The sequence below is a fragment of the Sinohyriopsis cumingii genome, chromosome 16 (assembly GCF_028554795.1).
Source record: "Sinohyriopsis cumingii isolate HCF-2022 chromosome 16, ASM2855479v2, whole genome shotgun sequence".
Lineage (NCBI taxonomy): Eukaryota > Metazoa > Mollusca > Bivalvia > Unionida > Unionidae > Sinohyriopsis > Sinohyriopsis cumingii.
This window is the reverse complement of record NC_142976.1, coordinates 1,216,712-1,288,800: the sequence shown is the minus strand read 5'-3', so window position 1 is coordinate 1,288,800 and position 72,089 is coordinate 1,216,712. Positions and strand designations below refer to the sequence as shown.

Here is a 72,089-nt window from a genome sequence, read left to right as displayed (position 1 = left end):
GTGATGTCTAGTACTGGGGCATCATGCCGCAGACACATAGCATCGTTTTCCAATCAGTTACATTATCTTGACACCAGGCCGACTAGTCCTAACACTACTCTCTTAATGCTGAGCACTTGGCGAGGCAGCTGTTAGTACTTTTTTAATAAGTCTTTAGTATGATTTGACACGGGTTCGATCCTGAGACCTCCCGCATCCGAATTGGACGCTCTAACCACTTAGGCCACCGGAGCGGTCTGCTCAACGATAATCTGTACATACTCATGTATGAATATAATAGAAAAACAAACCGTCCCCATCACCACCAATTTCTTTCCTTTTCTAAACCCACCACAAATAATTTCACCGCCTTCTTCCGTTGAGTAATAAATTTTCATCCGTGGGAGATGTTTTAAATTCCTTTTGTACACCACCTGATGCACTAGCTATGTACAAGGTTTTATTTTAGGACAGCATTTCCTCGCCAACCCTGGATATTACCCATAATGGACCATCGCACATGTTACAGCGGAAACTATTGTTACTCGCCACCGTCACTTACATTCGCCATGGGAACTTCCTTCTTCCCTAGCTCGGGCATTATACTTAGGAAACAACGTTATGGGAGAAACGTTCCCTGGAGGGAATGTTGCAAGAGCTATTAGACATGTTTCCGACACAAAGGCCCTGACACTGCAAATCCTTCAGTAAGGTCTTGAGCAGAATGGGTTGTTTCCACATACGTCACGATTGTGTACGTAAATATCAACAATGCCACGCGCGCGTACCTTGCGCCGCCATTCTGAGTCCCTTACAAACCTCTATCATCATTAGTCATCACGTATATTCAAGAAAAAAATCTGATTTATTTGTCGGTAAGGATATTTACTTCGTCGAAATGATGCATAGATTATACCTGAAATTAAGTTCCCTATAGCAAAAAAGTAAAAATAAAGCTGGAAGTTCCCTGGCTTGTATCGAAATATAAAATTGTCATGTTGAAAAAGTATTTCTGAACAATGATCTTCGTGGTACAATATCAGTTACGGAATTAAAATTTCATAACGTGTATTCTGCCAGAATTTTTATCAACAAATATTTCTTGCGAAAACAAGTGCTTGTGCCAAATACCACTGAAAAACTAAGAATAATTAGCACGGTCGAATATTTTATTTGTGGCGGAGATGATAGACGTCTGACGATATTGAATGAAAGTGAGAACCGTTCAAAGAAGTTTCATCTTCAGTGTATTAAAATCAACCATGTTGTTAACGGAACATGATTTTGTGTAGAAAGTCAAATCCGAGAATTCTTGAAATGTTCTTAACAATTGACTTTGTAACTTGAATGATAACCAAATGATTAATTTCAGCCCATGAAAACCGAAAATCATGACATGTTTCTACATGTTTGTGTATCCTTTTGTTTTTGCATCTTTTTTTGATGGATTTGTTTGTTTATGAAAGAAAAATAAAGATGGTTGAAATTTCAATGTTTTATTTGAAGACAAAAAGGGGAAATGTCACTCATTCGGTCTTCTGCGGTTGAAATGCACAACATTATTTGATGTATTGGGAATCAATATGGTGGATATGAAAGTGCACACGTTTTGTGACGTCACATGAAAACAATGGATATAATGTTGAGAACGTAAAAGATGGGCATTTATTGGCCATAACTCTGAAAGATGACATGGAATTATGGAAATGAAGGTCACTCTATGTCTTATAAATGTCAAGGTGCATTATGAAATTGGTTAAAATCCAATACTGCCTGGCACATTAATGCGACAGGTACGATGTTCATCAGGTCTGCCATTAAGGAGCCATTTCAACTGTGTATGTTCAATTCCTTGTCAAAATAGGTTGAAGTCCACCAATCTTTGGTAAATTAACGCCGCAGAACCCAACGTCAGGAGGACAAATCAAGGGCTATTACTCAAGCAAATAATACTGCTGGGCGCTAGAAATTAAACTGATTCATGGCATTGTCCTTATATTTGTTTAGTCTAAATTTATTGACATCCAATAATCACTAATAAAGTAATGCCATAAAAACTTATGAGGAGAGATTGACCTTTGGGGATCATGCATTTTGCAGCATATGTTTTGGAACATTAGAAATTAAGTTGTTGAAGGTCTCGTCAATATAAATCTGCACACAGATTCAGGATGGGACCCAGCAATTATTTGTAAAGCAACGTTGCGGAAAACAATGTCAAGAAGACGGATAATCAGGGGCGTAACTCTTGTAAATACAGCTAAAGAACGCTGAAAATAGAACCCATATAAGGTTTCATCAGCAAAAATATGCTTTCTATGTTTGATTAAAAACAAGCAAACCTTTGTGAAGATATCTTGCGGAAACCAGTGTTAGGAGGACGAGCAATCAAGGGGCATAACTCATCTAATCGATGCTGTGGAAGTGTGTAAATCAGACTCTTCGAAGGTTTTAGCAGTAAAAAGCGTAATGCCAAATTTTGATTAAAATCCAACACTCCATTGTCTTCATGTTCTCTAATAATGGAATAACAGGCATCCTCTCTGTATCCAGACTTTCAGATGAAAACATATTTAAGGAACAAAGTTTAAAAAATATTGCTTTTCATGCAACCTTAAGTTTAAGATAGTATCCACCTTAATTTGATTGGCGACTATTTTACGGAAATTGGCGATTAGCAGGTCTAAAAGAGATGAAGAAAGAGCTACTTACATAAGTCTCGTTAAAATTAATTCATTAAACAGAGCTTAGAACTGATATCCGTCATTTTTGTCTAGCTTTATTTTTAGCTATAATCTTCACGTCACTTGGACAAAGACGTTTATTTGCTGAAAATTGTCGCCATTGAAACCACAAACAAGCACTAAATATTTGTGCAAGCTAGATAATTATGTTATTGATCTTCAGTTTAAGGAGTTATGAGAAATATTTAATCTCCACGGGTTTATCAGTGTAAGATTGGAAATTGATATCTTACGAACGGAGCAATGGGCTTGTTTCATGTTCAAAATTGACGGGGAAGTAATAGATTGAGACAAGAGGAGGAAGAAGATTCAAGCCGGGAAAGGACGTTCGTGTATTAACAGGTTTGTACCAAAATTGTGCTGGAACCATCAGTGTCATAACTAGCTAAGAGGAACTGAGTGAAAGACCATTTCTCCCTTTGTCTCTCACGGAATATCACAAAGCACTGGTGAATAGGAGCACGTTTCAAGGTTGTTCCTTTGTCTCTCACAGAAATGTCTTAAAGTACTAGTGACATGTGTCATTCTTCAAACTTGTAAATGCGAATAAGAGTGATTTTTTTTCTTCAGAACTAAAATGCAACCATCACGATTGCCTTATTTTACCATATGTCGAGAAGAAAAAGAACATCATGACTATCTTTGCTTTTCCAGCTGCCGATTACGCTTCACTATTATATGATTCAGGATGTGTCATTTATCGATATTATGAGAACATTACTATTGCTATCATCATAAACAATAACAACAGCAACAGCAATAATAATAATAATAATAATAATAATAATAATAATAATAATAATAATTATTATTATTATTATTATTATTATTATTATTATTATTATTATTATTATTATTATTATTATCATCATCATCATCATCATCATCATCATCATCATCATCATTATAACCGTTCCGGTGGCCTAGTGGTTAGAGCGTCGGCCTCGGATGCGGGAGGTCGTGGGTTCGATCCCGGCCGAGTCATACCAAAGACTTACTCAATTGGTACTAACAGCTACCTCGCTTGCCGCTCAGCATTAAGAGGTTAGTGTTAGGACTGGTCGGCCTGGTGTCAAGATAATGTGACTGGGTGGGACATGATGCTTCATGCCTGCAGCATGATACCCCAGTACTAGACATCACTATAAACTGCCACACTGCAGACATCGTAGCGATATGACTGAAAAATTATGAAAGATACGTTAAAAAGTCCAAATCACACACATTATCATCATCATCATCATCATTATTATTATTATTATTATTATTATTATTATTATTATTATTATTATTATTATTAAATCACTTGTAAACAAAATCAGTACAGTTGCTTGTCTTTAAACAGTTATTTGTCCTCATGTCAGTTTATAACATTAACACATGTCTCGATTTTTATTACTATGATCGATAGGGTAGAAATCGATTTACCTTGACAGATTCTCATTTAATTTATCAACACTATTTGTTACAGAATTTAATATATTACAGTGTTTATTGTTCTCATAAATACGTCATGCACATATAGTTCAGAAACGTATGTGCTGTCTCCGACTTGCACATATCGAATACTATTTCTGTCTTTCTAATTATATCTCTGTCTATATAACGTCTGTCTTATTTTGTGGCATGCTTCACTTGTTGAGGCGGTGTATAGGATTGTCGTTTGTCCGTCTTGCTTCTCCATCCCGTCCGGACTGAAGCTGCTTTATTGTTTGAATTTTTGACATTAAATTTGGAATGTGGGTGCATCATGAAACGAAGTATTTGACGTAAAACTGAGTCGATGTGACATACTTTTCGGTGTTGGTTTAAAATTTTCTTACAGAATGTGTCAGGTCATTATTTTAGATATCATTTAACCTTTCGTAATTAAACGTACACTGAGATTATAACGTGCGATAAAACTGTTTAGCACGTGAAAATTCAGGCACCGTCACCTACTTTTAAAGATTCCTTAAAAATCGAATTAAGAAGTGTCCTGGCTCTAAATCGATTCCATTTTTCTCTTGTTGCCAGCAACCAGGCATTGCAGGTACATATTACGAATGAAATGGTGTCACAAATTAAAACTTGGTCGCTCTGACCTACTTTACAGGTTTTCTTTTATATTCGCTGAATTTGTGTAAGTCTTTGCCATCAGTGCATCGACGTTTTATATTTTGTGCACCAAAACTAGGTCTCTATTACCAACTTGGTAGAATTAATTAATGTTTGTTTTAAAAATAAATGTTTTGTTACGGAAGTAGGCCTGATATGTCATCTGCTCAGCTGTGCTTAAAAGATCGGTTTTTATGCAATGTTTGGAAATAATCGATTTTTATGCAATGTTTGGAAATGATCGGTTTTTATGTTATGTTTGGAAATAATTCATGTATTTAGGTCAAACGACGTTTATTTAAGATATTCATTTATTTATTTGAGATATACTGTGGTCAAGTGCATGTCAGTAGGGGTGAAATATCATCTGTTGAGTCGAGTGATGGATTGCTTACCACTAAATCAACATGATTGACGATATGCTTGGAGTATTGTATTTGAATTCGCCACTGACAGCGAGTCCCAAACAATTGAAACTTTGCAATGAAATGATTAGGGTTTAATCTCGAAGGAAAAATAATACAAGTGTTAATACTAACTGGTAGAAAACATATCGAATCTGAGCTGCCAGGTATCGAAGCATAGACTTCCATAGTGGTACAAAAGGAGATGCCAAGTATCAACGCATAGACTTCCATAGCGGTACAAACGGAGATGCCAAGTATCAAAGCATATACTTCCATAGTGGTACAAACGGAGATGCCAAGTATCAAAGCATAGATTCCATAGTGGTACAAACGGAGATGCCAAGTATCAACGCATAGACTTCCATCGAGGTACAAGCGGAGATGCCAAGCATCAACGCATAGATTTCCATAGTGGTACAAACGGAGATGCCAAGCATCAACGCATATACTTCCATAGTGGTACAAACGGAGATGCCAAGTATCAACGCATACACTTCCATAGTGGTACAAATGGAGACGCCAAGTATCAACGTATAGGTTGTCGCAGTGGTACAAACTAAGATAGAGTGTCAACGCCGTGATTGTCATATTGGTACAAATTTCGTTTCAGTATGTTATCTCGAGGGATTTAATTAAATTTAAATCCCCGATAATGTCAAAGAAAGGTGACACTTAGAAACTGATATTGGTCGTTCACCAAGGTATATAATCGTTGAATACTAATTTACAACAAATGAACAAATTGTAAGAAATTATTCAGCTTTTGTTATATGTGATCTCATTTTGGTCGATAAGCAATGGGGCTAAGTGACATCACCTCGGTGATAAGCCCAGAATTTCTTTTAAACGACAATTTCAATCTTTAAAGCAAGGATGCGTTTGATCTTTTTTGGTAGATAATATATACAAGGAAAGGTAAACAGAAAGTCAATAACTTTATCGTCGGCGATGTTTCATGTAGGTTATATCTTCGGTTCATGTTCACAAAAGTCTTTAACGTCTGAGGATTTTAGTAGTAATTATTATTATTATTATTACTATTATTATTATTACTATTATTATTATTATTATTATTATTATTATTATTATTATTATTAATGAATTACTACTACTTGTTGTAGTAGTACTCGTAGTAGTATAAGTAATTGTTGATGTTGTTGTAGTAGTAATAGTAGTAGTAGCAGTAGATGGGGTAGTAGTAGCAGCATTATTTGTAGATGTAGTAGTTGTCTCATTAGTAGTAGCAGTAATCGTTGTAGTAGCAGTCTCATTATTAGTATCAGTAATCGTTGTAGTAGCAGTCTCATTATAAGTATCAGTAATCGTTGTAGTAGCAGTCTCATTATTAGTATCAGTAATCGTTGTAGTAGCAGTCTCATTATAAGTATCAGTAATCGTTGTAGTAGCAGTCTCATTATTAGTATCAGTAATCGTTGTAGTAGCAGTCTCATTATTAGTAGCAGTAATCGTTGTAGTAGCAGTCTCATTATTAGTATCAGTAATCGTTGTAGTAGCATTCTCATTATTAGTAGCAGTAATCGTTCTAGTAGCCGTCTCATTATTAGCAGCAGTAATCGATGTAGTAGCAGTCTCCATATTAGTATCAGCAATCGTTGTAGTAATAATCTCGTTGCAGTAGTAGTCTTATTATTAGTAGCAGTAATTGAGTAATTATTGTAGTATTTTCATTATTATTATTATTATTATTATTATTATTATTAGTAGTAGTAGTAGTAGTAGTAGTAGTACTAGCAGTAGGAGTAGTAGTAGTAGTAGAAGTCTCATTAATATTAGTAGTAATATTTATAATAGCAGTAGTCTCGTTATTAGTAACAGTAATCGTTATTGTTGTTCGTAGTATCTTTATTAGTAGCAGTAATCGTTGCTGTTATTAGCAATATCTTTATTAGTAACAGTGTTATTTGTATCTTTATTAGTAACAGTGTTTTTTGTATCTTTATTAATAAGAATGTTATTTGTATTTTTATTGTGTGCTTAACTTTTGTCCACATTTGTAGATTGTAAGAGTCACTTGTATAGAAAGTATCATTTTCCAAATTTGTGTCTATGGTTGCAGATTGTATTTTGAGATAATTATTACTTGTTGGTAAAAAATGTTTCTTGGATCTAAATTCAGAACATTGGTCTTCCCCATAAAAATTCCTGGTCAATCTGCGTAACGTCGCTCTCTTATAAAGAGGGGTGGTTAATTGGGTTTGGCTGCGTTATCCAGAGGATGACCTCCCTCGATATTGTAGCCCGGCGGGAGTGAAAGAAGAACGGAATTTCAACAGAGAACTGAGCGAGAATACTGGGAAGAAATAAAACAATACGAGCCCCCTTTGACAAGAAAATAACAAATTTAATCAGAACAAATTAACGGTAATTCAAATTCAAGGTAGATTATATAAGTAAAATTTAACAGTTGTGTCCAATTTGGATTTATTACATCATCATAACGAGAGGTGAAAGAACGCAATATCCAGATTGATTTCATCACCTTCATTCACTTTGACATTATATCAACGCCTCCTACTTCATCCTTCCAAACTCTAGGTTCTGCCCATTTATGGACTTCTGGTCCTTTTACTCTGACCTCGTCCTTCTTTCTTTTCCGTACTCCTGTCTTCGGACTCTCTCGTCCTTCTCTCTCCAAAAGCTGTTACTTAAAGGACAAATTCACCCCCTAATACTGTATACATATTATTTAAATGTACATGCAATTCCCTTAAAGTTATTCAGAGCCTGTGGCTATCCACACACCGAGTAAATTCTAACTTAGTACGGTAGGACATTGACCTCGCTTTCCAGCGGCAAGTCTTGAATTACCACGTGACTACTAAGTATTACCGTATTAATTTACATATGCTACTACATGTTCGATCACTATTGCATGAAATTCAAAAGAAATGTAATTCACGGCATTCCTTAACTACAAGGTTATCCAAGCATTACAAAATCAGATATAATTAGGTAATTATCGTTAACTCACGATGATCTGTATCGTCCTAACAAGAAAGAAAGTTATTTCATAGAAACCTATGAAATCCTACACATATGAACATTTGGATCGCATTCAATCAATTCTACCAATGAACTAATAACTGTATAATTAAAAAGGTAAATTGCATAACAATTCTATCATCAACACTTTCAATGAAATTGAATAAAATATACTGCATAATAACTCTTGCATCAACATATTTCCATGAAATTTTTTAAGATAAATTGCATAACAACTCTAACATCAACACATTTCCATGAATTGAATAAACGATACATAGTATAGAAACTTAGTCATAGCAGACACATTTGCATAAAACAAGCAATCAAATAATATAATATTACGTGAAACTAAAATTGCGTGCCTCGTCGCTGCTTTTCTTTCAGGACTTCCGCGTCCTAGCACTAAACATGCCTTTCCTTCTATACGACGACCACTGGTCCCTTTCTTGTTTCACGAGGAAAGCACTAATCTTTAGGCTTCCACGGAGTCGAGACAAAATTTCCTGTCGTAGGAAATTTCCAGACTAAAGAATGTACACTAGGGTCGTCACTTTAAAGTCAGATCGCTCTAAAGTGTACGCCCATATTTATTCTACCCAATCGTAGGCAAGGGTCCCTAATCTTTCCCCAAAAAAATAATTTCTTCCATCAGATTTAGACAGCTCAGAATCTGTGTACGACAAGGCGTGACATTTTTCCCTTTGAAAATATAAGTGGACATAGGTTCCTACCAAGCGGTTAGGGTTGGTAGCTCAAATGTTTACTTCTAAGACTGTTTAAGATACCCCGGTCAATTTCACTGGTTCGGAAATATTGTTCCTTTGAAGTTTACACTGCCGTGGGGTGGGGGGAGAGATGAACACCGAAAGTTCAGAGTGACCCTTCACAAAGACTTTCCTGGCTTAACTGTGATAACTTTAATTGCTAATTGCATTCAACTTTAAATTTTCTGTAATTCAAAATTCGACACTTTACAATCTGATTTTTGCCATCTTCTCTATCAAAACGTAAGTAAAAGATCTGCCATTTATTACAACTTAGAATGTTCTAGAAATGATCTTTTGATCATAAGCTTTGTCCTCGTATTGTGTCATTTTTTTAATTAAGGTTCTTTACATCAGAATTATTTATCTCAATCTTAACATCTTTAGTGGAATCAGTTTTTAGTTGAACTCAGTTAAAATTTGGAGGATTTTTTCTTTAAATTATTTATTGCAATTACATAGTGCTCATTAATACTTTGTGACTAAGACACTATTTAGGGATAATTGTGAATTCTGCTGAATTAATCAAGACTGCTAGCACATCAATCTATTCCATGCCATTAGTACATCATCACATTCAAGATTGGAATTCATTCGGAACACCACTGGAATTTATTCGGAAATACTCTATACTTTTCGATTTGCGATCAAACTTTTAGGACTATTTGGGATTTCATTCACAATGCTGTAAGTTCTTTTTAAGTTTTCACATTGAATTATAGGGAAATAAATTATTTGTTGAATTTTACCAATCATTTTGGTTTTCTCTCTTTTCTGTTACTTAATTTAAGACCATTCAGTCGTAACAGAGAGTTGGGAGCCGTTCCAGGATGCGAGTGTCTTTAAAATATTTCCGAAAATTTTAACCTGACTTTGAATTTTAAATTTATTTTGTTTCGGAAGTTTACGTCCTGGTATTTTAATTTCACAATGTCATCTGATAACACTTTAGTGACAGCTAGAAGCTTTCACAATGTCATCTGATAACACTTTAGTGACAGCTAGAAGCTTTCACAATGTCATCTGATAACACTTTAGTGACAGCTAGAAGCTTTCACAATGTCATCTGATAACACTTTAGTGACAGCTAGAAGCTTTCACAATGTCATCTGATAACACTTTAGTGACAACTAGAAGCTTTCACAATGTCATCTGATAACACTTTAGTGACAACTAGAAGCTTTCACAATGTCATCTGATAACACTTTAGTGACAACTAGAAGCTTTCACAATGTCATCTGATAACACTTTAGTGACAACTAGAAGCTTTCACAATGTCATCTGATAACACTTTAGTGACAACTAGAAGCTTTCACAATGTGATCTGATAACACTTTAGTGACAACTAGAAGCTTTCACAATGTCATCCGATAACACTTTAGTGACAACTAGAAGCTTTCACAATGTCATCCGATAACACTTTAGTGACAACTAGAAGCTTTCACAATGTCATCCGATAACACTTTAGTGACAACTAGAAGCTTTCACAATGTCATCTGATAACACTTTAGTGACAACTAGAAGCTTTCACAATGTCATCCGATAACACTTTAGTGACAACTAGAAGCTTTCACAATGTCATCCGATAACACTTTAGTGACAACTAGAAGCTTTCACAATGTCATCCGATAACACTTTAGTGACAGCTAGAAGCTTTCACAATGTCATCCAAAGTGGAGAACTTTGTTTCTAATCCTACCCAGGATGGGTTAGAGTCTTTGAGAAAGGACAATTAACTTAAGCTTGCCAGATATGTTTCTATTTCGGAAGAAAAACAGGTTTAGTAGAACAAAATTTGTTTTTTTGATCTGATGTTTTCTGGAAAATAAAGTTTTTGATGAAAATGCTTAGGGTTTGATTAGTAAGTCACTGTCTGGCTCTGAAATGATATTAAAATACTTGAAATTAAAAGCCAGATAGAAATCAGAACTCAAGTTAATAAAGCTACACAAATAACGGAAATCCAAATCAGGAAGAGGAAAAAGAAATACAAATGCAAATGAAAAACGAAGAACAAGAATTAATATTGCAGAGAGAGTGAGACACACACACACACACACACATACACACACACATATATATATATATATAGAGAGAGAGAGAGAGACAGAGAGACAGAGAGACAGAGACACAGAGAGAGAGAGAGAGAGAGAGAGAGAGAGAGAGAGAGAGAGAGAGACGCAGTAGCAACAAGAAAAAGGAGAGAAGAACGAGAAATGCAGTTGAAATTAAAAGAAAGCATCCATCCCGCACCCGTTTTCAGAAATGTTTTGGTTACGGAGTAGATCAATAGGTTCCTCATTTCGGAAAGTTCCTGAAAATTTGAAAATGGCCAAATAACAATGGACTTTCTTAATATAAAGTGTACTTACTGGCAAATACTCTTGAAGTCTACACTTCACAGTCGTATGAACAAAATGCTAATTAGGACTAATGTTAAAGTGTTGGTACCTGAGTCATATCGACAAAAGGTTTAGAAATTGTCGATAAGAAACTGGACACCCTCATTTCGAATTAGCAAGGGTAAAGAACAACTATTTGATAAGTGGTCCTCAGCCAAGAAGGCTGATCAAACTTACGATAACATGATGCAGATCATGTTAGATTAAGAATTCAAGAATTGCGTCGATAGTGACGTCAATACCTACCTCGATGAGCAAAAGGAGGAAGGTAGTACTTTGGTAAAAAAAAAAACACCTCAGCCTTGTACTTTCAAATCTCTTTCTGGCACAAACGTTTTCGAATCAAAAGTTTGATAAGACTGATCAGAAATCCTTATATTTTTTTACGTGGACCTATTGTTAGAAGAATTGACACGTTATTTCTGATTGCTACGAATTGAAAATAAAAAACAGAAAAGGACAGAGTTATTCCCAAATGTTCTTATTTTAAAGAGGTCAAGGTCACGATCATGTATTGAAAGCAATACATTTGTTGAGTCAAACAAACCCTAGTCTGTTTTTATTATGAAGAATTATGAACCATTGATGTCGAAAGGTTCACTTATTGGTGATTCTGCCAAACCTATTCCTATTATGATATTAAAGGACACAGAATTTCTTAGAGACTTTTATTGACAGGTAGGTTGCCTTTGTCGGAGAGGTTTTATTTAAGTGAAAGTGTTCATATTCAGGGAGTAGAGTACATCTTTGTTAATATTCCTCTCCATTTGTAAATTTGTCATTAGACTTAGTCTCATGACTCGTGACAGTTGGAACAGTGAGTCATTACCCATTGAGGGCATTCGTTTATTACTAGGAAGTGACTTAACTGGAGATAATGTTGTGGTTAATCTACTTGTACCTGAGAAGCATTGTTTAGATCAAAGGGTTGATCATGTTGAGATCGAAATCCTTGAATTATGCCCTGAATGTAGATTTATTATAACTTGTGCAAAAAGAGTATTTTTATTAGGTCTCGTTTGCTCATCGTATTTAATCAATGAAAAGCTACTGATCACAATGATCCTCTTTTTATTGCTTATTCTCTCCAATCTAATCAGGTATCCAGCGATCTCCTATTTGTTTCAAAAGGTATTAGCGAAACTGAAGCCACACAAGTAGAAGTTTGTTATTTTGTGAAAAATTGGGTCATTATGAGGAAATGGAGACCACACGAGGTACGTGCTTGTGATGAATGGTGAGTGAGCTATTAAAGCGTTGTTCTTAAGTCATATTTACAGAATACTATTAGGCTAGAGCCCATGAAACTCCGTATTCTGGTCATTTAGGAGTCCCTATGACTTATCACAAGATCTTGAATCACTTTAATTGGCTGAAACCTAAATCTGATGCTTTTAAATGTTGTAGATCTTGGCAGACTTGTCAAACGTTAGGAGAACACAATCCTAAGATACCTAAGGCTCATCTGCAACATATTTTGGCATTTAAAAAACGGTCAGCAAAATGATGCATCGGTCCCTTACCTAAGACCAAGTCAGACAACCGATACTTCTTGTCCATATTGTGTGCGCCCACAAGATTTCCAGAAGCAATTCCTTCGAGGAGTATTAAAACTAAAACCATAGTAAAAGCCTTAAGATTTGCTTTATACACGTTTTGGCCTTTTGTATAGTCAGATCTAGAGTAAAATTTATGTCTGGATTGTTCCATCATGTTATGCCTGAGCTAGGCAGCCATCAACATCAATTTAAATCTTCTGCCTATGACCCTGGAAGTCCAGTGGTCTTGGAAAGATTTCATCAGGCGTTGAAGAATATGATTAAATCGTTGCTTTGATACAGGAAAACATTGGAATGACGGTTGCTCATTTCCTGAACAGCTCAAGAATCATTAGGTATTAGTCCTTTTGACTTGGACATACTATCAGAGCACCTTTGAAGTTATTAAAATATAAACTTCTTTCATCGGAAGATTCAGAAATCTAATTTCGTTCCACATTTCACCGAATCATTTTGACTTCACACAGAAACAACATAAACGTCGCAAATACTGCAAAATTCTATTTTGACAAAATACCATTTTAGTTATCAAAACCCCACAAAATAATATTGGACCATTGCCAATTGAAAAAATCTCTGCAAATCCGAGGAAACTCAACGAATCAGCATCCTATCGTGACCATACGACCCTGTATATAGACGGTTTGAAAGGTTGGGTCAGAGTCTGAGTAATGCTCATACCAGGATCCAACGATTACCGATTAGTATACAGAAATATAGTTCATATAAAAAGTTTTAAGTTTTGTTTGGTTATGCTTTCCATTATTGTAAAATGTTCAGGAATGGAAGTGATCCATTATTGTAAAATGTTCAGGAATGGAAGTGATCTTTAGTATGGAATAATTGGGAAAGACTAATTCTATAGTTTTGCGATGCATTTCATTGTGGTGTGATGGTAGTGCATGTACAATATCAGTGCATAATATGGTACGAACTATGTTTTCATTGGTCTGAAAACAGATTCATGCATACCTCCTCAAGGGTGGTCATCGACCAAAGGGCATACCCTGCCAGTGTCCACTGACCATAGAACACATTCTTCTGGATTGTATTGACTGCCCACCATGCGAGACAGTCTTTTGTTAACATGTCGATTAGTTCAATCACGAACTTTATAACTATGTATCACAAGAGAATCTCTTTAAGTTTCTGAAAATAAGCGATTTATATAACAAATCTGAACCATATTTATTAAGAACTGTATCATTTCAAATTTTATCTATTATTTTGTATACTAGACAGAATACTATAGTTTATTTTGTATTCCAGACAGAATATTGTAGTTTACTTTGTATACCAGACAGAATATTATATTTTATATTGTATACCAGACATAATTTTATATTTTGTTTTGTCACATACATACATACATACATACATACATACATACATACATACATACATACATACATACATATATACATACATGCATGCATGCATGCATGCATACATACATACATACATACATACATACATACAGACTCAAATACGTTACGTTCTTTATTATTGTTAGTATGTTTTTATTTGTAATTGCATGGTATTTGTTTTATAATCTTGTTTGTGTATATGTTTTTATATTTTACCTGAAATTGTAAAGCTCTTCGAGCTTCAAAAGATTAGCGCGGTACTAAGACCACATTATTATTATTATTATTATTATTATTATTATTATTATTATTATTTATTCGGAGACAGTCCATTGTACATGGAGGGTGGAGTTTTCCTCAACGTTAGAATTATTTTCTTTTCTTTGTATGACGTCATATGGATGGGAATGAACACTACTAGCATGATGAAAAATAGAGAAAGGTGATATTTGTAAAATGACTGTTTCTTGATTTTTATAACCGACTTAAAATTCGCACGCCAGAAAAATTATGTGTAGCGAGAATTAGAATATGTGTGGTACTGTGAAGAATCAAACTGGATTGCAAAAGTGTAACATTAGTGTCATAATGTAATGTAATAAAAATGCAAGATAAATGTGTAACTATAAAGGATCAAAATAAATAAAACAAAATGTAAGATAAATGTGTTACTATAAAGGATCAAAATAAATGTAACAAAATGTAAGATAAATGTCTTACTAGAAAGGATCAAAATAAATGTACCAAAAATGTGAGATAAATGTGTTACTGTAAAGGATCAAAATGAATGCAACAAAAATGTAAGATAAATGTGTTACTGTAAAGGATCATAATGAATGCAACAAAATGTAAGATAAATCTGTTACTATAAAGGATCAAAATAAATGTAACAAAATGTAAGATAAATGTGTTACTATAAAGGATCAAAATAAATGTAACAAAATATAAGATAAATGTGTTACTATAAAAGATCAAAATGAATGTAACAAAAATGTAAGATAAATGTGTTAGTGCAAAAGATCAAAATGTATGTAGTAAAAATGTAAGATAATGGTGTTACTGTAAAAGATCAAAATGAATGCAACAAAAATGTAAGATAAACGTGTTACTGTAAAGGATCAAAATGTATGTAATAAAAATGTAAGATAAACGTGTTACTGTATAAGATCAAAATGTATGTAATAAAAATGTGAGATAAACGTGTTAATGTAAAAGATCAAAATGATTGTAGCAAGAATGTAAAATAAGCGCTTTACTTTGTACTACTAATACTGAACAAGTATTACTAATACAGTATGAGTAAAAGTATTCTGAATAAGTAGTAGTTATACTGAGTAGGTGCAAGTTATAACAAATATTAGTTATACTGAATAAGTACTATTAATACTCAATATGTATTACTAATACTGAATATGTTCAAGTTATATTGAACATGTACAATTTATATAGAATAAGTATTAATAATTTATAATATAGTACAAGTAAAACTGAATAAGTACAGATTATACTGAATAGGTACTAGTTATGCTAAATAAGTGCTAGTTATACTGAATAAGTTCTAGTCATTCAGACTCAGTACTAGTTATACTGAATAATTACTAGTTATACTGAATAAGTACTAGTTACACTGAATAAATACTAGTTATACTGAATAGGTACTATTTATACTGGATATATTAAAAATAATGAATATGTACTAGATATGCTGAATCAGTACTAGTTATACTCAATAAATATTAGTGATGTGATGTGATTTGATTTGGATTTGTAACGTAGCTTTAAAATTTTTCAGTCATATTGCTACGATGTCTGCAGTGTGGCAGGTTATAATGATGTACTGGGGCATCATGCCGCATACATGTAGCATGATGTCCCACCCAGTCACATTATCCTAACACCAGGCCGACCAGTCCTAACACTAACCTCTTAATGCTGAACGCCAAGCGAGGCAGCTGTTAGTACCATTTGTATAAGTCTTTGGTATGACCCGGCCGGGAATCGAACCCACCACCTCCCACATCCGAGACGGACGCTCTAACCACTAGGCCACCGGATCGGTATAAATATTAGTTATACTGAAGAAGTACTAGTTATACTAAATAGGTACTAGTTATGCTAAATAAGTACTAGTTATACTGAATGTATACTAGTTATACTGAATAAATACTAGTTACACTAAATAGGTACTAGTTATGCTAAATAAGTACTAGTTATACTGACTATATACTAGTTATACTGAATAAATACTAGTTACACTAAATAGGTACTAGTTATGCTGAATAAGTACTTGTTATACTGAATATATATTAGTTATACTGAATAAATACTAGTTACAATAAATAGGTACTAGTTATGCTAAATATATTACTAATACTGAATAAGTACTAGTTATACTGAATATATTGCTAGTTATGCTGAGTAAGTGCTAGTTATGTTACGAGTCTATTCTCTTAAAGTAAGTAACAGAAAAGAGTGAAAGACAACAAGTTTTGTAAAAGTTAGCAAATAATTTATTTCCCTAGAATACAAAGTAAAACTGAGAACAAAGAACTTACGGTATTACGAATTAAATCCCAAACTAATCCAAGAATTACAGACACAAGTCCTAGTAATTTAAAGTCCTGAATAAAATTCAGTAACAGTCCAGAAAATATCCCAAAACTGAAGTCAATGAAGTGCTTGTGATTGCTATTGAAGTGTTGATGTGTCAACAGTTTTTTGTTGTATCACAGAAATATATTTCTAGGTTTGAATATACTTTAAATTCCATTGAATGTCTCTATCCAATAATTTTATCAGAGCACTTTCGTGTTTCCAGAGAAAATAATCACTTGAATTCAATAATTGAACAAAAAAAACCCAAAAAACATTAGTAAACCTCCTGGTCACAACATATACTACAACTTAAAAGTATGAATGACGAAATCATCACAATTACAATATTATTTAATTCTCAACTTGACCTGGTGTTACAATTAGCATTTTCAAAAAAAAAAACGCATTACCTAATGGGAAATAACCTTCCATGATCCTGATGTTTACAAAATCAAAACCATAACCTATAAAATTCTCTTAGGAAAGTCCAAAACCCTGACTCAAATAAACATATTTACTTCTTCTACCCATAACGATCCTGATATTAAGCCCATAAACACAGAGAATAATTTAGCTATATATTGGTTGTTGACATAAAATAAAATAAAAGTTTTAAAAATAAGTCATTCAGGCCAAGCAGAAATGAAATCAATTTTGGACAAGGCCAAGTCCAGCATACGATGTTACATTGTAATAACATGCAATTAAATAATTTAAAAAACAAACAAACAAAAAATTAAATTAAATATACATAACAGTTATATTGAATATGTTCTAGAAATACTCAATAAGTACAAGTTATACTGAACAGGTACAAGTTATACTGAACAGGTACAAGTTATACTGAACAGGTACAAGTTATACTGAACAGGTACAAGTTATACTGAACAGGTACAAGTTATACTGAACAGGTACAAGTTATAATGAATAAATACTAGTTATCACATTCAAGAGGGCTCTCAAAACTCACTTATTTCGACTGCAAGAACAAACTTAAAGACCTAATAATATTTCCTACCTTAAATATTCTCAGCATGTTTTTTAATGTTTTCTAATTTCATGGTGTTTGTTTTTGTAATCATATCATTATATGTTTTTTTTATCTTATAGGTGTTGTCTAATGTTGTAAAGCGCTTAGAGCTTCTAAAGATTAGGCGCTATACAAAGTCCTCATTATTATTATTATTATTATTATTATTATTATTATTATTATTATTATTATTATTATTAAGCTGAATAAGTACTTCTGGAAACGCAATACTAGTACTGAATGAGTACTACCAATAGTCATACAATACTATAATTGTATTACACAATGTTTTACATATTTCAGTTTCCTCGGAGAAAGGAATTTCATAATGGTGATTTACTTATATTAAATTGACAAAATGCTATTAAAGTTAGCGGTTTCTACTGCATTATTTATTAATCTAGGGAGGAGGTATTTGTGCAGACTCAAGGGACATTCTTTCCTTTCCAATGACTGGTTTTGGCATCTCTTTACGGTCTCTATTAGTTATATTGACAAATAAAATAAACCGTACGAGTCTCCAGTCTGTTTGGGGTCCTTTGACTGGTTATACTATTACAATTTCTTAAATGCTTGAAACCTGAAATTGAAAATTGTAATATGTTAATGTCCTTATAATTCAATTCTAGTAATCTTGAACATTTCAAAACGTGTTCAGTCATTTTCCCACGTGTTCAATGTTATGGGCACGTGACGTACACAGAAGAAGAAACACCATGCCAAGATGTGGTGTACATGGTGTTAACGAATTTATTCATAAAAACACAGCTGAAACGAAGAAACCTAATGTATCGCTACATTCCCATCCCTTTGCTTCTGGTGTAAAGCGTGATAAATAAGTTTTTTTTTTAAAAGTAAAATAAATAAGTAAACTAAGTTTCGATCCTTTCGTTAGAAGCTGGGATGTAAATGTTGGTTGTCAGCAGTTAAATGGGTGAAGACTGCATTGTGGAAATGTTGTACTCTATTTTCGGAAATTAATAGGGCCTTGCTATTTCCGTCTTCATTTCTTTAACCTAATTTAACCAGGTATATATACCTATTTTATACATAACACTTGTACACTTTATTATGCCTTCATATGATGACGTGACATTTTTATATATAATGATATTTTGTCCTTAACAGAGAGCCTCATTGGAATTTCAACGTAACAATTATGCACTTCGAATATTGGAAACTGTCATATGGCTGTGGTAGCTTATGCATGTATGTCAGTTACTTTAATATTTTAGAGAATGATTGATTATAAAAGGTTTAATGACATTCGTAAAGTTTCTTTTTTTGGAGGCGGTTTGATAAATTATGTAATCGTTCTTTGACCTGCACAACATAAATAACATGAATAATTATGACTACCTATATTGGTAGACACTTTTATTAACTAGTCATTAATTATACAAAAAAGAAAAATGTTAAATGAAGATGAAAGTGGAATAGAATGATTAATTAGAAGATTTTTCGAAGAAATAGGATATGAACGTGAAAGGTTTAAGAGAAAATAACTTAATCATCATTAACATACATGTCAAGACATTTTGACTTAGGGTAATATGTTTGACTTTTCTAAACTGTAAATATCCATTTGTTATTATTTAAATATAATGCAATTTTATTTTCTCATCCATACCTGAACAAATCTAAATTTTGAAAGGCATATTAAAGGGAGATAATTCTATGTTGGTGCAGTTCCATACCTAACTGTTTGCTTGGATCAAATTTCTACTTGATTTTCTCATATCATCGGATTCAAATTTTCTTAACTGAATCGAGCACCGTGCCGTAATACGGAGTGATATTACCAAAGAAAATAAATAGACATGGAGTAAGGGATCGCACAGGACAGAAGCCTCTGGCGATCTTTTGTGGACGGCCTATACCCCGGCAGGGGTGACGGGCAAAACTAACTAACTAACTAATATTCGTAAAGAGAATAAATAGAAATGGCGTGATATTCCTAAAGAGAATGAATACATATCGAGTGAAATTCATAAAGAGAATAAATAGACAAGGAGTGATATTCCTAAAGAGAATAAATGAATATGGAGTGATATTGATAAAATGAATAAATGGACATGGAATGATATCGATGAGAGAAAAATGGACATGGAGTGATATTCCTAAAGAGAATGAATAGATATCGAGTGAAATTCATAAAGAGAATAAATAGACAAGGAGTGATATTCCTAAAGAGAATAAATAGATATCGAGTGAAATTCATAAAGAGAATAAATAGACTTGGAGTGATATTGATAAAGAGAATAAATGAATATGGAGTGATATTGATAAAATGAATAAATGGACATGGAATAATATCGATGAGAGAAAAATGGACATGGAGTGATATTCCTAAAGAGAATGAATAGATATCGAGTGAAATTCATAAAGAGAATAAATAGACATGGAGTGATGTTGATAAAATGAATAAATGGACATACAGTGATATTGATAAAGACAATAAATAGACGTGGAATGATGTTAACAAAGTGAATACATGGACAAGAAGTAATATTGATAAATATAATATTGATAAATATAATAAAAGACGTAAAGAGATATTATTAAAAATAATAAAAGACATGGAGTGATATTGATAAAGCGAACAAAAAGATATGAAGTGGTATGGAAAAAGAGAATAATTAGAAATGGAGTGATACTGTTAAAGAGAATAATTAGAAATGGAGTGATATTCCTAAAGAGAATAATTAGAAATGGAGTGATAAAGAATCAAGGAGATGTAATGGTATTGATAAGGGGAATAAAAGATGTGACTTGATCCTGATAAGTAGAATCAAAGACATATAGTGATATTGATAAATAGAATCAAAGACATATAGTGATATTGATAAATAGAATCAAAGACATATAGTGATATTGATAAATAGAATCAAAGACATATAGTGATATTGATAAATAGAATCAAAGACATATAGTGATATTGATAAATAGAATCAAAGACATATAGTGATATTGATAAATAGAATCAAAGACATATAGTGATATTGATAAATAGAATCAAAGACATATAGTGATATTGATAAATAGAATCAAAGACATATAGTGATATTGATAAATAGAATCAAAGACATATAGTGATATTGATAAATAGAATCAAAGACATATAGTGATATTGATAAATAGAATCAAAGACATATAGTGATATTGATAAACAGAATCAAAGACATATAGTGATATTGATAAACAGAATCAAAGACATATAGTGATATTGATAAATAGAATCAAAGACATATAGTGATATTGATAAACAGAATCAAAGACATATAGTGATATTGATAAATAGAATAAAAGACATGAACTGATATTGAAAAAGAGAATAAAAGACATGAAGCGATAGTGTTAAAGAGAATACAAAGCATGACTTGATATTGTTAAAGAGAAGCAAAGACAAATGATATTGATAAATAAAATAAAAGGCATGACTTGATATTGATTAAAGGAATGAAACAAATGGAGTGATATTGATAAAGAGAAGAAAATACATGACTGTATATTGATGAAGAGAATCAGAGCCATGGAGCGATATTGCTAAATAGAATAAATGGACATAAAGTGATATTGATAAATAGAATAAATGGAGATGGAGTGATATTGCTAAAGTGAAAAAATGGCCATGGACAGATATTGATAAATATGATAAATGACATGACTTGATATTGATAGAAGGAACTAAAGACATGGAGTGATATAGATAAAGATAATATCAGACATGAAGGGATATTGATAAAGAGAACAAAAGGCATGAAGTGACCTTGGTAAATAGAAAGTAAAGACATTAAAAGTCTTGATAAACATAATAAAATACTTGAAGTGTTTTTGATAAATAGAATAAAGGACATGACTTGATATTGACAAAGGGAAATACAGACTTGAGTGATATTGATAAAGAGAATCAAAGACGTATGACATGATATTGATAAAATGAATCAAGGACAAGGAATGATATTGACAAAGATAATATTAGACATGAATTGGTATTGATAAAGAGAAATGAAGACATGGAGAGTAATTGATAAAGAGAATCAAAGACATGAAGTGATATTGATAAAGAGAATAAATGTACATATAGTGATCTGATAAAGAGAATACATAGACTAGGTGTATTATTCCAACAGAGAATAAATAGACATAGAGTGATATTCCAAAAGAGAATAAACAGAAATGGAGTGATGTTGATAAAATGAATAAATGGACACACAGTGATATTGCTAAAGACAATAAATAGACGTGGAGTGGCATTGATAAAGAGAATAAATCGACATGGAGTGATAATACCTAAAATTAATAAATAGACATAGAGTGATATTACTAACGAGAATAAATAGACATGAAGTGGTATCGATAAAGAGAATAAACAGACATGGAGTGATATCGATAAAGAGATAAAATGGACATGGAGTGATATTGATACAGTGAATACAAAGACATTGAGTGATATTCCTAAAGATAATAGATAGCCATTGAGTGATATTCCTAAAGAGAATAAATATTCATGGAGTGGTATGCCTAAAGCAAATACATAGACATGGAGTGATATTCTTAAAGAGAACAAATAGACTTAAAGTGATATTGATAAAGAGAATAAATGGACATAAAGTGAAATAGTGATTATCCTAAAGAGAATAAAGAAACATGGATTGATATTGATAAAGGGAATAAAGAAACATGGATTGATATTGATAAAGAGAATAAAGAAACATGGATTGATATTGATAAAGGGAATAAATAAACATGGATTGATATTGATAAAGGGAATAAATGGACATGGAGTGATATTGATAATGGGAAGAAAATACATGAAGCGCTATTGATCAAGAGAATTAAAGACTTGAAGCGATATTGATGAAGAAAATAAATAGACATGGAGTGATACTGAGAAAGAGAATCAAAGACATGAAGTGATATTGATAAAGAGAATAGAAGACATGACTTGTCAACGTGAATAGAGAAATGGGATGATATTGATAAAGTGAATAAATGGACATGTAGTGATATTTATAAAGAGAATAAAAGACATGTAGTGATATTGATAAAGAGAATAAACGACATGAAGCGATATTGATCAAGAGAATGAAAGAGATGAAGTGATATTGAGAATAAAGACATGAAGCGATATTGATCAAGAGAATTAAAGACTTGAAGTGGTATTGATGAAGAAAATAAATAGACATGGTGTGATATTGAGAAAGAGAATCAAAGACATGAAGTGATATTGATAAAGAGAATAAAATACATGAAATGATATTGATAAAGAGAATAAACGACATGAAGCGATATTGATCAAGAGAATGAAAGAGATGAAGTGATACTTATAAAGAGAATAAAGACATGAAGTGATATTGATAAAGAGAATAAAGAGATGAAGTGATATTGATAAATAGAATAAAGACATGACTTGATATTGATAAAGAGAATGAAAGACATGACTTGATATTGATAAAGAGAATAAAAGACATGACTTTGTATTGATAAAGAGAATAAAAGACATGACTTGATATTGATAAAGAGAATAAAAGACATGACTTTATATTGATAAGGAGAATAAAAGACATGATTTTATATTGATAAAGAGAATAAAAGACATGACGATATTGATAAAGAGAATAAAAGACATGACTTGATATTGATAAAGAGAATAAAAGACATGACTTGATATTGATAAAGAGAATAAAAGACATGACTTTATATTGATAACGAGAATAGAAGTAATGCAATGATATTGATAAAGGGAATAAATGGACATGGAGTTATATTGATGAAGACAATATATAAACATGGAGCGATATTGATAAATATAATAAAAAACATGAAGTGATATTGAGAAAGAGACTAAAATACAAAATTTGATATCGTTAAAGAGAATAAATAGACATGGAATGATATTGAGAAAAGGATTCAAAGACTTGGAGTTATTTTGATAAAGAGAATGAAAGCCATGAAGTTATATTGATAAAATGTATAACAGATATCGAGTGATGTTGGTAAAGAGAATAAAAGAGATGAAGTGATATTGATGAAGAAAATAAATAGACATGGATTGGTACTGAGAAAGAGAATCAAAGACATAAGTGATATTGATAAAGAGAATAAAAGACATGAAATGATATTGATAAAGAGAATAAAAGACATGAAGTGACCTTGGTAAAGTGAATGAAAGACATGAAGTGATAAGTGAAGAGAATAAATAGTCATGGAGTGATATCGATACCATATTAAGACGACATTACTTGATATTGACAAAAAGAATATGTAGTTGCAATCGTAAATGTAGAAATATAAATGAACTGGAAAACATGCTCCTTTATATTGAATTTTCTGTCGTTTGTTTAATTCTTACGTTGTTTATAATTACCAGTTAAGCAGTACTAAAGGTCAAAAAGGGAGGCAACATGGACCAAACTTGTTCTTGTTTGAGTACATGAGGTAAAGTGATACGTCATTTGACAATTTCGTTTTAATTTATTCAGTGATTTATTAATTCTGGTTAGATTAGGGATATGTTTTAGTTCGGATTTTCTGTTCGGATTTAAGGCGTACAAGTATGAGACGTTTCTTTAAAAAGCACCTAAGTATTTCATTTTTCTGACCGACAAAAAACTTGTTGATTGTGTGAAAAGAAAGAAACATAATTCTTCTCCAAATGTGAGGACATTAGGTTGCTTTATTGTTTAAAAGTCAAGATAAATCTGAGAAAAATACCTGATGTAGATTGCCTGTTGTTAAAATTCTCATTCATTTTATGAGATTTTGACAAAATATTTGTATGAAAGGTAATAATTTCGTATTGAATATGTTGTTTCTGGAAAAGTATACACCTATGAAATGTACTTAGTTCACTAGTGTTATTTGTGCTGACTACCATACTGGACATGTGTCTAACTAATGTTAGTCTTTAAAATGTCGAACATGTGTCTAGCATTATTTAAATTATTTGATACGCCTCTCTCTTATCTTTACAAAGCTATTATGTGAAACAGACGGACATTCAGCATTCGTTGTAATTACATTCAAGTATCCTTCTCTACCAAGTATTTACACAGAGGTGGCCGCTCTTCATATGATGGTCTTTTTTACAGGTACTGCTATCTAACCAGCTTGTTGCAGAGATGGTCCTGTTATACATAAAGACGAATCTTGTAGGCAGTGGTTTCTGAAAGACTTAGGTTAACTGTAATTGTTATTGTATTTAAACGTCTGCTGGATCCTCTCTCAACATTTGAGAAAATAAAGAACAACGCGACATGAATGCATTAATGTAAATACACATTCTTATCGAAAGCAAATATTTGCTTACAATTGAAAATACCAGGTAACACGTCTAGCGATTATGTTCCATGTACAGCTTTTGGAGAAGGACATACAAATGGATGACCCTCTGGTCTATAAAGAACCGTCTTTCGTCGCAGATTTCTGTTACATTATTAAATGCGCTTTGTAAACAGGAACAATAATGTCATTGATGGACTAGCAGGAAATGAGCAAGAAGTAGCTAGCTTAGTAGAGAGCCTTGACAAAACCTCTGCAGCCTATGGCATGGAAATTAGTGCAGAGAAGACCAAAATGATGACCAACAACATCAAGGGCATCACCACTGACATCAGGGTCCAAGGTACAAAGCTAGAAACAGTCCACATATTCAAGTGTTTGGGGACAACTGTAATAGATGAAGGATCGAAGCCAAAAATACTATCCAGGATTGCACAGACAACAGCATCGCTGACAAAACTGAAGCCCAACTGGAATGACAAGAACATCGCACTCAACTCAAAAGTGAGACTGATGCACTCACTGGTGATGTCCATATTTCTCTACGCCTGCAAATCATGGACCATAATAGCGGACTTGGAGAAAAGGATACAGGCTACAGAGATGCAATGTTTCCGAAAGATCCTCGGCATCACATACAAAGACCATATCACCAATGAAGAAATACGGCAAAGGATAATACAAACCATTGGACCTCACGATGACCTCCTGATCATAGTGGAAAAACGGAAACTGCAGTGGTATGGGCAAGTCTCACGATGATAGGGACTTGCCAAGACAATCCTACAAGGCACTGTACAAGGACGAAGAAAGAGAGGCAGGCTAAGAAAGAGGTGGGAAGATAACATTCGAGAGTGGACATGCTTGACACTGAGCGACTCACTGAGAAAGACGGAAAATCGAGAGGAATGAAGGAAGCTGGTTGTTAGGTCTGGTGCGGTGCCTTAACGGTCTTCCAGACTACGGGACTGATGATGATGATGATGATGATGATGATGATGATGATGAAACAGGATGTTGAATGCAAAACTATTTAATGTTCATAAATATTTATAAATAATAAATAAAGCTTAAGTTATAAATAATTATAACATATAGACACTTTCCTGCAAATATACATGTAGGACATTCTTTGCTTGTTGTTTTTTCTCCCAAACATTTAGATATTTTATTTCGTAAATCTTTTTTTGTTAGTTTTCTTATTCTAGAAGTATTTGGGTACATAGGTGCCTTGATTTACTTTGACTGTATTGGAATGTAAGATTAAGCAAATCAACAAAGTTGCCACAACCGGACTAGCCGTAGAATTTTGTTTTCTGCTGTTAAACCGTCGAGACCCAGCTGGCTTCCAGATGACCTACAGCAATGGAACATAATGATTCTGGAACAAAATAATATAAGTTTTTATTTTGTAGATCCACTCAAGTTCGTCATGATACTGTTTTTCTTTTTTTTACTGTATGCTGACTATTAGATTCTGTTTTGTTAATCACAACTGACCTGTTTATAGCCCTTGTGATTAATTGCTCAAAGGAAAAAAATACTAAAGTGACAGCTAAAAAGTATGGGATGATCTTTTGTGATGACAATTTCCGTATTCGAGGAGGTCTTAAAATCAGCAGTGACTTTTATCTGTTTAATTTTGGACATTGGCAGACATCTTTTAATTCCTACCATGCTTAAATTAGATTTAAACGCTCTAAAAATAGTTCGCTCCTATTTTAGAATTTTAATACGTATCTGTGTAGAAATAGCTGACTAATACCTTGAATCTGACGAGTGTTACATGAAGAAAAGTAAAATATTTAAATACGGTATTTTAGTACAGATAGCACAGTGAATAGATTTTAGTTCGAAAAAGTAATAAATGATAAATAATTATAAATACATATTACATTATTTATCCGTAATATCATAACATTATTCGCGATTTTTCACATATCTATTAATATGTAATGTAAAAGACCCATTTATTTACGATGGAAGAAATCACTTCCAAAAGAAAGACAGATTATTTTGCATCTTGATTGTGCCAGATTTCGCACGTTTTAAAACTTGTATAATAATAACAACGGCTAAAGTACTTCAAATAAAATGATATCGTTAAATGACCTTGATAAAGTTACAGATATGCCTATGAAATTATTGATATCTGTCATATTTCATGCACAGAAAGCACCAATCACCCATGAAAAGGATAGGAGTGTTTACACAAGCACACAAACATACCGCCATTCTCTCATACTGGTAAACTTTTACACAAGACAGAAATGCTGAGCGGGTGTCATAGATGCTCAAGACACTATAACAAATTATATATATGTGTGTGTGTGTGTGTGTGTGTGTGTGAGAGAGAGAGAGAGAGAGAGAGAGAGAGAGAGAGAGAGAGAGCCGGGCGTTGTACAGCAGAAACGAAAACAACACCATCGGGTCGTGGGGTTTATTTATCGTCAACGAAAAGAGATAAAGGTAAAACAGGAAAGAAAACCTACAACGAAACATAAATACTTAGATATATAACACTTCAAACGAGACAAATACGATACACATCCCGCACGCCAGTATTTCAATATATAGCACCCGATAAGATAAAAACGACAACTTGCCAGACACGATGAACCTAAACATTCAGATATAACAATTCTCGCGAACTCTATTCGCCACCATAGGCATAGTCGCAATGAAAAAGGTTTCGTTAGTCCAGAGACGATAGGACGAGCGCCTAGGGCATTTATTAAGTGTATGGCGCTCGACGTTATCGTCCTCTTCATGCGCCTTGTGCACTGATCGATCACTCACTCACTCACTCATTCACTCACTCACTCACGCGCTCACTCATGACAAACTCGAACCTGGGTCACATACTCCCTCCCTAAATGGTGTAAATGTCTCCTGATATTCAACAAATTTGTGCCAGCAGCAAAATGAAAAAAAAATATTTACAGGAACAAATAATCAATCAGTACTATATATCGTGTCTTCAGAAGTAAATACAAACATCAATACAAGACAGTTATTCATATAAATCAAGATTTAAAAACAGCCAAAAAATATGAAAGTTTATCCTCTTTAGTTAAATAAAGATTAAAACCATACAAGAGCAGGTTTCTATCACTACGTATTCCCTTTTTTTGTCTTCCGCAATGCCACTAGCGTGACTGACCTAGTAGGTCGGCTCCAGTCGGAATCGAACCCATCGGAATCTGCCCGGAAGACCACTACCCCCACATGTATCCATCATTCTCCAGTAATATTAATTCATAACATAGAGAACAAGTAAAAAATAAACGGAACTACAGAGCGTCAGTTAAATTGCCCGGCAAAGAAGTTTAAATACATAAAACAACTGAAACTAAAGCTACATTTACTTACATAATGATGTCAAATTATCTCCTTATATTTATATTTCTGTGTTAGATTGACAATAAGAGGGATATTCAGAATCACTCCTACCTCCTAAATAAAAACAAAGATAACGCCCGAAAGATACGGATATATCTCACACGTAGTAAATCGTCTGCGAATTCACCCACTGGCCTAGCCGGTCGAGTGGTTTTCGATCTCTGGTAGAACGCCTTACCGGTTGCTGGACTGAGTATTCCTGCGACAGCTGTGGTGCTAGTGGGCTCTTGACTAATCTCACGGGCTGACACTCTGGACCTCCCTCTAATACGGTCGGGTTGCTCTCATGCGAGGCACGTGAGGGGGTAGATAAATGAGTTGTTGGTTCATTTAAACTAATTTCATATTGCCTAGCCCAATATTTTGATAGGTTACGCTTTCAAGAGGCTGGCTAATATGGGGGTCGATAATAGATCGAGATCTATCAGAGACGGTCCGTGTGGAGTGGTCACGGGGTCAAACAATCCTCCTCACGACCCAACAGAGTTATTTGTGTGGTATAACATACCTATCGCTGTCCGAATCAGAACTCGGAGATTCAGAACTCGACTCTGAAGGGGTTACTTTTTGTACACTCGGGTTCTTTCGAACCGATCTCGTCGGGGCTTGATCGCAAGAAAGATAGTCAAAGGGCAAAAGCATGTTACGATGCAATGTGCGTACAGATTTCGGACCTGCTACCATTCTCATCTTGTACAGTGGCATATTTAAATGGGGGATCGACATCCCCTGATATACGTCCTTGGTTCACTTGTTGGCTAATTTTCGCTTCACCTTCAGTCTAATATTGCGCACTAGGACTCGGTCCCCTTCTTCAAATTGGGACTCTCGGACCTTTGTATCGTACTGGACCTTGTTCCGACGATGGCTTCTGCTCGACTCTCTCGCCACGCCTGTGTAAGCAAATTGGAGGCGGTCTTTAAGTTTACCCACGTATGTGTGATTCTCTGCGTCAGACTCGCCACAGTCTGACGTGGTACCCAGATAGGTGTCAACTGAAAGCCGGGAGTGCTATCAAAACATAAGAAAATGGGGTGAGAATCCAGTGGAATCATGCTTAGTAGAATTATATGCATGGACAATTGGAGCAATGTACGACTTCCAATCTTGTTTTTGCTCTTCCTCCAATGTGCCTAGCATTTTTAAGAGCATTCCAATGAAAAGTTCGCAGGCACCATTACCCTATGGGTGAAATGGGGAGGAGCGAGACTTATGTATGTTCGCTAATTTGCATAGCTAGCTTATTAAACCTACCCTCGAAATTACGTCCCTGATCACTGTGAAGCCTTTCTAATATAGAAAAAAGTGCTGTTGACAGTACGCACATTGGTAGATCTGACTGTAAACGATTTACACTCAATGCTATCAATAGCGATCTTCCATGCATCTGGAATTCTATCCGTAGTTGGATTATCAAACATGTAATCCCAACACAAACGAATGAGATTTGTCCCTATAAACCACAGGAAATGTACGGTTGGACTCTGTATCCGGTACCACTAAAATAGGGACACTATATTCAAAATCAAACAAAAATGGTATTAAAATCGGATACTCAGTGTATCCTAGGTAATTGAGAAGAGAACCATCTGCAATAGTGCATCTGAAGCTTAGTGACTCGAAGAAGTGAAGCACTGGCTTATCACGAAGTGACAAATAAAAACTATTAGATAAGTAGTCACCATGGACCCATTGCCAATAAGGGCCGTGACTGGGACATTGTTTAAGTAAACGATACTAGTGTTGGAAGAACCAACCAGACGCTGAAATAGCGTATTATGGCCTTTAGGATGGTTACCTGCCTCACTATGGCCATCGAAAGAGGTGGTTACTATTTTTAAATGCGGAGCTCCTCTACCATAGCCCCACCATCGGATGTTGTTACCTCGATTTCCATTTCCCCGATTTCCTTGGTTGTTGTACTGGCTACTATTACTGCAATGGCCCTGTTTGTTGTGGTTACTCTGTCCTCTATTAATTTCCGTCAGTTATCTGCAGCTGTTTAGTAAGAGCGTTGATTTAAGATCCCATCCTCTCCTCTGTGTGCTGGGTCCTTGAGTTGAAAGCTCACTCTAGCTTGTGTATCTCGTGTCCGCCGTCTACAATCGGCTGGTGGTATACTTTTTAGTTAGAAATGGGCCAACGTCATGCGGCAAGTTCAGCTGCTTGACGACCATCCTAATCTCCCGTAATAATTTCATCATAGTTAGAGGTGGCGTCAAAACTTATGGCGTGTGTGGCTTTTCAGGAGGTCACTCGTCAGTGAAAACCAGAACTTCTGTATGAGGAGGCCGTCTTTATCCTCTTTTCTGATGTTGCCCGCTTCGATCGCAGTTTTTAGAAGTATTTCCAGCCCACAACCGAAGGTAGTCACCGATTCCCGTTCTCTTTGCAAAGCGTTTAAAATTTCTTGCATGATCATGCCTTGAGTTAACATATCTCCGAAGGCAGTATATAAGCGCCTCAGTATGGCTTCAGTGGATGATTTCGCGCCTAATGCTATGCCGGTATGTCGCGCCTTGCCTCGTAGAAACCGTCTGAGCGCCTGAATCATAAAAGCCGGAGGATATTCAGGTAGGATACATTTTCCCTCGCATCTCCACTCGTAGTATGTGACGTCACCGTTCTGTATTGGCTCGTCCTCTGAAAAGAATGGGACCTTGGGTACTACTGTGGATGTGAGTGGGGTGCGCGTAGCACTGAGAGCGGAACAAGAACCCTGGGAATCGTCTAATAGTGCTGAAGCACCTATACTAACCTTAGGCTTGGTATCTACACTCGGTATACCGAGCTGACTGAGCGATCCTCTCCAGATACCTGCAACAGGAGTGCTTTGCAACAAAAGGGTGGAGGGGTTATGACGGGTTTGGCTTGGGTTACGGATACGTTTAATGGGGATACAATGGATTTAGGTGGGGCCCCAACTGGCATTACCACATACCCACTGGCATTCAACGCCTGTATCATCTCCTTTTCCATCATGGGAGTCTTACTTTTAGCCATCATGAAAAGAAACCCAAACAATCTCGCGTAAATATAACTACGGTAAACAAACCATTCAATGATGTGTTGTATGCATTGTACAACAGCGGTTTTGTCGTACAACGACTTTCGTGAGAATAAAAATTAGGCACTATTTAGCCGATCTAAAAAACCAGTAATGGGGTATTTATTTGTCACGATTAATACCAATATTACTGGAAAATGACGTAATTTATGTACACGATTACTCCCTAATTTCTAAAGTGCTTGCTAGAAAACGTTTTGCACTCCTGAATGTTCTAAAACGCCCCAAGAATATTAGACGTAAGCTTTCACCTCAAATAAACAGATAATGGTGTATAAAACTAAACATAAATATGAATAATATAAAAACTTATGTTTCATAATAAATACTATAGATGTCACTGGAATGTTCATTAAATTAATGCAGAATTATTTTTGTCTTTGTCAATATAAATTTAAACAATGTCAGAGCAGCCCATAGCCCGGGTTAGAATCTGTGCCGCACGTGATATGTGGGTCAAGTTGTGCTGCTGGTTGGAAGAAAAAATGAACTGTGTAACTGTACCGATTAGAGAAACTAATGATTTATAACAAAATGACTATCGGTAATAAAAGTGTCAAGACTAAAAAAAAATTAACTTACAGTATCAAGAATCCTTCCTTTCCAAAATATATAATCTTAACACAGAACACATAACACTAAAAAAATGTTTACGAGTTCTATACACACAATTGTTCATGTCCATTAACTGCGAAGATAATGATGTCCTCACATGAAACACTAAGAAAAATGTCTGCGCACTTCCTTTTTATGCTCCGGTTGAGAAACAAAAAATAAAACACTAAATCAGGAAAAGAGTTAACTTCCACCTCTTAAACTGCTCTCTTCAGTCTGCATTGGTAGCGGTACTTCGGTCTGGTTTAATTGTTGTTTAATTGTTTGGCTGCCATCTTCCGTCCTATATGACTGCATGTTGGACGCCATCGTGAGCCGGGCGTTGTACAGAAAAAACGAACACAACACTCTCGGGTCGTGGGGTTTATTTAGCGTAAGCGATACGAAAAGGAAAACAGGAAAACAAACTACAACGAAACATAACAAATACTTAAATATACAATAATACAAACGAGACAAATACGATACACAACCTGCACGCCGGTATTTCAATATATATAGCAATATATATAGCAACATGATAATATGAAAACGATAACTTGCCAGAAACGAAGACCCTAAACATTCAGATAAAACGATTCGCCACCATATGTGTAGACAATGAAAAAGGTGTCGTTAGTCCAGAGACGATAGGACGAGCGCCAATGGCATTTATTAAGCGCATGGCGCTCGACGTTAACGTCCCCTTCATGCGCCTCGTGCACTGATCGATCACTCAACTCACTCACTCACTCATTCACTAACAAACACCTGGGTTACACCCACCAACCCACACCAAGAAATGGCACCATGACCTCGGAGTGTTTTAATCATCGGTTAAACGTAATCATGCTAGGCCAAAACAACAAATCTTGGTGTGTGTATTGGTCTATATTTGTGTTTATTGACCGATAATGGCACTGCCACCGCTAAGATTCCTAGAGTGATTGGAATATTGGTCTGATATCAGCTTGCAGAGTTATGCATTTTATGTCAGGTACAAGATTTGTTGAAAGTTAAAAAGTCATATAGTAAACAATACTTCACGAACACACTTGGCACAAAGCACATACATTCTTAAAGTGAATGCCATTACACAGTAGAATTTTCTGTATATTAAAATCTGGAGCTAGTTTTGGTATTTGTTGATAATGAATGCTGTGGCTTTACTGTCTTAATACGCCAATTTTCCGGTACAAAAGTAAGCATGGATGGATTTTTTTTCAATATCGTACAAAGAATATTAATAAATATTTTGTACTGGCTCCAAATAGGCAATTCCACATTTGGACTGGTGCCGAAACACAATATGGGAAATATTGTTTACTATCATGTAAAAATCCTCTTAATACAACAACTGAAAAAAGGATATGAATACAAAACAGCTTATACGGCTTTTATTAGGAATTTTGATATATCTCATTATTTGGAACTCATCCATCTGTGCCTGAATAACGTATGTCTCAATACGGTTTACTTATCTTTCAAAAAAGGCACTAACCATAGTGTTCTAATACGTCTAAATGGAAAGAATTGTTTTAGTAATTGTACATGACCAAACTGCATGCTTGGATTTAGAGTGTACCAGCAATGAAGAATTTAGAAACATGTTTATATTATTTTCATGGTGAGCTTTCTTTATATTTGGAATATTTTAAGTATTTCGATACGCAAAGGATCTACAATGCAGGACGCATTCTACATATTTCCTGGCTATATTTGGGTTGGCGTTGTTGTTTATTTGTCAGCCAATTATTTCAGTCAGTTTTCGCTTACGTTTGTTGCGAAAATGGCTCTTGTGGTTATTAATTGTTGTTCTGAAATAAACGTTTTCGATAATATGTTGAGCGGCATTATAGGAGATAGACGGGACAGTTTGGCTCGACACTTTAACATTGGATTAATAGCAAAACTAGCTCCGGACACCAAACTTACCAACAATTTGGCGGTGGCATATATATGTAGATTCGGCAGGGCTTGTCCTTTTAACCGTATGTGTCTGAATATGTGGATTTGTACAAAGTAACTTTGTGGGGTTGCAACTGTTTTGTCTATAATAAACTCTCTCTCTCTCTCTCTCTCTCTCTCTCTCTCTCTCTCTATATATATATATATATATATATATCATAGCAAGACAGAGGTTCCAAGTATTATTCATTTTGAGATTGGTTGTAATTGATATGTCAATCCAATTACTTAGCTAAATTACTAAATCCAGAAAGCCATACATTTTATTATTTAATGTCATATAGTACCTAAATTATGGACCAAATACCTACAAATAGGTAAAGTTTTCGTGATAGACATTAAGTTATCATATTGCAAACACCTGCATCGTAATAGTTCAAGATAATAAACCACGTAGCACACCTGGTAGTCAAGGTAAGTTTTGTATATGCATAAACAAGAAGAGAATAGGGTTCATCTAGTATTTGGACCATAATCAAGTTGAAAACCGACATCACTCATAAAATGTAATTTAGTTCATATCTGTTTAATATATAACCTGTCAGGTCATATTTTCAAAATCTAACCACCATTTTCAAAGCAATTAAAGGTCGAAATGGTAAAGATATTTTACGATAAAGGAACATAGACTACAGCTAATAAAGTTGTTCGAGTGAAACAATTTCAGAAAAGGAAAGATATAATCGCGCTAAGCCTCCAATTATTTCTGCTTTAATTCATTTGTACCTTTTTGTGCCAGCATCAGAAATGTATGATCAATAGGTAAATAGTGTGCTGTTTTCGGCCTGAACAATATGTAATCACGACTTCCAACTGCTTAGGACATGCATCCATTGTTGTGACGTCACGGGCAGTCTGTAAAGGTTGCCGATTATCACAGTATGGCTCTCTGTACGACGAACACGTGATATAGACACCATTGCTGCCGATTATTGCTATGTAGTGCTGCCAATCGGACAACGATATACTTATATACATAGTCAGCTCATTTTAAGACCGTTAATCAATTATTTATTTCTTCCTTCTTTTTTCCGTTATTAACCTCTTGGTAGTAGATTTTCCGTGTCATTTTCCTTAGCCCAGGCCGTTCCTCAGGTGTTGTGTTTATTGTTGTGGAAGTTACTGCCGCCTGAGGAAGAGCTTGATTAACTAAAAATGTTGGGAAACTGTGTTGTAATTGCTTCTTCTACAACTTGTGTGCGTGATTTTACACACACACACACACACAGAGCTGCCTTTTAAATCTGAACATTTAATCGCCTTTCTCAAGGTATGTATGGTGAAAAAGACAAGTTGTGTCTGTGATATAAAATTAACTGAGCCCTCTAAGTTATTATAGGACCTCAAGACACCTGATAAAATATATCTGAAGTAAAGAGAACTCTGTAACTGGGAATGCTGTTCATCAGTTTGAAGAAATTCCAGGATGTGAAAAGTGAAATGGACATTCCATTTGTGTACTCAGGATATTCGGTTTAGTCGAGGTCGATTTAATTGTTTAGTCGAGATCGATTTAATTGTTTAGTAGAGATCGATTTAATTGCTTAGTCCAGGTCGATTTAATTAGATTCTTCTACTTTTACTGGATGTATTTACCAAGGTCACAATTGACACGGTGGAACACGTATTGTTTGCATCACAGAGGAGCATAGACGTGGTCCAGGTATATACCTCTTCATGTTGATAATTGACAGTGATCAAAAACAAAAGAGAACAGAACCAAACCAAACCAAATAAAACATCAACATTATCCATAGATCAAAACAATTAAAACCAAACTCTGAGACTTTCAATTAAAATGTTATTGCAGAAAATTGTGGAATTTAAAAGAAACTGGTTGTTAACAACATAAGACTGGAACTTGGGGCCAGAGTTTTAAAGAAATTGGTAATTTAACATGACAGAAAATTATTTAACTTAGGGACAGGTTTTTGAAAGAAGGTGGTTATTAATATAACATAAAACTGGAACTTAGGGACACGTTTTAAAAATAATCTGGTTATTAGCATAATTACAAATGCCGATTTGTACCTACTTTAAAGCGAGAAGATAATTTTGTGCGTATCTTAATGAAAATTTATTGATGTAATTCTAGTTAAAGCTCTATTATTTTACTATTTTAATTCCACTTCATTTTATCACTGTGATTGAACAAACCGTACTTTAATAGTAAATTACCTTCTGATCATACGAACCGTACATTAACAGTAAATTATTCTGAGATTAAAGAAATCATACGTTGACTATATATCAGTCTGTGATTAAACAAACAGTACAGTAACTGTATATTTCTTTAATTACATGATGTTCGTGCATTGCAATAAGTAAAATAATACTAGAGTTGTCTGTGATGGCATGTGCAGTGTTACATCGTTCTATAAGCAGAAAGCTTTGGTAAAAGTCCGGTAAGATTTACGTGGTTACGATTCATGCACACATTAATTAAATTTACGACCACAAAAGCTTTGCTCGTGGTCCCATGTATGACATTTATTTATTTCAAGTAAACAAATTCATTAATTTGCTGCCTTTTGTGGTTCTTTCTCTCACACAACATATAATCTGTATTACACAATTGTCACACTGTAATTCATATGCGACTGATGTCCTGTACATTCATCACTCAGGTAGCGTGGAATTTATGGCAGAGGAACGATAGGTATTATAGCGTTCCGAGGAGGATGCAGTCGCGGTAAATGTATGTGGTCTGCTATCAATTTTCATCTTTTAATCATAATGTTAGCAACAAGTTAAAATATTTCTAATATCTTGAAGAAGAATACCCCTGATAACTTCGGCTTAAGTTAAGGGCTCTCACCTCGTACAGTGCGAAAAATGAGGACTGTTGTCTTGTTCACACACACACACACACACACACCTCCCTAATGATTTAAATAGGATTTTTAACAATCTTTATTAAACCAATTGGATAATGCACGTTATTATGATAACAACTGAGTTTTATCATTGTAATCAATTAAAATGTTACCGTTATCGATATGAATAGATTTATATCGATACGTATTAATATATTGCTGGAAAAATCAAGATAATTTTGCATGCAGGAGAAAGAAACCAGTGTGCAATTAAAACAGCTTAACTTGTAATCATTTCTGAGTTACGTGTGAAATACGTAAACCGTACTAAATAATAGACCAACGTGTGAAATACATAAACCGTGCTAAATACTAGACCAACGTGAGTAGTGAATGGGGTCACTTTAGCGACAATGGGAATTAGCATTAAAAACCACCCTGGGTCACTTTGGTGACAATGGAAATTTAACATTAACCACCCTGGGTCACTTTGGCAACAATGGAAATTTAACATGGGCAAAAAACCCTGGATAAGGTTAGCGACAATGGGAATTTAACACGGGGAATAGAGTTTGGGTCTGTCTAGGGACAAGGGGAATTGAACATGGGGAATAGAGTTTGGGTCTGTCTAGGGACAAGGGGAATTGAACATAGGAATAGACTTTGGATTTGTCTAGGGACAATGGGAATTGAACATGGGAATAGAGTTTGGGTTTGTCTAGGGACAAGGGGAATTGAACATCTTAGAAAAAAATCTACTTTAGGGACAAAGGGAATTGAACATGGGATTTTTTTTTTTTTAAATTTTTAAAAAAAGGGTAGGCAATGGAAAGTCAGTCTCTTTTCGAGAAATGTGGGTGGCCCTGAAAAGGGCCTTTGGGTTTCTTCTTCTTCTTCTTCTTCTTCTTCTAACTCCTTAACTTCTTTATCCATCCTCTTATTTTTTCCATCATTCCTTTCTTCTTCTTCTTTTCTGTTTCTGGTATCCAGTCCGGGTGACCCATGACTCGGAACTTCTGTTGGATTTTTATCCAGTTAGCGTTCAGTTTCTCTAGTTCTTCCTTTTTTTTTCTATTTTCTTCTTCTTTTCTATCTTTTGCCCACCTGTCCTTTATTTTCTCCACTTCTTCATCTATCACCTTTCTCATCTTTTCTTCCCCTTTTTTCAATCTTTCAACACTCCTTTTGACAAAGGGCCACTCTGACCTTTTTTCTATCTCTTCCAAAAACCTTCTTACTTCTTCTACCTTCTCCAGGGCCTCTTTTAATGTTCCCACTCTGACATAAGGGGGATTTATTAGCCCTGTCAGTCTCTTCACTTCTTCTTCAATTAATCCTTCTATCATCTCCCTGGCTAATTTTAGTTCGTTCACATAGTACACACTGGTTCTTAACCTCCAATCTCTTTCAATCCTTTCAACTCCATATTCACCATCCACCATCCAAAAATAAACATGCCTTAAATCATTGAACAGTTGGTACACTTCCATCTTCTTTTTTATTCTTTGTATAATGGTTTGAACATCAAACCTTGTGGGTTCTTATACGAAAAGCGCGGACGTGATGGAAAACATCCCCCTACTTTCTCATTTCATATAATATACTATCCACATAAGTGAAGCAACATTTAACAAACCCATAATCTACTATCCACACAATCGTACTTGAGCGGTTACAAAACCCAAACTATACTCTCCACATACACTAAGAAACAATAAACAAATCCATAATCTACTATCCACACAATCGTAAGTGAACGGTTACAAAACCCAAACTATACTTTCCACATACGCTAAGAAACAATAAACAAACCCATAATCTACTATTCACACAAACTTACGTGAGCGCTTACAAACACAAACACACAAACACAAATACAAACACATACACTCACACAATGAAAAAAGAGTCAGTGTTTATATTCACACTACTCTACCTACACACATTGGCAAATCGATTGTTATTTCTTTTCTAGAGTATTGGGTAGCCCTGAAAAGGGCTGTTGGGTTTTACCTCCAGATGCACCTATCTAATGCTGGCATGTTCCTGGCCTGGCGCCACACACACATCTTCTTCCCCAGTCTCTTTTCACTCTTTTTTGGGGGAGAGCAGAGGCTGGATATGTGGCTTCAGAATCCCAATTTTCTGTCTCTGGGATTCTGAAATTTCTTCTCTCCTTTTTCTCCTCTTCTTTTTTTTCTTCTTTCCTCCTCCTCTCTCATCCTTCCCTCTTCAACAATGGCCTCCGCGGCCAGTTCATTCAACAGGCGCCTGGCATATTCCAGGTGCATCTGGAGTTATAGAAGCTTTACAATTCTGGTATTCATTCTCTTCATCAATCAACAAGGCTAGCTAGACTGCCCAGCGAGTTTCAATTTATACTGAAAGCGCGGACGTGAAGGAAAACATCCCCCTAAAACATAAAATTGATCTTACCTAGATCATGACCAAAACAACGCGCGGACCTAAAAGAAACACTCACTCACTTTTTTATACTACCCATTACTATTCTAAAAAATTTCATTAATCACTTCAATATACTATCCACATACGCAAAGCAATCCAATCAAACCCCCAAATCTACTCTCCCCACACCTCAAACAGCCAAAAACATGATCTTAATCTACTATCCACACCAACGTACGTGAGCACTTACAAACACACAATCCTATACACAAACACATACCCTCTCACTATAAAAAAAAATAGTCAGTGTTTATATTCACACTACTCTACCTACACACATTGGCAAATCGATTGTTATTTCTTTTCTAGAGTATTGGGGTAGCCCTGAAAAGGGCTGTTTTTTTGTTTTTTTTTTGTTTGCTATTGCAATCTTTTAGTTTCTAAGAATACGACGTCCTCTGGGGATAGACTTTCTGACGATAGGTCTGCTTCTTCGGAAAGAGAAGAAGAACTCTTTGGTGTCGATACGACAATCGACAAAGCCTCTCTCAGGTTCAGGTTCCTGCTGATGCTGCTGCTGCTGCTGTTGTTGTTGTTGCTGTTGCTGCTGTCTCTGAAGTCTGTACTTCTCTGTCCATTCTTCTTTCTCCCTGTTCACTTCTTCTCTGAAGAGCTCTTCTATCAGGTCTTCAGTGACTTTTAGCATTCTCACATTCTCTATCTCTTCTGGCTTCGGTATCAGACTGTGTCTGACCCTATGCAAATTCACGTAGGCGTCGTTTAGCTTAGCTAGTTTGGAGCACATTTTCGTAGGAGGATGAGTCGACAATGGATGGTTAGACTGGAAACTGCCCCGGTTCTTAAAGTCAAGTCAAAGCGCGGACGTGAAGGAAAACATCCCTCCACTGTTTTATTCGAGCCGCAACCTTCAATGAGTGTCATGAGAGGGATAGTAAGAAGTCAAAGAGCATAAATCAACATTCTTATAGCCAAACAAACCACAAAGGCATTTTTTTTCAAAACACAACATTTTTTTATTCAAAATCACTTAACACTAACCAACAACTCTAACATTTTTTAACAATAATCCAACCATATAACATCAAACATTTTTTCAAATGACAAACATTTTTTTCAATTCATACTCTACTTTAAACAGGGCTGACAACGTTGTGAATGAAATTGTGATTTCCATTGTTGGAAGTCATTAGGCCATTGATGGACACTGCGTTTCCTAGCTTGAGACAAAAGATAAGCATAATGGTCAGAAAACCATCGATCTACTTTGACATTGTTTCTAGAAGAAGAACGAGGATCAAAATGAGTCACTAAATGTTCTAAGGAACAGCCCAGGCTGCGATGATGCAGAAAATACACACAGTACTGTCCACACACCAAGGAATCTGTGCCTTGTAATTTCACATTATTGAATCGGGTAGTCTGAGCATTTCTTGTCATAAAGTCGATGATATCGTCTTCCAAAGGGGGCAATCCGTACGAATCAAAATATTCCACACATCCTTCTTGAGGAAAGTAGACGGCTACCCAGTGGGTTCCTGGGAGATGACTGTCGTCCGTGTTGATGACATAAGCTTGATGGTCTTGAGGTTTGCGATGAGGGAGTTCATTTTTAGCACAGACGACAGGATTCCAAGAAGCCGTGTACGATCTGTGGTTCAAAAGGTAATAAAGTTCCCAGGTATCCATGTTTTTTTTTTTTTTCTTCTTCACAGGTAATGATAAGTCATCAATTCGATCCTGACTTTTTGCTTGAAAATGTCTGACAAATAACCGTTTCTTCGTTTCGTCTCCTCACTCTGATTCAGGAGAGCTTTGATACGATGGATCTCTTGAGTGGTTAATGGTGGACAAGAATGTTCACGCAAGTCTTTATACCACTGATGCCACACGACTTCGTCCGAGATGAGACTCCAAGCTTCGTCCAGATACTCGTCCAATTTTTCTTCTTGACTCAACATCAGGCATTTATCGTGTTGAATTTGACTGGGATGATCGTTTTGACGTCCATAGCAATTTTTCTTGATCAATTCCGTCATTTTTTCGACCAAGTGTTTGGCAAAACAGGAGACTAAATGGGCTTCTTGTTCTGGCCATCTTGACTTCATCATGATAACTTCTTCGTCTTTGTCTTGGGATTCTTCTTCTTCCACGATCTCCTTACATTCCATCTCCAAAGTTTCTCCACTAGGTAAAGAGGGATAACAGTCTTCCATGGCTTCTAATAATCTAGAATGACTTCTCTCAAACTGTTGATTTCTATCGTATTATCGAATTCTGCATACAGGATGACGTTCACCGTTTCATCAGGGACTCGGTTTGCAAACTGAATTTCCACTCGAATCTGGCCGGATTTTATAGGGTGGAAATGTCCCTCGTCGCTGCCTTGGTCTGGAGTGAAATCGAAAGCCCACAAAGCATAGCCTCCTGCATAATCTTCGTACGTAATGCCGTGACTGGTGTTGGTTCCTAACTGTCCGGTAGCTTCGTACAAGGACAAGTACGACCTCAAGTAATTCTTCTTGGCAAAGTCGGGTTCGAAAGGTCGGGTACACAAGGTTTTGCCATCGCGACTGACTTCGATCTTGGACACGCCAAAGTGTCGAAAGTAGAAAGGATTTTTATCGGCAGCTCCGTTGAAGGCTGTATTCTGGACGATACCAACGATCAAACGTTTAGGTAACTGTCCTTGGAACAGATGATCTTCGATCATGGATCGCTGTCCCTTGGGAATGGTGAAGGTTTTCACTTCCACGCGTCGTATGGGATACTTGGCGGTCGTTCTGCTCAACGTCTGACTGATGTCGTTTCCCACTTTAGGTAACACTTCCACACGGCGTACGTAGAGTCTGGCTTCTTGGATTTTGGTTTTGTAATCGTCAGCACCAGCCATTAAATGGAAAGCGCTACTGCTACGATTCAGTCTCAGGCGAACATCCACCCCGTTCAGCAAATCCTTTTCTTGCAACCACATGTCCAAATGCAAACGATCCATCAGTTCTAAACTCTGTCCTTCTTTGATTCTGTCTCTTCGTTCTACAAATCCCGCATTGTGTTCTTTCTTTGTATCAATTTCGAATTCTTCAAACTGGCCTGGATCTTCAGCTTCCCATACCGCACAGGCATTGAGATAAGTGTTCTTGGCGTCTATTCCGTACGTCAAGAGATTTTCCAGGTAGGCACGATAAGGGTAAGTATCCATGCTGCTACTGACTAGTTTGTTATTCAAGTACAAGTCCACTCCGCTAAACAAGGAATGCATGAAATTGTTGACGCAAGCTACTGGCTCAGTGTCTATATCACCTCCTGTCTTATCTACAACTTTGACTTTCAGGTACAAGTAACTGCTATTCAGATCGATGTAATCTTCGGGCTGTCCTTTGATTTCAAACTCGATGGGAGCGGAATCGGCCAGTGTGGAGACGGGGTGAAATTCGATCCACTGAGATTCTTGCATCGTCATCATGGTAGGGGCATGGCAAAGAGATCCAGTTCCGACTTGGAACAAGCGCAAGACTCTCGGTACATCATTTTTTTGTTGCTGTGTCTCAATAATCGAAAACGTCTAAGTCTCGAACGGTTCTTCTTTTCTCTGTCTTTCTCGCTTTAGAAGTGTGAAGTCTGGTGAAAGTGTGTTTTCTTCGTCGTCTCTTTCTGCCTTGTCCTTGCTGAATGCCTGGCTCGGTAGCGTGCAGGGCATTTATAGGTGTTTCGCGTCGGTCCAAAAGGTCTTTACCCGTTTGCGGCAAGACATTTTTGCCTGCCCTCATGAAGGCTTCTTTAGGGTTTTGTTTGTCGATGATCACATTTTGGAGAAATTCTTTGCCTTGCGTCAGTGCCGCACCTTTCAAGGCGTGCAATCCGCGTGTCACCATCGGTTTCAAGACTGGTGCCACCGAACGAAAGGCCGATTTTAACATATCTCCTAAACCGTGTCCTCGCCTTCGAGCAACCCCTCGGTACACTGGATACATGACTTACGAGTCGTGAGAGAACCGTTTTCGAAAATGGAGTTTCACCGTGACTTTTCCTTTGGTGAATGAAATATTTTGTCCCAGATCTCCTTTTATAGCAATGTTGACCATGTCCAAATAAGACTTGCTGACAGGCAAATAGTGAGGATGTACAAATTCACGGTGGACGTGATAAGTGTTCCCACCTTCCTGGTCACTGGTCGTGTTACTATCCACTTGGAAAGGAATGACACGCAGTAACGGCACGGAGGTGTGTCCCACCACGTTGTACTCCACCGCATCGGAATACACAAAGATCAAATTCAGTCCTTAGTTCATTTCTACAGGGAATCGAAAAAACTTGTAAAATTACGTATTGCTGTTGATCTTCGGTTTAAAATTTGGAGCCATTTTTGTGTCTCCACCTAAAATATCAAACAAGTCACGATTAAAACTGATGGACAACGTTTGGGTATCCTGAAATTTCATCAGGAAGCGACGAGCCACTTTATGGTACTCCAGGGTGACACTTTTTTTGATTCTGTTCAGGGCTTTGCCAAAGGCTAACTCGAACCTCGAAGCAATGGTGTCCACCAAATGTTGGCCACTAAAATAAAACCCTGACGAAATCTTCAAGGTGTAGATATTGAAGGGTGAATTGTTGGATGGTCTTATGACCCCTGAAAACCCGATTTCATTTATGGTTTCTTGCAATTGTTGGTTCAGGATTTCGACCTCAAAAGTGTTTTGCTTTTCAGTGATGTTTTGGATTTGTGTAGGGTGAATCATTTCTACCAAAGCCACTTCCCAATGGGCTTCGTGATCTAAGGGGATGGCCTGAGGTAATATGGCCGTGTAACAGCACAACGTGTTGTGGGGAAACACCTCCATGGAACTGTGACTGGGTAAGGTTAAGTAAAATTGGTTTTGGTGACTCATAATTCCAGAGTTCTGTGGCTGTCCGAGGGGTTACTGGACGTCAGAGGCGTGTCTCCGCTCAAAATGGGGTTCTGGTTGTTGTTGAAGTGGTGACTGGCACTGGCACTGGACACAAGGTTCCCGTGGTTCCCGTTCGAGGAGAATTTCAGGGAGGGATTGGGAAGCAGGTAACCGATGCAACTGCTCAATAAAATGGTCCACAATTGTTTGTCTCCTTGTTGCAAACTCAAATTGGCAATGGCTACCCCGATGACACAATACACCACGAAGATTTGGCAGAAAAAGACGATTTGCGTTTTAGGCACCACTTCACCACACAGCACCCACAAGGGTTGTTTTTGTAAATCTTGAACAGAAGAACTGGGTGAAGGAGTGGTCGACGTAGCTGCGTCTGTGTGAAAGGGCATGATGGTCACTTCTTTTTATAGTCGATGACTTGCGAAGCGTCGATCCAAGAATCAAAACTGGGTGGGTATCCTTTCCAACGTACTTTGACTTCTTTGACACGTCGTTTGCCCACTTTACGGGTTCTGCGTTCGAGAATGCTTTCGATGTCGTACACGTCGTCTTCTTTTCTAGTGACACGTTGTAACTCGGGCAAATAAAACGTTCCTTTGAGCACTTCTCCGTTCATGTCTTCCAATTTATAGACGGTAGGATGACGGCCATGCACTCGTCCAGTGACACGAAACAATTCGGTCGTCCAGTTAGGTAAGTAACCTTTGTCGAAAGTGCGTTTGGTTTTGCCAATGCGCACCCAATCTCCTACGGTCAACTCTCCACTTTTCTTGGGGACAGCCCTCGTCGGGGACGTACCAAACAGGCGCTCAAACACCAACACTTCGTTCTCGGGAGTCACTTCTTGCGGGGCACGTCCGATGCTTCGATGGTAAGATTGGTTGTACGCTTGTACCAGGTGCGGTAAGATGTCGATGTACTTCAGAGTGTGGTGATGCGTAAAATATTTCCACATGCGTTCTTTCAAAGTGCATTGAAAACGTTCCACGATGCTGGCTTTGGTTTCGGGATTCTCGGTGGTAAAAAAATGAATGTCACGTTTCTTTAATTCTTTTTGGAAAGCTTGGTTCAGAAATTCGGTGCCTTTGTCCGTTTGCCATCGAAGAGGGTGACGACCGCTTTGTTTCAACACTCGTTGCAGGGCTCGCACTAACTCGCTGCTCGATTTGGAAGTCAATGGTACGACCCAGGCAAATTTGGAAAAGACGTCGATGACACAAAACAAATATTTGTAGTCACGATTGTAGCTGACCAAATGAGAGACATCGGCTAAATCGGCTTGCCATTGATGATCGATGCCTTCGACTCGGGTGCGACTTCTGGCAAACTTGCGTCGAATGGGTTTGTGTAAAGTGTAGGTAGCTTGTTCTTGTAACCATCGTTGCACTTGAGGTAAACGGAGACTTTTCAGTCGCGTTTTGGCAGCACGATACAATTTTTGAACTCCTGCGTAACCTGCAGGATGGGAGGGATCGTAGTAAATGCTGGCTAAGACTTTTTCCATATTTTTTGTGTTTGTGTGTTAATAAGACACCCACTCTTGCAGGATGCTACTCTTTTTCTCTTGGGGTATTTTCTTGGATTGCAATGCTTTGCGTGTGCGACCGGCAATAGGTGTTGAAGAGGAGGATGTCTGAGCGGGGGGATATCGGTTCTTGTTTCACTTCTGTCTTCACTTCTGTCTTCACTTTCTTTTTATCTTGTGATGAAGAAGGGGTGGCCATCATCTTTTTAATCCATCCAATTCTGGAGGTAGGTGGTGTTGTTAACTTGCGTACTTTTTCTGGTATAGTTTGAAACCCTTCTTCTTCTTCTTCTCCTTTTTTTGTCTTGGTCACTGGTAGTGGTGGTACTGGTACTGGTGATGGTGCTGGACTTTTCATCAAGGTCTTAAAATCTTTCAGAGTGGGTAGAGCTGTTTCGTCGAAAGCTTTCTGGTGAAAGAGTTGCAGTCGTTGCAAGAGTTGACCGTATTTTTGCGATTTTTCTGTTTCGGACAAATCTTGGCGATCCATCAAGGACTGCAATTCGTGTTGTAACTGGGACATCTCGCTCAAATGGGGATTGGGAGGTAAAGGCGGGGTGCGTTGTTCTTGCCAACGATGGTATTCCATCCATCGTTTGTAAGGCACTAAAGCCAGTTTTCGTCCTTCCATGGGGTTGTCAGGGGTCGATTCTGAGATCTTGGGACTTCCGAGGGCCTTTTTATTTTGCTCCCACCAGTCCTCCCAACATGGTTCCCAAGACTCCTTTCATTAAGGGACCTAACAAGAGGGGTAAAATGCCTCCACGTTGGACCAACATCTTCTTCTTTTGACGAAGGGGAATTTTCTTTTGAACCATTTGGCGAAGAACGTGACGATGTTTGCCTAAGCATTGTTTCTGGTGTTTGGACAAAGCGATCGTGCCTTTCAAGACGTTCAAACAACATTCGCACACGGTATCGATGACCTCTTTGGAGGCTGATTGAACGAGTTTTTTTCGTAGAGGTGAAGAAGCTTAGGACAGGACAGATAACATGTCCCCATGTTTGACTAAACGAGGAGGCAGTCCTTTAATTTTCTTTCCTTGGGGTTGTTTAGAAGAGGGATGTTTTCTGGGGGGTGACATCTTTGAGTCTTCAGGAGTACCAAAAAACACTGATACCCTACTTGGTCACACACCTTTGTTTATACTGGAACGCGTCGCCACTGATTGTCTTTACGTCGTATCAATTTCACGACAGGCATGACACGTCGTGCAGGGTTATGTAACGGACTAAGTCGAGCCAGTTCTTGCTTGGACAAATCCAGTAAACTTTGTAACATGCCCGATCTTTCTTGGACTTTGATTTTGGGAGAAGGTACTTTGTGAGCAGCAGCCACTGCCACTAAATTGGAGGGTCCTGCCACTGGGGAAGTTCTTCTTGGGGTCATCAACGGAGAAGTTCTTGGTGTGATCAACGTCTCCAAGTACTCTTCAGTTCTTGGTGTCATCAACGGAGAAGTGGATGAACTTGAGGCTGCCGGAGACACGGTCACCGCCGTGGCAGGTCGTGGTTTGTGAGTGTAACGTTGCGTCCTGGTCGAAGTGCCTCTCTTGCGACTAGTTTTCTTCTGTGGACTTTTCTTTTTCTGGGGGCTTCTTTTCTTTTCCCGGGGTGGTGTCTGGTAAGAGGAGGGTCCCGCCACTAGAGAAGTTCTCCTTGGGGACCTGGTCTTTTTCTTCTTCTTGGAGCTTCGTTTGACTTTTTTCTTGGGGCGAAGTTTGGAGGCATTAGGATCCCATCTTAAGAGAGAGCGAATGATCACCCCTCCTAGAGTACCGCTCCCTCCAGGTTTCAAAATGATTTGTTTTTTGGTTTGAGTGTCGATGCGGGGATCGGCCAGTTGGGTCAAAGCGACTTTGTTTCGATCAAAAAAGCGTTTGCTTTGATGAGGAATCTGAATGATTCCTTGGAGTAATTGACGTGCCGTCACCGTGAACCATCGTAAGACTTCTTTGAGACTAGCTTCTAAGACACGAGCTCGTGTTTGTGGATTTTTTTCTCGACTGATGCCATACAAGGCACGAATCAATTTGACGGGAAGATGCGACTGAAGGGACGTCATGTTCAAAATGTGTGTGAGACAGACGAAAAGGGTCTGAGGTTTATATAGATTTTTTTGTGGAGTGAAATTAAGTCGAGGACGGAGAAGTGTACAGGACAGGCCCTCCGTCTTGACCCCAGTGGTGAAACAAGTGGGTACGAAATCGCAAATCCTCGGGGGTCGTAGGTTTCAAATCGACGAGTAAATAGGCGTGTGGCGTTTGAGTTGTATCGTCGTACGCCTGAGTTAGCCAAGGTGTCCCTAACTGTTTGGCTAAGACTTGCACTTGCGATTTATCTCGAGGGCTTTTAAACAAGACCACGTAATGCGCATTGAGACTGATGGTGCAATGGGCTTTACTTTGTTGAAACAAATTTTGAGTGATGTAAACGACACTGGCATTACGGTGATGCCCTTTGCGCGTGAACCACAGTTTAATTTCTTCTTCGTCTTCTCCTAACATGTCGTCGAAAATGACCAAATGGGTTTGACGGGAGTCAGAGACGATGCCGTCGTCTTCTTTAGGAATGCCTTCCACAAATACGATGGAATCGCCTTGACTTTCTCGCAAGAGGCGTACGCCGATTGCCACTCTTTGTAACACCACACGATCCGCTGAAAAGGGCCTTTTTTTTGGTGTAGGGGTGAGTTTAAGCAATCAACTTTAACTGCCTTAAGCCTTTGCCACGGCCGAGGCCTACTTCTAATGATGATGATTGGGTTGAAATCATTAAGGGTGGTACGGTAGGCTTAGTCACAGGGTTGGCGTGTTTAGCTCGGGAAGGTCGTATTCTCTTCGGTCGTGATAAAGAAGTCTGATACATTTGTTTCAGACTTCTTAACTCCGCTAAAATGTCCAACAGTACCGTGACCGTTTGATTTTCACCCTCTTGTTTCTTTGCTGCTACTTCTTCTTCTTGTTGTTTTATTCTTACCTATTCTTGTTGCTGTTGCTGTTGCTGTAGGAGAAAAGCTTGTTCCGCTTCCTTTTGTCGTTGCATAAATTTCTCCAATTCTTCTTTCTGTCTCTGTCTAAAATTCTCCACTTGCGGTAATGAAGAATGAGATGAAGGTTCCGGAACAAATTCTTGCGAGGTAAGAAAATCCACAAAATCCCAATGTACCTCTTCTGAAAGTAAGTCCGGGTTCCCTTGGGCGGTCTCCACTGCTGGTGAACCCCAGTGAATCGTTTTCTGAGTTTCCGTCATGTTGAATCACTGTCGCATAGATTGACTGCACACAGGCGCTAGCGAATCTATAGAGACCACGTGACGTCACAGACTGCTCTCTTCGGATTGGATGCGGGCTGACTGAATTTTGTCACGCGTGTTTGGATTGGTCAATGAACTCAATCCGTTTCAATCCTTCCTCTCCCTATAAATAAGCGCAGTTCAGCGCAATCACTCACCTGTTCTCGGAGCCTCAAGATGTGGACCGACGTTCAATCTTCCACCCTTGTGTCAACAATGATGTTCAGGACGGACATACCCATGTATGTCCGGTCGAAGTGGACTGTTGTTGATAGGACAGATACTAGTCTATGGATGAGAAGAGTTTACATAGAAAGACAAGGATGCCTCAAGAGGGTACTTGTGTATGGACCTGCAGTTTGAGGGAGTTTAAGAAGAAGATGTGACAGATGCCGGCTATGTTAATATTAACATAAAACCAAAGGCCCTTTTCACGGCCACCCACATTTCTCGAAAAGAGACTGACTTTCCATTGCCTACCCCTTTTTTAAAAATTTTTTTAAAAAAAAATCCCATGTTCAATTCCCTTTATCCGTAAAGTAGTTTTTTCTAACATGTTCAATTCCCCTTGTCCCTAGACAAACCCAAACTCTATTCCCCATGTTCAATTCCCATTGTCCCTAGACAGACCCAAACGTCTTTTTCTTCCAATGTTAAATTCCATTGTCGCTAATCTTACCCAGGGTTTTTTGCCCATGTTAAATTTCCATTGTCGTTAATCTTACCCAGGGTGGTTAATGTTAAATTTCCATTGTCGCTAATCTTACCCGGGGGGGGGGGGGGCTCTGTAATGCTAATTCCCATTATCGCTAATCTCACCGCATTCACTACTCACATCGACCTGAAAAACATTCGACAATACGAAGGCTTCAGCAAGTGTAAAGTTTTGCCTCCCACGAACCTATACCATCCCATCTTACCTCACCATTGGCAAGGCAAACTGATGTTTCCTTTGTGCCGTACTTGTGCCGAAACGTGCAACCAAGACCAACCTTGTCAGCACACCCAGGAAGAACGGGCCTTGACGGGAACCTGGGTCAGCGTAGAATTGTTCAAAGCTCTGGACATGGGATACCAACTGTTAGAAGTGTACGAAATTTGCCACTTTCCCAAGACACAACAATACCACAAGGGTAACCCCAGTCATAAAGGCATTTTCGCCGCCTACGTGGATGCCTTTTTGAAACTGAAACAAGAAGCCAGCGGCTATCCTTCCTGGTGTCACACTCCCGAAGACCAAAAGACATTCAAAGAGAAATACTATGAACAAGAAGGCATCTCTTTAGACCACATCGAGAAAAACGAAGGCAGGCGATCGTTTGCCAAAGTGATGTTAAATTACTTGTGGGATAAAATGGAACAACGACCGTGTTTACCCAAGACGGAATATTTGACAGAACCTTCCCGTTACTTCCAGATGATTCACGACAAAACCAAATACATGAAACACGTGGACGTCGTTCGCGAGGATTTGATCTTGGTCAATTACGAAAAAGATCTGGACTTTGTACAAGACGACCCTTTTGGAAATGTCATCATTGCGGCTTACGTGACAGCTCATGCTCGCTTTCAAATTGTACGAAGCTTTAGAACTGTTAGGGGAACGTGTCCTGTACTTTGACACGGACAGTTGCATTTACATCCATCACCTAAGTCAACAGCACCCGGACATCGAAGGAGACCGTTTAGGAGCCTGGACAGACGAGCATCCCGACGACAAGATTCTAAGTTTCGTCAGTGGCGGTCCCAAAAATTACGGCTACGAATACCGGGACCCACAAGGAGAAGTGCACACGACGTGCAAAGTGAAAGGATTGACTCTGAATTATCGTACCAGTCGTGTGGTCAACTTTGGGGTATTGAAAGAAGCCTTGCAATCCGGAGAGGATGAACACTTTAAAGTGACCACCTATCAACCGAACAAGATTGTACGTTTACCCACTCACCAGATCGTCTGTCGACCCTTGGAAAAAGTCTATCAAATCGTGTACCAGAAGCGAGTGCGACTTCCCAATCATTTCACCTTACCGTATGGACACGTCGGTATTGGTCTGTATATAAAAAGGAACCCTAGGCAAGATCGATAGTTCATTGTGACTACCAAGACCAAGTGAACAAGATGAATACTTTCAGAGAAACACAAAACAAGTTTAGAAAGGCACAATTCAAGTGTGGGGCTTCTGAAGTGGAATGCGATTATGAGCCTTGCGACTTTTCAACCTGTGTTAGTGACAGTACCAGAAGAACCCGTCACCCAGGACAGGACTGTCGTGGACAGGCCTGAAAGACCCTTCCGGGAGGACACTTGTGTGACCTTACCCCCTATAGAACTGGTCAGAACTTTACCCAAAACATGTTGTACAGACACTTGTTTTTATTCCACGTTAATGGTTATCATGTGCCTTTCATTCTTGTACTTAAGCCTTTGGCTTTTATGTATTTTTGTCTTTCGTACTCATGTTTAAAACATTCAATAAACGTGTTCTGAAAAAAAGTATATAAACTCTCGTCTTGTTTGTTTTTGTGTCACAAGTGACATTCCTCACACTATGGCTACCTCTGCTGTCTCTGCTCCCTCTTCCTCTACTGTCAAAGTCATCGACGAACACTTAGATCGTGCCAGTTGGGAGGCTTTGTATCTTCGCCATCCCTTTAACATGCTCACTGCAGCACCAAGCGGTTCAGGCAAAACCGAATTCGTCAAACGTTTGATCGAACATAAACATCATTTGATCGATCGACCACCTCAGCGGATCGTGTGGTGTTACAAAGAGTGGCAATCGGCGTAAAGCCTCTTGCGAGAAAGTCAAGGCGATTCCATCGTGTTTGTGGAAGGCATTCCTAAAGAAGACGACGGCATCGTCTCTGACTCCCGTCAAACCCATTTGGTCATTTTCGACGACATGTTAGGAGAAGACGAAGAAGAAATTAAACTGTGGTTCACGCGCAAAGGGCATCACCGTAATGCCAGTGTCGTTTACATCACCCAAAATTTGTTTCAACAAAGTAAAGCCCATTGCACCATCAGTCTCAATGCGCATTACGTGGTCTTGTTTAAAAGCCCTCGAGATAAATCGCAAGTGCAAGTCTTAGCCAAACAGTTAGGGACACCTTGGCTGACTCAGGCGTACGACGATACAACTCAAACGCCACACGCCTATTTACTCGTCGATTTGAAACCTACGACCCCCGAGGATTTGCGATTTCGTACCCACTTGTTTCACCACTGGGGTCAAGACGGAGGGCCTGTCCTGTACACTTCTCCGTCCTCGACTTAATTTCACTCCACAAAAAAATCTATATAAACCTCAGACCCTTTTCGTCTGTCTCACACACATTTTGAACATGACGTCCCTTCAGTCGCATCTTCTTGTCAAATTGATTCGTGCCTTGTATGGCATCAGTCGAGAAAAAAAATCCACAAACACGAGCTTGTGTCTTAGAAGCTAGTCTCAAAGAAGTCTTACGATGGTTCACGGTGACGGCACGTCAATTACTCCAAGGAATCATTCAGATTCCTCATCAAAGCAAACGCTTTTTTGATCGAAACAAAGTCGCTTTGACCCAACTGGCCGATCCCCGCATCGACACTCAAGCCAAAAAACAAATCACTTTGAAACCTGGAGGGAGCGGTACTCTAGGAGGGGTCATCATTCGCTCTCTCTTAAGATGGGATCCTAATACCCCCAAACTTCTCCCCAAGAAAAAAGTCAAACGAAGCTCCAAGAAGAAGAAAAAAGACCAGGTCCCCAAGGAGAACTTCTCCAGTGGCGGGACCCTCCTCTTACCAGACACCACCCCGGAAAAAGAAAAGAAGCCCCCAGAAAAAGAAAAGTCCACAGAAGAAAACTAGTCGCAAGAGAGGCCCTTCGGCTAGGACGCAACGTTACACTCGCAAACCACGACCTGCCACGGCGGTGACCGTGTCTCCGGCAGCCTCAAGTTCATCCACTTCTCCGTTGATGACACCAAGAACTGAAGAGTACTTGGAGACGTTGATCACACCAAGAACTTCTCCGTTGATGACCCCAAGAAGAACTTCCCCAGTGGTAGGACCCTCCAATTTAGTGGCAGTGGCTGCTGCTCACAAAGTACCTTCTCCCAAAATCAAAGTCCAAGAAAGATCGGGCATGTTACAAAGTTTACTGGATTTGTCCAAGCAAGAACTGGCTCGATTTAGTCCGTTGCGTAGCCCTGCACGGCGTGTCATGCCTGTCCTGAAATTGATACGACGTAAAGACAATCAGTGGCGACGCGTTCGAGTATAAAAAAGGTGTGTGACCAAGTAGGGTATCAGTGTTTTTTGGTGCTCCTGAAGACTCAAAGATGTCACCCCCAAGAAAACATCCCTCTTCTAAACAACCCCAAGGAAAGAAAAGGAAAGGACTGCCTCCTCGTTTAGTCAAACATGGGGACATGTTATCTGTCCTGTCCAAAGCTTCTCCACCTCTACGAAAAAAATTCATTCAATCAGCCTCCAAAGAGGTCATCGATACCGTGTGAGAATGCTGTTTGAACGTCTTGAAAGGCACGATCCCTTTGTTCAAACACCAGAAACAATGCTTAGGCAAACATCGTCACGTTCTTCGCCAAATGGTTCAAAAGAAAATTCCCCTTCGTCAAAAGAAGAAGATGTTGGTCCAACGTGGAGGCATTTTACCCCTCTTGTTAGGTCCCTTACTGAAAGGAGTCTTGGGAACCATGTTGGGAGGACTAGTGGGAGCAAAATCAAAAGGCCCTCGGAAGTCCCAGGATCTCAGAATCGACCCCTGACAACCCCATGGAAGGACGAAAACTAGCTTTAGTGCCTTACAAACGATGGATGGAATACCATCGTTGGCAAGAACAACGCACCCCGCATTTATCTCCCAATCCCCATTTGAGCGAGATGTCCCAGTTACAACACGAATTTCAGTCCTTGATGGATCGCCAAGATTTGTCCGAAACAGAAAAATCGCAAAAGTACGGTCAACTCTTGCAACCACTGCAACTCTTTCACCAGAAAGCTTTAGACGAAACAGCTCTACCCACTCTGAAAGATTTTAAGACCTTAATGAAAAGTTCAGTACCATCATCACTACCACCGCCACCATCACCACTACCACCATCCCCAGGGGTCACCAGAGATGCTACCCCACGAAGACCTGAGGAAGAAGAGATGCCAGAAATGTTTCAAACACCGTCAGCAGCACCCATTTCAAGGAAGATTGCAGCATCCTTGTTGACCCCGTCCCCTACACCCGAACGAGAAGAAATGAAAGCTTGGGTAAAAAAGATGATGTCCACTCCTCCTTCGACAGAAGTGAAAAAGAAAGAAGGGAAACCAGAAGTGAAAAAAGAAAAGAAGGTCAAAGCCATTCCATTACCACCTCCACCGCCACTACCTTCGACTTCTACTCCCGTAGCCCATCGGACACGTAAATCCGTTTCTAGACCACCCTTTCGACCCACCCAAAGTAGCATCACCGAAGAGTGGGTGACTTATTAACACACAAAAAAAAAATGGAGAAGGTGTTAGCCAGCATTTACTACGATCCCTCCCATCCTGCAGGTTACGCAGAAGTTCAAAAATTGTATCGTGCTGCCAAAATGCGACTGAAAAGTCTCCGTTTACCTCAAGTGCAACGATGGTTACAAGAACAAGCTACCTACACTTTACACAAACCCATTCGACGCAAGTTTTCCAGAAGTCGCACCCGAGTCGAAGGTATCGATCATCAATGGCAAGCCGATTTAGCCGATGTCTCTCATTTGGCCAGCTACAACCGCGGCTACAAATATTTGTTTTGTGTCATCGACGTCGTTTCCAAATTTGCCTGGGTCGTACCCTTGACTTCCAAATCGAGCAGCGAGTTAGTGCGAGCCCTGCAACGAGTGTTGAAACAAAGCGGTCGTCACCCTCTTCGATGGCAAACGGACAAAGGCACCGAATTTCTGAACCAAGCTTTCCAAAAAGAATTAAAGAAACGTGACATTCATTTTTTTACCACCGAGAATCCTGAAACCAAAGCCAGCATCGTGGAACGTTTTCAACGCACTTGAAAGAACGCATGTGGAAATATTTTACGCATCACCACACTCTGAAGTACATCGACATCTTACCGCACCTTGTGCAAGCATACAACCAATCTTACCATCGAAGCATCGGACGTGCCCCGCAAGACGTGACTCCCGAGAACGAAGTGTTGGTGTTTGAGCGCCTGTTTGGTACGTCCCCGACGAGGGCTGTCCCCAAGAAAAGTGGAGAGTTGACCGTAGGAGATTGGGTGCGCATTGGCAAAACCAAACGCACTTTCGACAAAGGTTACTTACCTAACTGGACGACCGAATTGTTTCGTGTCACTGGACGAGTGCATGGCCGTCATCCTGCCGTCTATAAATTGGAAGACATGAACGGAGAAGCGCTCAAAGGAACGTTTTATTTGCCCGAGTTACAACGTGTCACCAAAAAGAAGACGACGTGTACGACATCGAAAGCATTCTCGAACGCAGAACCCGTAAAGTGGGCAAACGACGTGTCAAAGAAGTCAAAGTACGTTGGAAAGGATACCCACCCAGTTTTGATTCTTGGATCGACGCTTCGCAAGTCATCGACTATAAAAAGAAGTGACCATCATGCCCTTTCACACAGACGCAGCTACGTCGACCACTCCTTCACCTAGTTCTTCTCTGCAAGATTTACAAAAACAACCCTTGTGGGTGTGGTGTGGGGAACGTGTACTTAAAACGCAAATCGTCTTTTTCTGCCAAATCTTCGTGGTGTATTGTGTCATCGGGACAGCCATTGCCAATTTGAGTTTGCAACAAGGAGACAAACAATTGTGGACCATTTTATTGAGCAGTTGCATCGGTTACCTGCTTCCCAATCCCTCCCTGAAATTCTCCTCGAACGGGAACCACGGGAACCTTGTGTCCAGTGCCAGTGCCAGTCACCACTTCAACAACAACCAGAACCCCATTTTGGGCGGAGACACGCCTCTGACGTCCAATAACCCCTCGGACAGCCACAGAACTCTGGAATTATGAGTCACCAAAACCAATTTTACTTAACCTTACCCAGTGACAGTTCCATGGAGGTGTTTCCCAAGAACACGTTGTGCTCTTACACGGCGAAATTACCTCAGGCCATCCCCTTAGATCACGAAGCCCATTGGGAAGTGGCTTTAATAGAAATCATTCACCCGACCGAAGTCCTCAATGTCCTTCCCAATCAAAATGTTTTTGATGTAGAAGTTCATGACGAACCATTGCAACAGTACTTGCATACCTATGGCAAATATGACAAGAAAACCCCTGGCACAAAAAATCAAAAGTACACCACCTATCACTTGTTCATTCCTCCAGGCTATTATTTTAGTGGTCAACATTTGGTGAGTACCATAGCCTCCAGATTTAATGTCATGTTTCTGAAAGCTTTGGAGAGTGTCAAAAAAAGTGTCACCATGGAATACGACAAAGCAGCTCGTCGCTTCTCGATGAAATTTGACGGGAGTAAAATCCTGTCCATTTTATTTTGTCCTGAATTGTTTGACATGTTGGGCGGAGACATGTACATGAGAATGGCCATGCTCAAGAAAAACGAATTACCAATCGTTTACGACAACGAGTCTTTTAGCAAGTTATTTCGTGACCCGGTAGAACTGAATCAAGGACTAAATTTGATGTTCGTGCACTCCGATGTAGTGGAGTACAACGTGGTGGGACACACCTCCGCACCGTTACTGTCATTCCTTTCAAAGTGGATTCTGTCACGGTCATTGACTAGGAAGGTGGAAACACTTTTCACCGCGAATTTGTCCATCCTCACTATTTACCTGTCACAAGTCGTATTTGGACACGGTCAACATTGCTATAAAAGGAGATCTGGGGCAAAATATTCCATTCACCAAAGGAAAAGTCACGGTGAAACTCCATTTTCGAAAACGGTTCTCTCACGACTCGTAAGTCATGTATCCAGTGTACCGAGGGGTTGCTAGACAGTGAGGACACGATTTAGGAGATATGTTAAAATCGGCTTTTCGTTCGGTGACCCCGGTATTGAAACCGATGGTGACACGCGGATTGCACGCCTTGAAAGATGCGGTACTGACACAAGGCAAAGAATTTCTCCAAAATGTCATCATCGACAAACAAAACCCTAAAGAAGCCTTCATGAGGGCAGGCAAAAATGTCTTGCTGCAAACGGGCAAAGACCTTTTGGACCGACGAGAAACACCTATAAATGCCCTGCACGCTACCGAGCCAGGTATTCAGCAAGGACAAGGCAGAAAGAGACGACGAAGAAAACACCCTTTCACCAGACTTTACCCGTCTAAAGCTAAAAAGACAAAGCAAAGAAGAACCGTTCGAGACTTAGACGTTTTCGATTATTGAGACACAGAACAAAATGATGCACCGAGAGTCTTGTGCTTGTTCCAAGTAGGAACTGGATCTCTTTGCCATGCCCCCTACCATGATGACGATGCAAGAATCCCAATGGGTGGAATTTCATCCCTTCTCCTCTTTGATGGATTCCGCTCCCATCGAGTTTGAAATCAAAGAACAGCCCGAAGATTACATCGATCTGAATAGCAGTTACCTGTATTTGAAAGTGAAAGTTATCAAAACGGACAAAACCAATCCAGGAGTCTATGCCAGAGTAGCTCCTGTCAACAATTTCATGCATTCCTTGTTCAGCGAAGTTGACTTGTACTTGAATAACAAACTGGTCAACAGCAGCATGGATGCTTACCCTTATCGTTCCTACTTGGAAAATCTCTTGACGTACGGAAAAGAAGCCAAGAATACTCATCTGGATGCTTGCGTGGTATGGAAACCTGACACGGCAGGTGTAGGCACGTTTAGCGACACAGTCCTGACAGAAGATGACAATCCTCACAATGTGGGGTTTAACGACCGTCGTAAGAAAATTCTGCAAGGGCGATGTTTAGAACTGATGGATCGTTTGCATTTGGACATGTGGTTACAAGAAAAGTATTTGCTGAACGGGGTGGCTATCCGTCTGAGACTGTATCGTAGCAGTGCCGCTTTCCATTTGATGGCCCATGCCAACGAATACAAAACTATCATTCAAGAAGCTCGACTTTACGTGCGTCGTGTGGAAGTGTTACCTAAAGTGGGAAACGACGTCAGTCAGACGTTGAGTAGAACGACCGCCAAGTATCCGATACGACGCGTAGAAGTGAAAACGTTCACCATTCCCGCTGGACAGCGATCTATGATCCAAGATCATCTGTTCCAAGGACAGTTACCCAAGCGTTTGATTGTTGGTATCGTCAGGAATTCAGCCTTCAACGGAACCCACGATCAAAATCCTTTTGAGTTTCAACATTACAATGTGTCCAAGATCGAAGTCAGTCGCGACGGCAAGACCTTGTGTACCCGACCCTTTGAGCCCAACTTTGGTGTCGCAAAGAATTATTTGAGATCGTACTTGTCCCTGTACGAAGCCACCGGACAGTTAGGAACCAACACCAGTCACGGTATTTCGTACGACGATTATGCAGGAGGCTATGCTTTGTGGGGTTTTGATTTCACTCCAGACCAAGGCAGCGACGAGGGACATTTCCACCCTATAAAATCGGGCCAGATTCGTGTGGAACTTCAGTTTGCAAGTCCACCTCCAGATCACACAGTGAACGTCCTCCTGTATGCAGAATTCGACAATACCATAGAAATCAACAGTTTGAGAGAAGTCATTCTAGACTATTAGAAACCATGGAAGACTGTTGTCCCTCTTTGCCTAGTGGAGAAACTTTAGACATGAAATGTGAGGAGACTGTGGAAGAAGTTATCATGATGAAGTCGAGATGGCCAGAACAAGAAGCCCATTTAGTCTCCTGTTTTGCCAAACACTTGGCCGAAAAAATGACGGAATTGATCAAGAAAAATTGCTATGGATGTCAAAACGATCATCCCAGTCAAATTCAACACGATAAATACCTGATGCTGAGTCAAGAAGAAAAATTGTTTGTTATTTGAAAAAATGTTTGATGTTATATTGTTGAATTATTGTTAAAAATGTTAGAGTTGTTTGTTAGTATGAATAAAAAATGTTGTGTTTTGAAAAAAAATGCCTTTGTGGTTTGTTGGGCTATAAGAAAGTTGATTTATGCTCTTTGACTTCTTAGTATCCCTCTCATGACACTCATTGAACGTTGCGGCTCGAAAAAACCGTGGAGGTATGTTTTCCTTCACGTCCGCGCTTTGACTTTAAGAGCCGGGACAGTTTCCAGTCTAACCATCCATTGTCGACTCATCCTTCTACGAAGATGTGCTCCAAACTAGCTAAGCTAAACGAAGCCTACGTGAATTTGCATAGGGTCAGACACAGTCTGATACCGAAGCCAGAAGAGATAGAGAATGTGAGAATGCTAAAAGTCACTGAAGACCTGATAGAAGAGCTCTTTAGAGAAGAAGTGAACAGGGAGAAAGAAGAATGGACAGAGAAGTACAGACTTCAGAGACAGCAGCAACAGCAACAACAACAACAGCAGCAGCAGCAGCATCAGCAGGAACCTGAACCTGAGAGAGGCTTTGTCGATTGTCGTATCGACACCAAAGAGTTCTTCTTCTCTTTCCGAAGAAGCAGACCTATCGTCAGAAAGTCTATCCCCAGAGGACGTCGCATTCTTAGAAACTAAAAGATTGCAATAGCAAACAAAAAAAACAAAAAAACAGCCCTTTTCAGGGCTACCCCAATACTCTAGAAAAGAAATAACAATCGATTTGCCAATGTGTGTAGGTAGAGTAGTGTGCATATAAACACTAACTCTTTTTTTTATAGTGAGAGGGTATGTGTTTGTGTATAGGATTGTGTGTTTGTAAGTGCTCACGTCCGTTGGTGTGAATAGTAGATTAAGATCATGTTTTTGGCTGTTTGAGGTGTGGAGAGAGTAGATTTGGGGGTTTGATTGGATTGCTTTGCGTATGTGGATAGTATATTGAAGTGATTAATGAAATTTTTTAGAATAGTAATGGGTAGTATAAAAAAGTGAGTGAGTGTTTCTTTTAGGTCCGCGCGTTGTTTTGGTCATGATCTAGGTAAGATCAATTTTATGTTTTTAGGGGGATGTTTTTCATTACGTCCGCGCTTTCAGTATAAATTGAAACTCGCTGGGCAGTCTAGCTAGCCTTGTTGATTGATGAAGAGAATGAATACCAGAATTGTAAAGCTTCTAGAACTCCAGATGCACCTGGAATATGCCAGGCGCCTGTTGAACGAACTGGCCGCGGAGGCCATTGTCGAAGAGGGAAGAGGAAAGAAGAAAAAAAGAAGAGGAGGAAAAGGAGAGAAGAAATTTCAGAATCCCAGAGACAGAAAATTGGGATTCTGAAGCCAGATATCCCGCCTCTGCTCTTCCCCAAAAAAGAGTGAAAAGAGACTGGGGAAGAAGATGTGTGTGTGGCGCCAGGCCAGGAAGGTGCCAGCATTAGATAGGTGCATCTGGAGTTAAAAACCAACAGCCCTCTTCAGGGCTACCCAATACTCTAGAAAAGAAATAACAATCGATTTGCCAGTGTGTGTAGGTAGAGTAGTGTGAATATAAACACTGACTCTTTTTCATAGTGTGAGTGTATGTGTTTGTGTGTTTGTGTTTGTGTGTTTGTGTTTGTGTGTTTGTGTTTGTAAGTGCTCACGTACGTTTGTGTGAATAGTAGATTATGGATTTGTTTATTGTTTCTTAGCGTATGTGGAGAGTATAGTTTGGGTTTTGTAACCGCTCACGTACGATTGTGTGGATAGTAGATTATGGATTTGTTTATTGTTTCTTAGCGTATGTGGAGAGTATAGTTTGGGTTTTGTAACCGCTCACGTACGATTGTGTGGATAGTAGATTATGGATTTGTTTATTGTTTCTTAGCGTATGTGGAGAGTATAGTTTGGGTTTTTTAACCACTCACGCACGATTGTGTGGATAGTAGATTATGGATTTGTTTATTGTTTCTTAGCGTATGTGGAGAGCATAGTTCGGGTTTTGTAACCGCTCACGCACGATTGTGTGGATAGTAGATTATGGATTTTGTTTTAATGATTTGCGTGTGTAAATAGTAGATTTGGGGTTTGTTTATTGTTTCTTAGCGTATGTGGAGAGTATAGTTTGGGTTTTGTAACCGATCACGTAAGATTGTGTGGATAGTAGATTTGGGGTTAGTTTATTGCTGATTCACTTATGTGAATAGTATATTATATGAAATGAGAAAAGTAGGGGGATGTTTTCCTTCACGTCCGCGCTTTCACTATAAGAACCCACAGTATTCGTCATTCAAACCATTCTAAGGAATAAACAAAGAAGATGGAGGTGACAAAATTATTTAACGATTTGAGACATAGCTATTTTTTGGATCATGGATGGAACTTATGTAGTAGAAAGATTGAATAAGGAAGGAAGATTTGAAGGTAGCCTGAACAATGTGAAGAATCTTGGAGTAGCAAAAGATCAAATAGGGGGAATGATTGAGGAAGAAGTAGAAAGAATCAGAGGATTCATTGACCCACCTTACGTGGGAATAGGTACTTTAATAGAAGCCTTGGATCATATCACAGAAGTCAGGAGCTTCCTAGAAAATAGCTTTCATTGAACTGACTGGTGGTACGTAAAGTGGGGTTGTAACCAGTTGATAAAAGCAGAAGAACTAATTAGAGAGGTAATGAAAGTAGAAGTGATGAAGATAAAAGAAAAATGGAGCAAAGAGAGGAAGGAAGAAGAGAATAATAAGAAGAAATTAGAGTTTGAAAGATTGAATAACAACTGGATGAAGATACAGGCCAAGTTCCGAGCCATCGGTCACCCGGACTGGATACCGGAAACAGAAAAGAAGAAGAAGAAAGGAATGATGGAAAAAATAAGAGGATGGCTACAGAAGTGGAGGAAATAAAAGAAGAAGATGATAAAAGCAAGGCCCTTTTCAGGGCCACTCCAATTTCTCGAAAAGAGATTGACTTTCCATTGCCTACCCCTTTTTTAAATTTTAAAAAAAAAAAAATCCCATGTTCAATTCCCCTTGTCCCTAAAGTAGTTTTTTCTAACATGTTCAATTCCCATTGTCCATAGACAAGCCCAAACTCTATTCCCATGTTCAATTCCCCTTGTCCCTAGACAGACCCAAACTCTATTCCCCATGTTCAATTCCCCTTGTCCCTAGACAGACCCAAACGTCTTTTTCTTCCAATGTTAAATTCCCATTGTCGCTAATCTTACCCAGGGTTTTTTGCCCATGTTAAATTTCCATTGTCGCTAATCTTACCCAGGGTGGTTAATGTTAAATTTCCATTGTCGCTAATCTTACCGGGGGGGGGGGGGAGGTCTGTAATGCTAATTCCCATTATCGCTAATCTCACCCCATTCACTACTGATGTGTTCCGTGAACAATTGTTGGTGCCCTGCAGGAAAGCGACAATATTTTCACACGTAAGGATACAGCGAACACACGTCCAAGTATATGATTTCTTCTCCTTTCTCTTCGTCGACTTGGTACAGCAAACAGGTGGCATTGGTCCTTCCTCCGTACAAACTATCCCTCGGGTTCAGGGGGTCCATCAGCTTGTAACTTTCCACGACACGTTTAAACTCGGGATCGGTTTTCATACGGTGATCGTACTCGTGTTCCCACATTTCCACCACTTGGTATCCTTGCTGTTCTAACTTTAGGCATCGCTGACAAGTGTCCTGGTACAAGTCTTCCATGGTTCGTTGTAAAAACTGATTTTTAGTGCCACGGTCAGGATAACAGACGGGACATTCGTGAAATAAGCAACCGTTAAACTTGTACACGATCTTGGGGTTTTCTAAGTTTCAACCATCGACCGAATACGTTCGGATGGTCTTTTCACCCCCTCCGTTGCGGGCATGCTGAATCCATTTGTCTTCCTTGTCGCACAAGTAATGTAACCAACGTAGGGCTTTGACCGAGTACTGACGTTTGACATAGTTGGTCGTTTGAGGGCTGATGACAGCGACGGTGTTTTCAGGCATGAATCGTTGTCGATACACTAAGGAACACGCTTTGGCAATGGTGCAAGCTTCTTCCAAAGGATCGACCCTCCGTGTTCCATGAACAGTTCTCGAAATTTTCCACAGCAACGTCGTAAAATGTCCACGTCAGAACGACAATACTTTAGCATTTCTTCCTGAAAGTCGAAAGGGTCCGAGGCGTGAGCCTGGTACCAAGCGTAGAAAGCTTCTCGTTGTTCGGTACGCATGTTGTCAGGGTCGTAATAGTGAGCCTCAGGCAAATGGGGTAGAACAGCGTGTTGATTGGCTTCCGTATTGAAAAAGTGTGGAAAGTACCCTTTAGCCATTTCTGTCATTCCAAACGTTTTAGGCATTCGACTCAAAGGCATGGCCAAGTAGCTCATCGAATCTTTAAACTGCACTTGTCCCACTTGCATGAAAATGATTTTGGCTCCGTTCAAAGTGACTTTAGGACGTTCGATGCCTTGTTCCGTATAATACCTCAAAAGAAACTGTCCATCGTATCCGGAGAAATTGTGAGCCATCACTGTGGCATGACGATGACAATCTCCGTAACGTTCGATGTCCTCTTGGCTCCACGTCTTGTCAGTGGGGTCTAAGACCCATTGAGCAAAATCGGCTAACGTGTTTGGTCCCTGAAAGATTTTTTCACGCCCTCCGGGAATCTTGCTGCAGTGAGGGCAATGACTGAAGATAGGTTCTTGAATGCTCTTCTCGCACGCTCGATGAGCCACGCAGAAATTAGGAACGTGAATGCCGGTCTCTTGCCTGCATTCGAAATCGAAAAAGATGAAATTGCCTTTCTTCTTGTGTCCATCCTCTTTCTCTGGTGGGGGTTGGTATTTTTGCACGTAACACTATTGTTCCAAGTCCACGATGTTATGACAAATGTGACATTTTTTTTCTCCTGAACATACGTGTGTCTTGGTACTGTTGGTACGTAGGCCTTGTCCACACGTAGGGCACAATCTCAGGAGTTGACAAGCACATTTCTGCTGTAAACCTTGCGTCTTCAGATGTTGTTGGTAACAGGCAGGGCTGACAAACGTACGCAGACAAGCAGGACAATGTACTCTTTCTTGTCCTTCGCTCAGACAGGGTGGAGAGGCCAAACATCCTGAGCATTTCCATCCACAATGTTTGTGTTGTTCTCGATTTTTATAGCCATAGTCACATTTCTCACAATAATAAACATATCCCAGGAATCCAGTGATAGTGGTAATGGTATCGAAATGGTCATCGTGATAATAGACATGAATGTATTTTCCATCCTTAAAGTCTTTCCCTCGAAACAACAGAGGCCCATGCACTTCTTGAGGGTGCACTTTCAAGGTGTAGCGTGGAGCTAGGACATTTTGCAATTTTTGCATTTCAGGAATGCCACAGGGTGTGTCTTTGGACAGGCCAGCTTGTTGCAACAGGAGTTCTGCTTCGTTTCGTTGAATAGTTTTCCAGGCATTTTTCCATTCTATCGTGTCGTTCTTGTTGGCATAGGTTCGTCCCACCACGATGGCTCGGGCTAAACACATCTGGTCTTGAGGGTTGTTAATTTGGACGAGACTCTTTTTGGTGCTGCGAAGGTCGTTCACCAATAAGACCTTTTTGCGTCCTGTCCCTTGAGGAAGAGAGACGTGGGCCATTTTCAGTGTGGCTTTACCATCGGTGATGTCAAACTGGTCATTAGATTGTTGTACGTGTTGAATCTTGTCCATGACTTTGTAAGGGGTTAGTTCTGCGGGTCTGCTAAACTCGATCCAAACAGGGGATTTCAAGCTGTCGTGATCTATGGATAGTGTCAAGCGATCGTCTTCTTTGGGTTGACATTGTCGCTTGAGTGCGGTGAGCAAAGAATCCCACATTTCTGTGATAAACCCTTCTGCTTTCTCCAATGGTACGTCGGACTTGAAATCTTTAAACTTCACTGTGTAGGTGTAAGCCGTGGTTCTAAAATTTCTAGAGGAGCGTTTTTCCGACTCTCGAATGGAATAGTACTTTTCAGGGTTGACTAAGGGTGGTGAACTTTGTTTAGAGGGTTCAGATTCTGGTTCACTCATGTCCTCTTCAAAATCACTGGCATGAATTTGTGCCAAGACTTCAGCTCTGGTACGAGGCGATAGATCACGTTTCTGCCTCTTACTTTCTTCTTCTTTCTTCTCGAATGAATAGGATCGTTTCATCTTGAGTGCAAAACGTCAAATGACTCAAGTTTAAACACCACAGACTAATTTATAGTCATGGCAAACCAGCGTATATAAAAGGGGGTGTGTTTTGTCCTTTCACTATTCATTTCACTCTCAAACCGAGCACAACGATGGAAGAGACTAACCAAATCGAACGTTTCATCAGAGCATTGCGAGGGGTCATTAGAAAATTCTCTTCAGACCAGCCGACGGACTACTCTCCTTCCTTGCGAGATAAAAGTCAAGATACTTGCTATATCTGTCAGAAGAAAGGGCATTGGTCTTCAGAGTGTCCAGACCGTCAAAAAAAACCCCCCAAAAAACAGGGACTAGAAAAGACAAAAGTCAAGATGCCTGTTATTATTGTCAAGAAAAGGACATTGGTCTCCAGATTGCCCAAAAAAGAAACAAGAGGAGTCAAAAGAAAAGAGGGATTCTTCAGAAGAAGAGAGAGATTCTTCAGAGGAAGAAAGCAGCCAGGTGAAGAAAAAGAAACAGGAGAAGAAAAGAAAAAGGGAAGAAAGTGAGGAGGAAGAGGATGAAAAGACTGTGACGGTGAAGAAATTGAAAAAACAGAGAGAGTAAAAAAAGAAACAGAAGAAGTGTATTAACTTTATAAAGTGTTCTGTTGTAAATTGTGAATTGGATTGTAACTATGGAGAAAAGAATACATTAATTATATAAGGTAAGTGTCTTTGAGTTTTGATTTTAAATACGAAGCTACACTCACGCACTCATACACAGACACGTACTATAAGGGTAAAATGGGGTTGTTGTTGTTGATTTTTGAGTTATTGGCAAATTGAAAGGCTATCTCTTTTCGAGAGACGTGGGTGGCCCTGAAAAGGGCCTTTTTTTGGTGTAGGGGTGAGTTTAAGCAATCAACTTTAACTGCCTTAAGCCTTTGCCACGGCCGAGGCCTACTTGTGATGATGATGATTGGGTTGAAATCACTAAGGGTGGTACGGTAGGCTTAGTCACAGAGTTGGCGTGTTTAGCTCGGGAAGGTCGTATTCTCTTCGGTCGTGATAAAGAAGTCTGATACATTTGTTTCAGACTTCTTAACTCCGCTAAAATGTCCAACAGTACCGTGACCGTTTGATTTTCACCCTCTTGTTTCTTTGCAGCTACTTCTTCTTCTTCTTGTTTTTTTCTTACCTCTTCTTGTTGCTGTTGCTGTTGCTGTAGGAGAAAAGCTTGTTCCGCTTCCTTTTGTCGTTGCATACATTTCTCCAATTCTTCTTTCTGTCTCTGTCTAAAATTCTCCACTTGCGGTAATGAAGAATGAGACGAAGGTTCCGGAACAAATTCTTGCGAGGTAAGAAAATCCACAAAATCCCAATGTACCTCTTCTGAAAGTAAGTCCGGGTTCCCTTGGGCGGTCTCCACTGCTGGTGCACCCCAGTGAATCGTTTTCTGAGTTTCCGTCATGTTGAATCACTGTCGCATAGATTGACTGCACACAGGCGCTAGCGAATCTATAGAGACCACGTGACGTCACAGACTGCTCTCTTCGGATTGGATGCGGGCTGACTGAATTTTGTCACGCGTGTTTGGATTGGTCAATGAACTCAATCCGTTTCAATCCTTCCTCTCCCTATAAATAAGCGCAGTTCAGCGCAATCACTCACCTGTTCTCGGAGCCTCAAGATGTGGACCGACGTTCAATCTTCCACCCTTGTGTCAACAATGATGTTCAGGACGGACATACCCATGTATGTCCGGTCGAAGTGGACTGTTGTCGATAGGACAGATACTAGTCTATGGATGAGAAGAGTTTACATAGAAAGACAAGGATGCCTCAAGAGGGTACTTGTGTATGGACCTGCAGTTAGAAGGAGTTTAAGAAGAAGAAGATGTGACAGATGCCGTCTATGTTAATATTAACATAAAACCAAAGGCCCTTTTCACGGCCACCCACATTTCTCGAAAAGAGACTGACTTTCCATTGCCTACCCTTTTTTTGAAATTTTTTAAAAAAAAAATCCCATGTGCAATTCCCCTTGTCCCTAAAGTAGTTTTTTTTCTAACATGTTCAATTCCCTTTGTCCCTAGACAAACCCAAACTCTATTCCCATGTTCAATTCCCATTGTCCCTAGACAAGCCCAAGCTCTATTCCCATGTTCAATTCCCCTTGTCCCTAAACAGACCCAAACTCTATTCCCCATGTTCAATTCCCCTTGTCCCTAGACAGACCCAAACTCTATTCCCCATGTTAAATTCCTATTGTCGCTAATCTTACCCAGGGTTTTTTGCCCATGTTAAATTTCCATTGTCGCCAAAGTGACCCATGGTGGTTAATGTTAAATTTCCATTGTCGCCAAAGTGACCCTGGGTGGTTTTTAATGCTAATTCCCATTGTCGCTAAAGTGACCCCATTCACTACTAACGTGTGAAATACGTAAACCGTACTAAATACCTGACCAACAGCAGAAACGCTGATAAAATAAGACAGTATTAATCCCTTTTTGTTTTGCACCAGCAATATTTTACTTTTACTATTTTGTAGATCTCGGATGAATAATTGTGATGCAACTTATTATGAACAAAGACCATTACAATTTAGTCCGTCACATTTGCTTGCTGTTTTACTCTTTCTAGCTCAATTTCCGAAATCTTCATTTGCAATCCATTCTCCACTCTTAATTTTCGCTCTTTCTAATTCCATTTCCAGTTCAAACTCTTAACTGTATATCAGTATATATCCTGAAAATTATCTCATCCCTGCATAAAATGCAACTGTAACCAACAGCATCCACTTTGTGTATCTTTATGGTCAGTTACTATTATTCACTTTAAGTAGGGCCTCGGGTGGCCGAGTTATATAAGGCGCTCGTCTTTACAGATCACTTACACATCTCACCTCTATCCTCGAGAGTTCGAGTTACGGCTCAGCTAACGTGGGTAAGTGCGAAAGCTTGCCTGTAGCTTCCCCTGGGTTTGTGGATCTTCCTGGGGGTTTCCACGCTTTCCCTCCATCTTTACCAACCATGTGCTGAAAAATAGCTTTAAACCCTACAAAACCGACCCAGTCATCTTAAGTATAGATAAACACAAACGTCTGTTCTTTCCTATCTTTTGACAGCTTCACGTTCTGCTGTGCAAAGTATGATTCTAACAAGTCGAAACCTACGTCTAATCAGAAATAACTGGTTGGTATTTAGAGCTCACTTATTTTTAGTGCATTCTGTTAAATAGTCTGTATCCTGAAAATCATGGTTGTACCCGGTGAATATTGTCAAACAGCGATGACCTGACAGTTTGACCTTTGATTCGAATAGTTATTATAGTTGTTCCACAATGTAAGTAGACGATGTACATGCACAATTTTCATGAGCGAAATAATTATATCGTTCTATACACGCATCATGCAAGCACAGCAGTATATATGTATTAAGTGATTAAACTGAAATGTCAATCAACAGATCCTTCAGGTTAAATCTTACTTAGTTTTTCACTTACATGTAATTACGGTACAAATTAATATGCGAGAAAACGAACACAAAATTGACCTCGCTGTTTCTAATAGTTTGAATTTCTTATACAGTTGGCATGTGCTCAGTCTAAAAATGTCAAAGAAAAAGAAACTCGTATGTCGTTGTAATAACAATATAAAATAATGCAGTACTTGGCATATAGAACAATACCGAACTGTATATTTTTTGTTGGCCTATGAAACATGTGTTTTTCATTTTGTATTCCTGACATCTGAAAGGCATTTCTTATGACCCGTTTCCTAAAACAGGTCAGATATATCAATGATGCACATTTTAATATAAACGTCAGAACCATAATATTACATTTTATAGTGTACTTTAACAAAACCTAATAATATGTTTACTTGGATTTCTGTCATTTTATTAACTTCAGAAGAAATATCTGCCCTGGTTATTTTTGTTTTTCTTTTGATCTTTGAACGAAGTTTTGGATGTTAGTCTCCCGTAGCAAGCTTATTAATAATGCGTGACTGGTAATATCTACCATAAGCATATCGTGTGTTCTTGCTGATACCATTCATAAAAATCTTGGACATTATTATCAGGGTATCGGAAGTGCATTCTCATAAATCAGACTATATCAGGTTTGATAAGAGTTGATTAAGATGTGATGCCACATGGTTGATAGGAGTTGATCAAGATGTGGTGTCATACAGTGACCCATTAAATCTTGGTTCATATTTGTTCCTAAGGCGAGTCATTTAACACATAACTCTCATTATATATTGTGACTACTGAAGGTTTGTTCATGCCCGAATAACTCGCATGATATTGTGACGACTGTAGTACTGGATCATGACCGAATAACTCTTTATATTGTGACGACTTTACTACTGGATCATGGCCGAATAACAGTCGTTATATTGTAACGACTGAAGGTTTGACTATAGCAGAAAAAATCTGATGATATTGCAACGACTGTAGTACCAGATAATGACCGAATATATCGTTATATTTTGACGACTGTAGTACCGGATCATGGCCGAATAACTGTCGTTATATTGGGACGACTGAAATTTTGATCGTTGCACATCCTTGAAAATATCATTGCTGTTTCGTTGGAAGCTAACAATAATATAAAGAAGTTGGTGTATATGGCATGCTTTGTTAAAGAGACGGAAGATTAGGAAGATATACATGGCCCCGTTCATTGTGTTGTAAATTCCAATGTATGAAGAATTAAAACAAAATGGATGTTGTTATTAATAGTGCCAGAGAAGAGACTGAATGGGGGAAACAACGGGGTTATAGATGAGTGCCAGAGTCATACCAAAGACTTATAAAAATGGTACTCGCAGATGCATTGCTGAAGTATTGCTTTGAAATTGTATTGCTTCAGGCGGGTGGATACAATTCTAAATTTCAGCATATACCTTTTGTGACAAATATTCATGTAAAGTTATTGCTTAAAAATCTGATACTTTAAATAGGCATTAATATATGTAGTGTTGAAGTTTAAACATAACACGCCAGCAGGCAATTGGGTGGATATGTAGGTGGGCAGTTTATGATATCTAGGTATAAAGATACGTAGATTATTCGATTAATCTATCCTTTTTTTCTCCATTCGTTCCATTCGTTTGTTTATGCTTTTGTTTCCTTTAGTCACACTGGATTAATTGATAAACATCGTTATGAATGTATTTTTTTTCTTCTAAATCGAACCATTCTCCAATGTTTCCGCACAATACCGCATCCACATCAATATCCCTGTGTTGGTGTAATCATTTTCTCTGTCTAATTCTAATGACCAAGTGCAGAAGCCAAAGGTTAATTTCCCGGATGATAGGTGACAATATGGAGTTACTTTGCAAGCTCTGTTCTTAATATACTAATTTTGAACCCAGTGCTAGGTATTATATTTCTGACACGTTAGACATTGCTGAGAACATTATCTCTACACCGAGGTATTTAATGCCGTACTTTCCTTCCATTGTCATATCTCCATATTTCCCTAATATCCTACGTAGAGAATAGGTCATGGGCAAATAAGGTATCGTTTTCAAAAACTATAGTTAAGGAAAACACATAATAAAAGTTAAGAAAACATCTTTTGATTTCTTTTCAGTAACACCGAATTGACCGATAGAACAAAATGTGTATTGACGTAACAAATTCGATGTCTGGGATACATGTACGTTTACTTTCGTTATACCTCCATGCAGTATATGCCACCGTTCCTGTCGCCAAAATATTGCTAAGAACGGATTTAACAAATGCTTCATGGACACACTCTCGACTGAAATTGAAACAAAATATAATTTTGCACACCAGTTAACCTTTTGATTACACCAGTAATTAATATCGTCATGTCTTTTTAATAAGTGTTTCAAAAAGAAATTGCATGGATATATTCCCATTAATTTTGTCTTCCGCCATGAGCATGGATAAATTTGATATGCGGAAATCGTGAAAACACTTCAAAATCCCTATAAAATAAGTGAAATAATCTTATGCCGATATAGTTTAGCAAATTTATTTTCAATATTACAAATGTTTCATTTGAGAGGTAGATGTCGACATTATAATAAAGACAAGAGGGCCAGTGGGCCTGATATCACTCACATGGCTTTCATAGCTTAACAGGTGATCATTTCACTTAGCAGAATAAATTAGTACTGTAAGAACACTACACTATGTACAGTATCTCCCACACATTAAATCGTGTCAAGTTTATGCATTTTACTATGGTCTCATAACAAGTTTGCCCAAAATAAAATGGCAATTAAATAATCATGTTTTCTTGTTCAGAACCAAACTTGACAACATCGTAACGATACTAACCTATTTACTAAATTTTATCCAAGTTTGATGAGAAATATAGACTCTAGATATAAAGAAGTAACGACCTTAGCCAGTCAGATACAATATTATGCCAATATTACGTACAAAACTCACTTGTTACAGAACCCATCTAAGACAGAATTTACCTAGAACCATCTAAGACATAACTCACCTGTTATAGAACACGTCCAAGACAGCATTAACCTGTTAAGGAACACGTCTAGTATAGATCTCACTTACTATAGAAGCCATCTAAGCATATAAGACAGGACTCTTGTGATAGACCCCGTCTAAAACAGATTTTATTAATTATAGAATCAGTCTAAGACAGAACTCACCTTTTATGGAACCCAAGACAGATTTTGCCTATTATAGAACCCGTCTAAAAGGAGAACTCTCTTGTCATAGAACCTGTCT

At 38.4% G+C, this 72,089-nt stretch overlaps 1 long non-coding RNA gene across 1 annotated transcript; it reads right to left on the bottom strand.

Annotated features, from left to right (window-relative positions):
* Positions 1-27,660: 27,660 nt before the first annotated feature.
* On the bottom strand, positions 27,661-35,104 carry LOC149779809 (uncharacterized). The gene is made up of 2 exons (XR_016414861.1): positions 34,992-35,104; positions 27,661-32,725 (listed from the first exon to the last, which is right to left on the bottom strand). It is a non-coding gene; the product is annotated as an uncharacterized LOC149779809 (long non-coding RNA).
* Positions 35,105-72,089: the final 36,985 nt, after the last annotated feature.